Raw genomic sequence first — 62,998 nt, 5'->3', positions numbered from 1 at the left:
GAGGACCTTGGATGGTCAGTAACAAGTGGCTTGGTGTTCTGAGATCAGCACCTGGGCGTGTGTAAATCATGTTTCCTTGTTTATGGTTAAGGGACCAATAGAATGTTCACACATCCCCCTTCACCGAATATGGGGCGTAAGCTATCTATAGTAATCTTTCAAAGTGCATGAAGACTAGCCACAGGGGTTCCTTCTTCAGAATTGAGGAGACATCATGCGCAGAAGTCTGTACTGATGATTCCTCCTTTCTCCTCGATCAAGCTTCAACAAGCATCTTCAGCGTGAGACATCCTCGGCTCCAATGTTCTTAATCACCGAAACACATCACCCTAAAACCAGGTATGTTTGAATCATTAGCCACACTGTCTGGTTGGACCACTGGTCCTGGCTGAAATAGCTGAAATAGCTCAACAACCATTTGATGGACTGTCATGAAATTTGTTCAAGGAATTCAGCATCACTGTGGCCCCACAGAGACACGAGCACGGCTGTAGACTCAGTGTGTTAATCCACATGCAGACGTTTCAGTTTATCAATATACAATGGTTATTTTACATAGATTTAAATACATCCTGTTACAGTTATAGTTTTCTAAGGGGTACATGTGGGATGCTGTTATTCATATTTATATTACAAAGATTCATGTTGCACATTAAGAGTCTCACTACGTACGCAGAGCCTCACAGAAACACTGAAAGGGAGAGGCGACATACAGTATTTCTCAAAGGCTCTGTAAATACGCCTACGTTATAAAATGCATCCGTCATCATTATCACTGTCACCATCATCATCTGCATCACCATTTTGTCTTTCTCACATGAGCGATAATCTGCTCTACAGTTTCGGAGCATCATTTTTGTCCCCTATGTCTGAGCGGTGGAACTGACAGGGGGACAGCTGTCTGCCTGTGTGTTTGCCTGTACTCTACTCTCTATTACCACCACCTCCTTCTGTAATTACAAGCTCCACTGCACACAGGCTCACCATCAGGTGGGGCCAGGGCCACAAGCACAGCACCACCAGCTCTCATCAGTGTGGCATTTTGAATCCCCCCCACCCCCCACCCACCACCACCACCCCACCCCGTGTGAGAGCTGCAGGCCAACAGGAGGCTTTTTGCACATCAGAGGTGCCACAGCCTGCGGGCCAATCAGCCAGTTGGGATTAGAAATGCAAAATTTTGTTTTGTATCATTAGAAGGTTAGCTCACCCCTCATTGATTCACCATCTGGGCATTCTTTCCCTCACTCGCAGTGGCGTGGCTTTTCAGTTGTACTGCATCAGCACTGCACAGCCTACAGCAAGGCGGGCGGAGACAAAAAGATGGAAGGGAAAGATTTGGGAAGATGATCATGGGGTTGGGAGAGGAGGGGTTGGGGAGGTGGGGGGGGTGGGGGGGCAAAGGAAGTGAGGCATGAGCGATATACGGAAGGTGTGGGGGAAAAAAAGAGAAGAATTTAAACAAATGTGTAAGAGAATATGGAAATGGTAGAGGGGTTACACTTAATCACTGGCACCAAAATATCAAAAGTCACTACAAGGTGTCACCTGACGGCCTTATGACAGCGCAAAAGACTTCAAATACAGGAAAGATTAAATATACCATCACAGTTTTCATCAGTCAGACGTCCGTCATTCCCAAAGGCAGATGATGATTTTTTTTTTTTTAACATTAACATTGGTTTAATCCTTACTCATTGTCACGACTCAAACTTTATCTGTTAAACCTTGCGAGAGTCTAATCTCCCACTGAGACCCTAATAATTTATCTCGATGTGGGAGTTAAAGTCTGCGTTAAGACTGCTCATTTGGGATGTTCCACAAGGGTATTTCATTTTGGAAGACAGCGGGCTAAGAAGATTATAAGCACAGTTTTCAATTTATCTCACACACCCTGACTCCCTTTATTGGCTGGGACCCTCTTATCATGCTTTGCCAGGAGCTGGAGCAGCCATTGGCATCTCCCACTGTATCTGCTACTTTGGAGTGGCTGGATTTGATGTAACATTACTTATGTGGTCTTTTTTTCTTCTTTTTCTTTTTATTTTATGAGATGTTTCCCTTTAGTCCCCCAAATTTTGGGATGGAGGGAAGTTTAGAAAATGAATCTAGTGAACAAGAGTCGGTAAAGTGTGCATAAGTTCTATTTATGGTAACTTGATGGAATCTAGTCATCCTTAGAAATAACTTACATCAAAGGCAAATAACATCATAGAAATCTTTATTATGCATCAACTGGTCCTTGAGTGAGTCAGAAAGGGGGAGAGGGAGATAGACAGACTCTCTCTGAGTGAGAGAGAGACAGAGAGAGGGAGAGAGAGACAGAGAGAGAGAGAGAAGTTGCTGATGTAAAAAAAAAAAAAAAAAAAAAAAAATCTGCAGGAGTAAGGATATAAAACCTTGAGACAAGAGGATGCTCCTCTCTCAAACCCGCTGCCATCTCAGTGGTGGAAATGTTGCAGTTGGGGAGGGTCGACTTTGAGGTGACATTGACGCTGTGTAGATGAGAGTGAGGATCCTGCGCTCCATGTTACGTCCCTGCTCGCTTCAGCTCAGACGGCGGCAGCTCTTTTCCCCGTCTTCTCTCCCCTCCTCTCTTTCAGCACCACTCCTTTAAGGACAGCACCTCGCTCTCAAAGACGCATTTGTCCGCCATCCTCACCCCCCCTCAGGATCATATACTATTTGCTCGCTGTCGTCGGATGCAAAGTTTTCACACTGGTTTTATTCTGTAAAAGTGCCAGGAAGTAACTTTTTTTTTTTCTTCTAAATTTTGGATTTTCCCATCGGGGAAACAATCTGGCAAGGAAGGGGATTTTATTGTAAGTATTCTGTTACACATTATGCATTTCATATAAACTACAGATGGATGTGTGTTTGTCGACATACTTATTACAAGTGAGGACCGCGGAGGAATTTGGCAGAGACCGTGCAGATGCGCGGAATCTGGCAGTGAGCGCGTATGTGCGTCTGCACTTCACTTGATGGCGAAGCAGACTTATCTAATAATGGGTCATTGGCGTATTTGATCCTTCACGACATGTTTTAAATGTGCCAAATATAAATGTTTGATCTATGTGTGTGTGTATGTGCGTGAGTGTGTGTGTGAAGAAGATCCCCATAATTCTCTGTTCACTGGATGTCAGCTTGTCTTGAGGTTGTGTCTCTTTGAAGTCAAATGAACCTGGAATATTCACAACTAATAAAATATGAAAAAAATCTAATCGGAATATATATATATATATATATATATAAAAGATTCACTACAAAACTCTGAACGTAACCATGTTGCTTCATATTTCTCCTCACAATTACGCACACGAGGTGATGGACAGTGCTGAGAGTGCGCGCGCTCCATGCCTCATCCGCTAGTCACATTTGAGCTGATGTTTATTTTGCATTTTTTTAAAAGTTAAAATAAATTGAAATAAATAACGTACTTTTTTTTTAAACGCAGGGCCTTGATAAAACTGTCTTTAAATAAAATCGTGCTTCTAATTGCTTTCCAATTAATAGTAATTGATTGGAAAGTGAAATAAAAAATTAAATATTTTGACTCTGTCCTGTAGATATTAGACGAAAGCGTCAGTTCAGGCTGTGAACGCCAGTGAGTTATTGGCCTCTCCAGGTGATTCATTAGACATGATCGTCGCGTCTGACTCCTAAATGTGTTTAATTGCTCTCCTCTTGTACCCGAGCAGTGGGAAGTGGGCTATTGAATTTAGAGCGTAATGAATCAAGGACAAGAGCAGGCTCTAAATTTCTGCTAACATGCATTCACTCCAGGCTTTTCAAAGTGATTCTTATTGCATGAGATGTCTTTATTTGATCCCGTGGGGTTCACGGATCGTGGGGCAGATTGTTTTTTTCCTCTTTCTCTCTTTCTCCACCCCTGAAGAAATGTCATACAATTAAAATGGATGCATGCATAATAATTCTGTAAAATTACATTTTTATCAATATTATTCAAAACATTGCCAATATAAAAGGTTTTTTTTTTTCAGCACAGACCAATACAATGTCGACTTAAATGAGCAATTTGGTCATATCTTTAAACTTAAAATGGATGTTTGGGTTTTTTTTTTTTTTTAACTTCCAGAAAGCAAATGATTATTCTGTTCATGAGGGGAAAGTAATTCCACTTTCAATTAACTGAAATTCAGAAACAGATTTTTTTTTTCAAGTAAAATCATCTCATCTAATAGAGGTCTTCTGATTTTATCTTAATGTGAATTTTTTAACTCTATACATGTTTATTTCTATTTCCAGGGTGGCTGGACCGCTGCTAAGGTGCCTCGGTTTCTGCCACTAATCACTCTCACTGCCTCGATTATTCGTCTCCACTCGGCTGCTGTCTGGGAGCTGGGCGCACAGGACGGAGAAGCTGCTGTCTGTCTGCCTGTCTGTCTGTCTGGACGGTGCTGAAACTCCCTCCTCTACACTGGTCAGGACTATTCGACACGCGCAGTGACCATGGCCACCAACGGGACCAAAGCCTCGGACGGACACGTCTTAACGGAGACGGTGAATGACGCGCCTAGCACCACGCCAAACGACAAACCCAAAACCTTGGTGGTGAAAGTGCAGAAGAAAAAGGAGATACCCGAGAGGGAAACGTGGGGTGGCAAATTTGACTTTCTTCTGTCTTGTGTCGGATACGCAATCGGACTCGGGAATGTCTGGAGATTTCCTTATTTATGTGGAAAAAACGGAGGAGGTAATCAGGAATTCTTGGCAATTTTCCATATATCCACACACCAATAGGAGTGCAAAGATTCCGACATCAAAACCTGACAGTTTGTTCCCGGAGGTTTTTAATTGAAATAAATCTTTAGTGTATTTGCCCCCACATCGTAGCCATGCGTAATTGCGCACAAGCGAGAGCCTGCGCGACGATCTGGGCGCAGTGTGAAACCAGATACTCCTTTTTTTTGATCAAATATCTCAACTGGATTATGTTGAATGTTAATAGTTTATGATTTACCTTCACTTATACACCTTTACATGTCACCTCTCATTCAGGGGCCTTCTTGATTCCCTACTTTTTGACCCTCATATTTGCTGGCATGCCCCTGTTCTTTCTGGAGACGGCTCTTGGTCAGTACACTTCTATTGGAGGGCTTGGAGTGTGGAAACTGGCCCCCATGTTCAAAGGTAAAAAAAAAAAAAGACACTTTTGTGTTATCCTGTTAATTGTTGTGTTAATTGGCTGCTTCATGAAGGCCAGACTCAATAACAAACGCAGGAAAATGATATATTTCTTGGATTTGAGATAGTTATGTAATTAAGAGAAAAATCTATTTTATCCCCCATTAACAACAACTATAAAAATAAAAAAAAAATCTTACAGATGTAATTATTCTTGTTTTATCTAAAGACAAATTTCAAAAGAATTTAACATCATGCCTGTACTCTCCCATTGTTTCAGGTGTGGGTCTGGCTGCTGCTGTTCTCTCCTTCTGGCTCAATATCTATTACATTGTAATCATTTCCTGGGCTATTTACTACCTGTACAATTCCTTCACTGCTGTGAGTATTTGATGTTTAGATCCATGCTGTCTCCTCATAAAAACAGTCAACATGCCCTGAGTGTAATAGGACTTGAATACCTTTTACAAATTTAGGAGGGAGAATCCTTAAGTCCTTTTTCCACACAAGAGGCCCTTTAAATCAGAACAAAGCACAGGTTTTTCTTTCTCTTTTCCCAGGTTGTATTTTTGCATAGTAAACCTTTTAGTTATGTGGCAGGTTGTATTTGCCAACACCTCTTATATAACAGGACACAGCCCTTAACAGAGTATGACATTTATTACTTCCTTTCCCACATAATTAGCGCCTTACACAAGGTATTGATAAATGCATTTGGCGATGAGGCATTCACTCCTCTGAGAAAAGCATGAAATCACAATGTCCCGAATGAGTATCATGGTCTTGGCTGCGCGACAGCCAGAGAGAATGGGACCTGGCGGTGGGAGAGTGGTCCAAGTAAAAAGAGCTGTCTGTGTGATTTTTTCTTCTTCTTCTTCTTCCACCACCCCCCTCCCCCCTTAATTTTCAGGATCTGCCATGGCAGACTTGTGGCAATCCCTGGAACACAGATCGCTGCTACACCAACTACAGCATCGCAGACACCAGAAACCTCACCAGCGCTGTGGTGGAGTTCTGGGAGTAAGCTGGACATAAGAGTCTTTTTGCTCTGGTGTGAACAGAGTTTAGCTACACAGACAGGTCACCTCCCCTGCTGTGTATGATGAAGGATCAGATCAGGGGTCAGAGGCTGATACAGCCATTTGCAAATAGACTCTGACCTTCCTTTATCTATCTACGCCAGGTTATCACTAGTACAGGAAAATGTGCACATACAATAAATGGCCGCAAACAAGCCTATAAGAAAAAAAAACATTTGATGAGTGAATAAAAAAATCGCGTGTAGACATGCGTGCATGCAAGCGTGACTTCCCCTAACTGCGGTGCCTTAAAAAAGCTTTAGGGGTGAGAAAAGAAAGGCATGGAATGGCTCTTTGTGAATATCCAGACACGTGTATGCATATTTGTGCATGCACCAATGCGTGCTGCATGTATGAGATCAAGGCTGCATTTGTGCGTTGAAGTAAGACCACTTTACTCCTTCCCTGCAGACGTAACATGCACCAGCTGACCGATGGTCTGGAGAAGCCCGGGGAGATCAGGGTCCCACTGGCTATCACACTGGCTATTGCATGGGTGCTCGTCTATTTCTGTATCTGGAAGGGAGTCAGCTGGACTGGCAAAGTAAGTAAAAGGAGAGGACAAAGACAGAAACACAACAAAATGGAAAAACTACATCCGCTGCGATTTGAATTTGCATCATTTCACTTGTAGGATCCTTCAACAAGACTTCAGAGTCACTGCTCAAGGTCATAGAACTGGCACAATGACATGCTGGACTATTGTTCAAATAAAGGGATTTGTTATTGCATAACTTCACTTAAATCTTTATTTACCCATTTTTAGTTTGTTTTAGTTTCCTATTAGTTTAGGATTATCTTAAATTTAAGTTCAAAATACAAGTTTAATAAGATTTACCATCATAAAATATTTGAAAATCATAGTAACAACTACAGTGCCTATATTACAACTTCACGAGATAAACAATACAGGGACATGCAGTACACTATCAACTCTACAATATTTTACATGCAATTTCCCTTTAATCCTACTTGAGCACCTACATTTCCCACAATGGAAGACAAAGGAAAACTTGGCTGCTGTAGTGCCATGCTCTGCCCAGTGAGCCACACAATAATAAATTACGACGTTTGCTTTGCTTTTATTCACTTTGTTGCTCTATTTTTTTTTATATGTTGAAAAGTGTCAATGACCGACTCTCTGCTAGCTCACTTCCTACTCTGTAGATTTCATCATGAATGATCTGAAATGTGTTGATGTTGATGGCACAGTGGGAAATTAGTTCATATAGAGGGAAATAGCGCGCTGGGAGCGTGCTGAACCCAACCGTTCTGGGGTCATGGTGCCTCAGGGGAGTGGCTGACTAGGTCACTGTGCTGTGCTGTGGGGATGGTGCCACAGTAACACTGCTCAGTGTTGAGTTGAACAACTTCACTTTTTTCTCTTCCTCTAACAGTTTTGTTGCCTCGCATGGCAAATGTTTTAAGTACAATACTGCTTGAGAGCTGTGTGGTTTCAAAACTTATGGCTTTATCACTGTGTGCCCTACAGGTGGTGTACTTCTCAGCCACATACCCTTACTTCATGCTGTTCATCCTGTTCTGTCGTGGCATCAGTCTACCGGGTGCAATTGATGGGATCCTCTTCTACATCACGCCGAACTTTGACAAACTTAAGGAGTCTGAGGTATGATCTCTCCTTCATCTGCCCTCTCCTTCTGCAGGCCCAGCTGTTTTTGTTCAGGAATACATAAAGCTCTTTAGTAACCACCAGATGTGCAGAGCATTGACTTATACAAACACGTGCTGAATAAGTGCACAATCAACACTGACAGATAATGTTTGTAACAATCACTGTTAACTGCATAGCCAGCAAATACTAGAGAGGATGTCATAAAAACATTAGTGTATTTTCCAGCAACAAACTTATAAAGAGTTGAGTCTCTCTGACGGATATGTACATTTGTATTTTTGTTTTATATCTGATGGAAGCAAATTGTAACGTTTACTGTGTCTCAAATAGCTGTTGATAGGCTGAAGTGTATTTAGGATGATGCTTCTATGTCCAGATAAAGGAAACCCTATTCATATGAATGATTCCTAGATGATGCTGTTTTTTTTTTCTGTAAATACATGAATTAGTGACATCGTGCCAATTCAAGTAGTACATGAGATGAGGCCAGATCAATATGGGAACATGTACTGGGATCAGAGTGGATCAGGACTAGGTGAAACAAGACAGAACTGAGGTGTTACGACTTCCTGTAACAATCCCCAGATTGTGCTATCGCGTCAAAGATCTGTAAGAGACATATGCACATGGCTTGATCAGTCTAACCAGACAAATAGACTTAAAATGAGCTCATATCACCAGTAAGATAAAATAATTTTTACAAGTACCTATTCAGCATCGACGTTACTTGAGCTTGTGTCTGCACCGCCTCTTTCTTTTACCGTCTTTTCTAATCTCTGTGTGCCAGGTGTGGCTGGACGCTGCCACTCAGATCTTCTTTTCCTACGGGCTGGGATTGGGCTCTCTGATTGCTCTCGGCAGCTACAATACCTTCAACAACAACGTCTACAGGTAGGTGATACACAGTGTGGTGCACTTCAGGTTCATTTACCACTTGAATTAAATATCTTGTTAAGAGGACATTTTTACTGTTTCTTAAAAATCAGTCCAGACACAAGGTGACTGTGCAGACGTCTCTTCCTGGGATTATTTTTGGTTTCCTGGCAACATAGTGCCTGCTCTAACATCTATTTTGGGACTATTTGAGCCTCCAGCTCGATTCAGCTTGTTTCTTTTTTTTGGCTCTACCCCCTGTTTGACACTCATAGGCACATACTTAGGTTTGGCTCAATCAGTGTCACACTGTAATGTGTAACTGTACCTGGTCAGCAGCCCAACTATTGTACATACATTTATGGCTCCAACTATTTTGAAACTGCCGAATCTCACTGCCATTTTAAAAGAACAGGTCAGTATAAATGTATTCAGCTGCTGTGCTGCTGCAGGATGCAAAATGGCTTTTTACCGTCCCTTCCCCCCACGCCTCTCGACAATGTGTGACGGGTTGATAAGGAATTGATATAGGCGTGACAATGGCTGCCTTGTGCTTTGTCTCTCCCCTACAGAGATTCTGTCATTGTCTGCTGCATCAACTCCTTCACCAGCATGTTCGCTGGCTTTGTCATCTTCTCCATCGTGGGATTCATGGCCAATGTAACAAAGAGACCCATCGCTGATGTGGCAGCCTCAGGTAATTGCAATCAATGCTGAAACTCGATAGTGACAATAGGCACAGGCAAGAGCTATTTGCAATTGTCCAGAAATTAGCCCTTGATTTTGCTAGATGTGTTGTTTGTCAGTCAGAAAGGAAAGGTTTTATCTTGTCACTATTTGTCAGTTCTGGTTTTTGGGCTTATTAGAAATGAAAAATTGCTAAGTGATTTTGTAATACTCTCTATCCTTTGTAAATGCTCAAGTTTAAGTTTCAGCACTTTTCTCCCAAGGACATAGTTTCTTCTCGTGTTATCCAGAATTGCAATTATTTCACTTTAATTATACCTAGGTATGTTAAAAATCATATACAACACATTTTTACATGAACTGAAACTTTCATTTTTTGCCTCATCATTTATTAATAACCCATTTTAAAAACTAGTCACAATGTCTGCCATATTTGTCCTTTATCAGGACCTGGCCTGGCGTTCTTGGCTTATCCTGAGGCTGTCACCCAGCTGCCCGTCTCTCCTCTCTGGGCCATCCTCTTTTTCTCCATGCTGTTGATGCTGGGAATCGACAGCCAGGTAAAAATAATGAACAGAAATAAAATGGTCTCAGTTGTGGATTTTGAACCACAAATATATCAAAAATGATCATGTACCAGCCTCTGCCAAGGAAATACTCTGACAAGTAAATGTCATGTTTGAGGCTCTATGACTCCTGTTTGGAAACCTTCATAATGTGTCATTGCCATATAAACACATCACTATAAGTATAGTTTAATTTTGTCTTGCTATTACTCTTTTCATGCGAGTTCTAAACCTTAGCAACTGACCTAATGTTTATATTGTGACAAGTGTATTACATAACACAGTTTCAACATGACTCTGCAATCTCTTCAGTTCTGCACGGTGGAAGGCTTCATCACTGCACTGGTTGATGAATTCCCTCAGGTTCTCCGAAACCGCAGAGAGATCTTCATTGCATGCGTCTGCCTTGTTTCTTACATTATTGGACTGTCCAACATCACACAGGTAAAAACACTCTTTTCTTACTGGATAATCTGCTGAGTATCGGACACGTCACTGAGTAGTTGGTTCAAGAACCCTCACAACACCCTCTGACTGACTGATAAGATTGATATATATTGCCATATACAGAACAGTGTGTCTACATTTCGTAAGTTTATCAAGAACCACACGAGTATCTCTTTGGGGCTTTGTCATGCTTTTATAATATTGGCAGGATCTAGTACAAACACTGCATAAGTCCTCATAAGTCTAAAAAACATCTATTTTGCGTGTATTACGAGGCATTTGTTATTTCATATTTCACAAGGCTGACTTTGGATACTAACATGCAAGACCATTAACTCAGTTGGTTCATTGACTCAGCTCACAAAGTGGTGGTTATGTGCAATCCAAAGAGTGTCTGAGTTTAAAGGTCAAGGGGTCAGAATCCCTCTGAGAGTGGTACAGGTCATCTAGCATCATGTTTCAGACTGCAGCAATACAACAGCATGAAACGGATTTTCAACCATGATTCCATTTCACTTATTTTCCCGTTGGCTGCCGGGACAAAGAACGGTTTGTCTGTCCAGCTGGTCATTTTGGTTCAGAGCAAGATGTCTCTGACCTACAGGCCAGACTGCCATGAAGTATAGTTTCTTTTATTAGTGGTGCCCTTACTATTAATGATTCTGATGACCACCTGAGCTATTGTCTAGTGCCACTATCAGGCAAAAACGTATCCTTGACCAACACTTTGACATCCATGACATGGTATCTCTGAGGGCTGTATTTACATACAATTTCCTTTACATGTACATGATCCACAGAGGATGAACCCTAATGCTGTTGGTGACCACCTGAAACTTCTGTTAGCACCATCATCCAGCCACAAAAAGTTCACAACAATGTGAGGGACAGATTGCCATGAATGTCATTCCCTAAGAATTCCTCTTGGGTCACAATCTGGTCAAAATGTCACCCTTTCTGACAAAATATCTCAGATTACCATATAATTTGTGGAGCACATTCATGTTTCGAAGAGAATAAAAAACAGGACAAGATTCATAATTGTGGACTCACTCCACACCAATACCAAAATCGTCATTATGTCTTTTTCTCTTACTAAGACTTTTTAGTCTTATTTTTTCATTACTCAAAGCCAAGATAGAAATGAAAATCGTCTCCAAGTCCAAATTTCCTAAGGGTGGAGGCAAATTATAACATTTTATTCCTATTCCAATCTACAGTCAGTTTTAAAGCAATTATGATTGTAATTAAAGATATTAGTGTCTCTGATAGAACCATCTGTCATTGTACCTAATGAGAATTTTACTATGATGACGCCATTAACAACATAATCTTATTTGATGATTTTTTATTAAAATATTAATTTGAATCTTTCAATAATCATCTGCTGTTACAGACAAACATACACTTATTACTATATTCATCTACAATACTGAACTATGAGCAACAAAAATCTGAACTAATGAATGTTCTTTATATAATAATTACTAACTTTTTGTCCAAGCTCTGCCCTGACATGAGATAACATGCTAGCTGAACAATGTCTTACAAGGTTGTTATAAACACTTTTCTACTCTTTCAGGCTATAGCCCAACATGACAAAAGAGACGTTTAAATACTTTCGTCATTATTTTTTTTAAAACCACTGCTTTATGAAATTATAGCAACTGCTAACCAATGTACAGCAGTAGTTTTATGGAAATCAGAAACAAAAGTAAGAATAAAAAATAAAATTAAAAAACGTGAAGTAACCAAAAGTCAGCAAAAAGTAGCTTCTGACTTCTGATCTACTTGGGAGCTTAAAATGAAGAAATCACTGCAGGCCAAGGTCACGTCTGCCTATGACACTTGAAGACTCTGAATTGTTCCTCTACTTCTGCCACACTGGATTCCCATCATGCCACATGCACAGCCCTGTTAGAGTGAGGCAGTTACCCTAATCGCTGCTGCGGGCTGTATGAAAGTATATCAAGGTTCACAGAGTACGAGCGGACGAACTGCAGCAGGTCTCTTTGAGCTGGATCCCCGTATTTGTCAGATTGCGGACAGACACACAGTGCTTTCAAGGAGACGTTTGATCTACATTGGTCCTGTCTGCACCGCACTATCGCAGCGATGCAGTTTCCACAAGGAGGCCTTAGCACCAATTCTGTCCTCACCAATGAGACGTCACTAACACGCACCAGCCACAGCCGCTGGTGCTCTCGCCCTCAATGTTATTCCACTTGACCAGTTTAGTACTGTCCTGTACGTCCAACACTATAATTGCGTCTTTTATGTTTTTATCCCTTCTCCTTCATCTGTCTCATTGCCTCCTCTTGTTTTCCTCGTCTTTCTCCCTACAGGGTGGACTCTACGTGTTCAAGCTATTTGACTACTACTCAGCTAGTGGAATGTGCCTGCTATTCCTGGTCTTCTTTGAGTGCATCTCAATTTCATGGTTCTATGGTGAGCCACGCTTATGTCTCATTAATCTCAAGGGAATTTTGTCATCTTAACATTTCTGGCCTGAAACATAATGAATTGTGGACTGTATCTATATTTACACAACAATATAGAGAAACAATGCTCACTTGGCTTTATGTCTTGTTCCAGGTGCGAACAAATTCTATGACAACATTGAGGAAATGGTTGGCTACAGGCCCTGTCTGTGGTGGAAGGCCTGCTGGGTGGTTTTCACTCCGCTCATTGTGGCTGTAAGTGTTATCTATGGGTAACATGCAGGATTTAACCAACAACGTACAGGGAAAATAACACCCCATCAAGGACAATATTTACTTTTGAGTGCCCAGCTGAAGGTATAATGTAATACTGAGAAAGGCTGCAACACTATGCCATGGTTTCCCTGTCACTTTAGTTTGATGGCCAAGTGCACACAACCTAAAGCAGTGGAAAAAGATTGCCTGCTGTGGCCAAAGATGATTTAAAACTAAAATCTGAAGTGTTATTGTAGCATTTCTTCATTTCTCTGGAGCTCAGAATTTGGAAACCAAAATGTCAAAACAAGGGCTGCATGTACATGCATTGATGATGATGATGATGATGATGATGATGATGATGATGATGATGCCGACTGAGATCTATGTATCCTGTCCCTTTCTCGTACAGGGAGTCTTCTTGTTTAGTGCAGTGCAGATGGTTCCCCTCACCATGGGTGACTATGTGTTCCCAGCCTGGGGTCAGGGGGTCGGCTGGTGCATGGCCCTTTCCTCCATGTTGCTCATCCCTGGCTACATGGGCTACATGTTCCTCACACTCAAAGGCACATACAAAGAGGTAAGATCAATGTGGGTTCTGTCTAACAGTTGATGCAGTGGTCATTAGACATCAGAAGCAATGAATACTTGCTCTACAATGCACAGAATTTAGTTGTTTTCCTTATAAAGACAGCAAATAGGGTAGGTAAATGCTTATAACAAGTAGAAAACGTACAGATAATATGTATAGATACACACAGAGAAAATATTATTACACTCGGTTGGTGTACTGCGGATATATAGCCACAGATTTCACAGAATATATGCATCACTGTACCCGGCTCTGAGCATTTCACACATCTATTAGCTAGTTTGAATTTTAATCTGCAGTCGGCAGCGAGGCAGGCTCTGTGTTAAGAGTTTCAAGTGGATTACTTGGTATGCAAGATTTTTTTTTTTTTTTTCACTCAGAAATATTATTACATACTGGATGGCAGACCAATCCAACACAGGAGCACAGTGGTGTATTAAACGGGTGCTGATGTGGTGTGAGGATAATGTAATATAAATGTGATACACAAGCCCTGAGGATTTTATAGAAAAGATCGGTTTTAACTACGATGGGAAGCTTAAATTAACATTTAAGGTCAACCGTGTAGATTTTATTTTTATTTTTTTACGAACAGTCTCAAATATGTTTACCAAAATATACTGATCCAGAATTTATATCATCTTCACTTACATTTACAACATTGACATATGGCTGGCGATTGAAGTAGTACCTGATATGTAATTTACACTTCACACTGGATGTGAAAATGTGTCCGCTTCTCCCAATGTAATCTTGTTCTGTGCATTAAAACTGCACTGAGGCACTGTGATTCAATGGTTTTGTAATGAGCAAACAGGCATGCTGGGTAAAGACGGGACAAATTGCCATGAAGAGTAGAGCGGTGATAAAAGGATTAGTAAAATAGAGTTTCTAATTAGTTCTCTTAAACAATTTTAGATGCCTTTTTGCTATAACAACCAGAGTTCTCAGTGAATTACGTTCATTTGTATGAAGGGTGCACTGCATTTTCTTATTGATCTGATGATCCTAATCAATGTCAGATAATACCTTTTCCGGCATGACATCTACATTAAGAGCTTTTTGATTTGCAGTCATCCACAATGCGCAGAATAATAACCTTACATCTATACGGCTCCTGGTGACAGATATAGCTTCATAGCCACCACTGACAGAATAAATGGGCCATAATTGCAGACAGTGCAGCAGAGGCTGTGAGAGGCGATGTGCAGGTGTCACATCCTGCAGTACCATCTGATGGCTGATTGTCTAATTGTAGCAATCAGCCGGCTGATTAGTGCTCTGCACCCAGGCTGACGCTTAGTTTCACAAACACTCCATGTAAATGCCTACGACACCAAAGGAGCCCGGGTCCAAAGCTATCCATAGTTGAGAACAACAAGTTTGAAATGTTCAGATTTAGATGTGTGGGCTCAGGAACTTTGGCCCATGAAACATTTGTTAATGTCATAAATAATGGCTTTTATTTTCCTTTCTCAGCCATATCCGTATATCACATGTGGGGAAATCTATAAATGTCTTTGTATCTTGTAGAAGGATGTTTACACACTTTAGAGCCTGAGGCTACGCATTCATCCAGCTCACAGCTGTGTAGCTGGTGTGTTTTGTTTCAGCTTATGGGTTTGATCACAAACTTTGAGCTGTGTCTCATTGTAATTTCATTTTCAGCTGTGTGGTATCAGTAGTGTTACTTCTCCCCTCTGTGTTTTTCCCCCTCAGCGTCTGCGGATGATGATCAAGCCTGTGGTACTGATGAAGGCTCAGGAAAATGGCCCGGACCAGCAGACAGAAAACCAGAACCAGAACCCTGCTAATGAGGAAGCCTACATCTAGAAACCTCCGCCTGCCTCCGTCTCGACAGCCAGACTGGCGCTCCGTTACAGAAGAAACGTAATCAAGGTTGGGAACGACCACCAGACTTCCATGTCTGCTTTTATTCACCTACCTCCTGGGGACACGTGAGACCAACCTGATTACACAGTTATTTTTAGGGGTTTTTCTGTTTGTTTATTTGTATAATACAGAGTTATAAAACTTAAAAGGAAAAACAAACTACCCAGCAAAGTTGTTGTGATATTATGAATTTCATTATGCAAAAAAGTTAGTCATTATAGAAAAGGAAACGTGACTTAGGAAATTACTGTATATTGAATATATAATTTAAATTTGGAGGCCCACGTTGATTCAATAGTAGGTATTGTGCTACTTTGAAGATATTAATTAATCTACTAAACTACAATTACTGTACAAAGAAAAATATTGGTTAAATGCATTTTGCTTGTACATGAAATAAATACATTAAAATGAATGCAGTGTAGTAGGGAAAAAAAAATGCAATTTGAAAGTTTGTAAAATGAAAATTGAATATTGACCAATTCAAGGCAAAGACAATATGGGAATGTGCAACAGGTAAGGCCAAATCTGCTTGTATGTGTAAAATATATTTTAGTCAGACTATCACTCCCTTGCAGGATCCTGCAGTTCGCCTGAAATGTTTACCACCCATGTCTGGGGCTACCTTTGAAAAGCACAAGTAAAGCATGGAATTTGAAGCGTCCAACTTCTTTTGACTCGATTGAAACCTGTGACCACAGCAAAAATAACTTACATAGGATTACATAGCAAGAGACTGTTATAATTGTTTCTTTGTTTTCTAAAGAACAATAACTTTGTATGTTGTCTGAATCTTTTTTGTAGGATCATTTTTAGGTCGTTTTCTATATGTGAGAGTGAGAAGGACCAAAATCATACTCAAGTTTGAAAGTTTGGTGCAGCCATTTGACCCGCTGACTATATCTGGATTAAATCAAGCACCCCCCCTCCTTTTGTCTCACTATAGAGCATCAGGGTAGTAAAAACAGCATCCGCCTACAAGCACAATTTGGATCTGTAAACTACCACCTTTAACAACAAAGGTGTAGCCATTACAGAAATCCCACATTTGCACTGCGTGTACAATATTTCTGGCTGAGGGGGATTATTTGTAAAATGTAGATTTTCCTTCTCCTAACAACCAGTTAAGTGGAAAGAAAGTGTTGTGTTGCAATAAGCCAATGCTAATTCAGATCCATAATGTTAAACTGTGAATGAGTAAGTTGCAGTGACTGCTGCATTGGAGACTGTATGATGGATTTCTATGATAGCTACCACTATTCCAACTGGAACCGTTTACTTGTATATCTGTTTAGTAACCCACTCCTCAGGAACAAAGGTGGACGTGACCAAATTCTCTCAGATACTACCATTATACACTGAAACAATTAATGCTATATTTAAAAAAAAAAAAAAAAATGCAACTATTGTCAAATTTCTGCCACTCTCTCCTAGTTATCCAACATGCTACGTCGAGCAGCAACAAAACATGAACACATGAATCAGATTAAATAAACATACCTGAGACACACTCGAAAAAGCTGATCCAAATTACCTCTCCTCTGGGTGCTATTCAGCTAGCATCACATTGTTTTCAGTGTAAATGAACTGTGATGGCCTTCACTCAGTCATTGTAGTAGAAGCCATAGCGCGTTTCTACCCTGTGGCAAGTGCAGATTTCCAATATCAGACTCGGAGAGAGAAACTTTGGCTCAGTCAGAGGACAAAGCTGGCACAAGCACTGTTAACACAACAGGACATAGCCACATGCTATATAGGCCAACACCACTGAAACTACTCCTTTTCATAGGGTAAAGGAAAACCTATTATTACATATCAAGTTTGTTCAGCAATATAAAAATAAAACTGTAGAAGCTGACTTTGTGACTGACCACAGATATCACTGTATTACTATGAAGAAAGATTAAGAAAATTTGCTTCTGTGGCAGCTACATGCGACAGGAATCAGGTTGAATCAGTCCCGTTTCTTTTCTTTTATTTATGTTTTTTTTTTCTTTAAAGATATGTGAATTAAAATGTGCAATGACAAAGGGTTCCGTGAATTTTGTATAAAGTTACCATACTGCAGTTTTCTCTCTTGAATGATGTTGTAAACTGGACTGTGTAATACATGTATCTGTGAATGTCCGTACAACCTGAGTTTTTCTTTTCTTTTGTCTAAATGTTGAACAAAAAAAATGTGATATTATTTGCTGTTTTCTGCAATAATATTATCTCAGAAACTAAAGCACATATCTCTCTCAAATGTAAAAATTATAATTACAATAACAGAATAGAGTAATAATAAAGATGATAATAATAATAATAATGTTATAGAAATGTCTAGTCAGAGAATATTGTTTTGTATATTTCTAGCTGTTTCATGGGCCTAATGTAAAATATTCTATGTAAAAAAAAAAATATAATAAATGTCTTTAGATGGTGTTATATGAAAAAGCATGATTGCAATATATGTTATCTGCAAAAATAAATAAAGACCTATAGATTATAATGTCTGTTTAATGTGATCTTTCTGATAGATGAGTAGGGGGTTTCTGTGCATTCAATGTTAAAACATACAAGAAACAATTTTACATTAATTCCATCGAATTGTAAAAAGTTAAAAAACAGAATTTTATGTGTTAAATGGTTGTGACTTTGAAAAGCTACAAGTGCTGACTTAAAAGGTATGGCGCTGCTCTTCAAACATGCTTAATTCATTGTTGAGTGAGATGGTTGTGCGTGACACTGACCTACTCTACGTTATGCTAATGCTCGATTCATTACGTAAGTAGAAAATGAATACGCTGTTAGCTCCACCACCGCAAGAGATGCTCTCAGTAAACTTAGCTGATAGTTTTGGACAAAATGGTTCATTCCACAACAGGATCCTTGTGACACCTGCACTGAGAGCTGCGCCAGCATAGACACTATAGCTGCTCTGGCTGACAGCCAATCCCTCCCAGTCACAGTGTACCGTCCATCTCCCTCCTCTTATGCAGTAGTTAGTTAGCCTATGTTTGTTGTATTCCAAATAGCTGCAAAATCATCACAACATGCACAGAGATTAAAAAAGTATAGAATGTTTCTTTATTTCAAGGACTGCACAGTATGTCTAGTAAGACTTTTGTCTCTTTTTTCTAATTAGGAGTTGCAGTCAGACTAATCTTCACAGATCTGAGTGTTTGTTGTGAATGTAGAAGGAAACACCAAGCTCAATTTAGCAGAGATTAGGGAGTGATGGTACAAAATTTCCCCAAGGCCTCAGAGTGCCTCAAACAAATGAAACAAAAAAGAAAAAATATATATATATTTTTTTTTTAATCTTTCCCACACACATCAGGGTCAGATCTCCTACAGAGTGTCAAATATATATGTCATTTATGTTGTTCTGTGTACTATTAGTTTACTATTTTAAGATTTGATTTGTCTCACTGTTTTCTGCAGTTGGTCCTCATTAACATCCAGCAGTCTCTTAAGTCTTTTGTGTCCATTTCCAGCAACAATTCCCTTCAGAAAACTTAAATGGAAGAGATTTGAATATGTGATTGGGGAGTGACAATAATACCATTTCCCAAAGGGAAACTAAAGACGCCTGTACGCTTCCAACAACGTGCTAACAGCATCTGAAATCCCCTCTCCAACCACAAAGCTGCAGAAGACTGTGCCCGACAATTCTTTTTAAGTTTCTAAAACAGAGTGTCCGACAGTCATGTCTTTACGTGGGGATTGGAAGTATGAGAAGATTACAAAGACATGCAAAAGGCAGATGCTGGGTTTGAAGCAAAGCTGGGTAAATGCTGTCTGAAAAGAAGTATCATGTTCTAGTAGCATTGGCATCGTGTGATTGCAACAGTTTTCAGTTAAGCAACGCAGTAGAAAGCATGGCAAATCAAGAGACTGAACAGAGCACTGACAGCTAAAGTACATGTCCCATACAGAGGGCGCATTAGATACACAGTATAATGAAGCAAGTACTGAGTGTCACGTGAGAGTAGCAGCAAACTCCAGCTATCTGCCTGAACTAGCACTGACAAGCTGTGCTCCATTTCAGTCTGCCTAATCACATGGCACACATTATCATGTGAAAGGCAGAATATGTATAGAGTTTATAATTGGTATATGGGCTGTGACATCATCATTCCTTGCAAGCGGATACAAGCTCAGCACAGCAGAGATTGGGTAGTGCTGATAGTAACATCCCTCAAAACACTGCATTAGACACAGTGCTAAGCATCAGATATTATGTGGATTCTTGAATATGCTAAAGCATATTGAGGCACAGTTCTTGCTCAGACCACATATCTGGTGAGCACTGGTGCTGTTGCAAGGCTCAGTTCTACACATTGGCCAGGCACCAGTCACTGTATGGCTCTTTCACTGCGAGGCACTTCGGTTCATGGGGTGAACATAACATGAACTGATTAGTAAATCTGTAAACCTAGCTATCAAGTACAAGTGCAAAGGAGTTCTAGTACAGTTGTAAGCGTAATCATTTTTCATTGATTTCTGATCATCTGATGTATGACAGCTTTCATCAAATAACACTGTGTCCAGATAAAATATATTTCCATGGGCCTCGGTGTCATCCTGAAGGCAAAAATACCAAAAAAAAATGGGATATTTTAAATTACTCTTTGGTGGCACAACAAACAGTGAGAATATTGAGATTGAGATAAAAAAAAAAAAAGATGGCAACCTTGCCTATCATGTTTCTCTGCTGTTTGTATGTCAGGATCTCTTTGTTTTTAAAGAAAAAAATGTATAGCCTAAACATGGAAAACCACTGGTGAAAGTTATTGAATAGCGAAAGGTGTGTCTGTATGTTTGTACGTCTGTGTGCCTGTGTGTGTGTGTGTGTGTGTGTGTGTGTGTGTGTGTGTGTGTGTGTGTGTGTGTGTGTGTGGGATTGAGAGAGAGAAATCTTGATCGGAGGAGAGAGGGTGATTTTATACCTGGTCAGACCCTCAGTTGTACTAGTGATGACTGTATGGTCTGGAGTCTGTGTGCATGCGCGCAAGTGAGTCAGCGTGTCCTCATGAGTATGCGTATATATATGCACACATACATAAGTATGTGTCTGCTCATCTGACTATGCGGCAGGAGTGCAAGTGTTAGTCGTGGTGATGACACAGACATGAGCGGAGCAGCTCTGACAGCTCTAGTCTAGCAGAGGTATAGAAGCAGCTCAGAAGTCAGCTCTGGGGCCCCAACAACACACACACACACACTGTGGAAATGGTAATCTGTTCCTCCCCCCGCCAGCTTGGCCAAGGCTCCCAGTAGCATGCACACTATCCAATCGCATCACAATCACTGGGCACCGACATGCGCAGCACGGTGGAGCAAATAAAAGTATAAATACTTATTTTTAAAAGACAGAAAAAATTTACTCAAGGCTGTATTTTTCCAGGGTTGTTTCATGTGAAAGATGCAGTGAGGTTATGCAATTGAATTTGCAATAGGAGACAGCATATGATATTGGATAGTCATACTAGTGGAAGTTTGAGGAGGAAAACCCCAGCCAATCGAAAACACTGACACATCATTTTATAATAAAAAAATAATAAGTGTAGTAATAACAATATCTGGTTAGCAATATCTCTTCACTGGTTACCAGACAGTTATATGTGTTGAAAGATTTTACTGACTGTGGTTAAAGCACTTCATGGATTAGTCTTCAACATGGGTGAGCATTGTTTGTTTCCTGTTTTCTAGCCAACAGTTTTGTTTTTTGTTTTTTTATATAATCATGACCATACTTGTTATCTAACCTTAATCGTGTGGTTGTTATTGCAACAATGACCATGAAGGTACCCTAACCTTAACGAAAAAGTGATTTTAAGCCATATTAATGTATTAACGAAGCAGATTTTTAACCCAAACCATGATTTTCCATAAAAATATAACCATGTTGGTTTTGTACCTAAACCTAACCAAACATGTCTAAAACTGATATATTTAATGTAATGGTTTTGGAGGGCACAGATAAATGACCTGCTGACTGGAGTGTTAGATCTCAAAACGCTTCTATGTGTTGTTCTTAAAGGCACAGACAAAATACACTTTATATCATTCGTTATTTAATTTGGAAGAATTATTTTGGAGCAGCAATTACACAGAACCTTAACATTTAAGGGCTATGTAGTGTACACCGCCAAGCCTTTCCTTCACCTAGGATCCCTTTTTCTCCAGCTGACCAAAGCTGAATCAGAATATTAGTGAGCCTTCATGGTTTTCCCTCTGTTCACCTTTACAACAGGCTACTGATAGCATATCTGCTCCCAGCAGACTGACAGACAGAGAGGCAGTGAGAGGAGCAAATGCTCTTATCACTGCCTGCCATATGATGGGATTAGCTGGAGTGTTGTCTAACAAAGCATTAATGAACAGTTTTAATTGCCTGCATGTCATACCCTGCCAAGCCCTGCCTGAACTACACACACACACACACACACACACACACACACACACACAAACACACACAAACACACACAAACACACACACACAAACACACAAACACACAAACACACACACACACACACACACACACACACACACACACACACAAACACGCTCCCCCTACAACACAGGGTAGTGATGTATATTTGTCCCATCTTAAATGGCGTTGCAGTGATACACAATTTGTATTCACCATTGGAGTACAAACAGACCATTACTGCTGCCATTCCCATCCACCGGTGTACAATGTAACAGAGAATATGGGTTTGAAGACATTCATTTAACTTTAACCTCCATTCACTCCTTCACACAATACAGACTTAATTGAAATCAATAAATGTTTTGATTATCTTGTGTTGCCATATTACAGTGCAGCCTCGCTGGTGACCGCTGGACTTCAGCAGTGCTGTGACCCGAAGCCCACTGTGATTACAGCAGGCCAAAGGGCATTTTCACCCATTTGATGTAACTAAAATTCTATAAAAAAAAAACATCAGTCGTATCTATTGGGTGACTGGAATCAAATTTAAATTACTCACATTGTCATCAGGATTAACTTGGACCCACGTTGAAATGCAATAAACATCAAAGTTACAGACTAACAAACATAAGGAAGCCATTCTCCTCCATATGCTATATAAAATGGAGCTAGTGTGCATTTAGCATGCTTGTTGTACACTGGCAAGATAAATCAAAGGTTATGCATTTCAACCCAGGCTCTATGATCTGACGCGGCATCTTTTAACATGCAGAGCAAGGCACTAAAATTTGCATGTACTCTCTTAGCTATAGCCAACAACCAGCCCAGTAGCTCCATGCTGTTTTATACCTTTTGCATGACAGACGATTTGACTTGTAAGTACAAATATCTGAGAGTAGCTGTTGCACTCCACCAATCATGCTAATAATTAATCATCTGATGGCAAACTATTTTGTTCGTCTTACAGCACAGCTAAGGATGACACGGCAAGTCTCACAGACCAAACACTGGCCCCAGAAGAGTATTACACATTGTTCAATCAACGCAAGCTTTTAGCATAGTCAAAGGTGAGGAAAAAATGAGGCAGCCCTTTTATAATGTGGGATCTGACAGACCTACTTAACAGCAAATGACAGCATGTCCGCATAAAGTAAAAAAACTGGGAATGAGAAAATGTAAATGAATGAGAAAAGTAATACCAGGATTGCAACAACTATTTATACAGGGATAATTTTGTATGAGCGATGCATATTTGCAGGTAAGCCGCAGTATGAGGCTTGAATCAAATGGTGTCTTCAGACCCTCTCTGTGTTTTAGTGATGAATGGAGACAGAGGAGGTCTGTGTGACAAAACAGGGAGCGTGACTTCCAGCTGGAAACGGCTCCTTTCTCCTTGCACAAAAGAGTAAAGAGCCCCAAACAGAGCGCAACACTCATTCTCTTTGCTCTCTTCCTCTCCTTACTAAGTCTCTACAGCCTCTTCCCCACGTATCTCTTCTCTTCTCTTCTCTTCTCTTCTCTCACTCTCTCTCTCTTCTCTTCTCACCATGCCATAGCCTGAACCAATGAACCCATCCCATGTCTTCCAGTCTCTGGGGCCTTTTGCCACGCCACATTTATCACCAAATGTACCAGCAGTGCGGTGGTGCGGTGCGTCTCAGAGGCAGCCCCCTTTGTGGCATCTTCTTCTACAATGAAGGGGAGAAAACAAAATGGCACAAGAGGAAGCATAGTATGAAGGAAACATACAGTTTATTCCAATTGCGAAGGAGATGTGCTAAATATGAGCAGACGCAAGAGGTTGTGAATTACTCTGAAATCTTATTATTGAAGAAGGTTTAATTACCATTCCATTTGCTGTCAAGAACCATCACTTCATCAGCTCAGTGCTCTCTAACTCAGCCAGGTTACTAATGGTCTCATGTCTCTCCAGAAACATCATGTACTTGACACCGTTTTCTGAAGAGTACTACCTGACTGACTGAAAAGGCAAAAACTGCATCACAAGTATGTCTGTTCAGGATGGCGCAAAAAGAGAGGAGCGAATAGTCCAATACCATGAAAAAAAGAAAGCAGCTTGTTTCAGATCTAGCCACAGTCGTCGCCGTGGGAACACTGTGAAATCTATCATCACAAGTGATTCACATGCGTTTGCTTTTGTGAAAGGTTACAACATCACTTCACAGTATGATACAAGGGTTGGAACATGATGTAATATTTATCTGAAGTGACATACATGTAGAACTGATGCGGCAAAAAAGGGTTTTATTTCTGAATCTAATAGAGCCTCTGCATTTTGGTGGCTACTGAGAAAACTTGGAATTCATTCAGAAGAATACATTTTAAGAATAAGTAAGAAGAAGATTTAAGAATAAGTAACACAATATTTCAAGTTAAGCTTAAACAATTTTTTTGGCTGTAAATTAACAAGAGTCTCCAGGCTCTGCACAGCTGCATGCCAACATGCTCTAAGTGGCAATGCAAAAACATACTGATGTTTAGCCCTTACCATAGAGTGTTAGCATACTAGCACTAAACACGAAGTACAGCTGAGGCTAATGAGAACGGTATTAGTTTTGCAGGTATTTAAAACCAAAAAGTATCAGACAAATTAAATTTTTGACCTGATGATGGCACTGGATGAAAGGTTAAGGGAGCATCGAAGTCATTAGAATTCCTCTTGAGAGTAAAAATAGTCAATCAAATTCAGTCTCTGGGCATCTGGATGCCTTTACCTGGATGCCTGGATAAAAGTCCACCCCTATAGCTACAATGCTAGCATGGATACTAATGTACATTTGTTCCTGACTCTGGGCAGCAAGTCACATGACTACAATGCTTGAGCCAATCCCCCAATTAATATTTACCATTCAAACTGAGACACCTCAAATTTAAATATCCGTATATCCCAGTATACAAACCCCATTTTAGGAATAAAATAAAGATGCTAAAAAAAACTATCCTTGAATAAATGTCCTCTACGGTGCAACGATTCATTGCTCAGGAACACAACAACCAACCAAGGATGCATCATGTGTCAACACCCCCCAGTCTCTCTCCCTCTCCCTCTCTCTCTCTCTCTCCCTAATGCTGCTTATGCAGAGAAGAAGAAATCTGATGTCATGCCTGCCTGCCCTCGGCTGTCAAGCCCTCTGACACCCACAAACACACATACATACACAGACAAACGTTATTTACAGTATAATTACTTCCATGACAGTTCAGATGCAAGCCCATCACTCGGTATTATCAAACTACCAAGGCGTGAAACAGTCTATATATAATACAGATGGAAAAATCTATGAGTTCTGTTACAGATCCACACACATGACCAATGACAGAGCCGCTGTGATCCGGCTGATTTCTACACACAAAATGATTTCTACAGTCATCTCAGAAAAAAATGGTGACTGACGGTTCCTTTCTGAAGCTTTTTTTTTTTTTTCTCATATTTGAGCCTATTTGAGATTCCAAAAAATCCAGAATTCATGGATTGATTTTCAATAACCCATCAGAACTGGATACCTTTTCTTTCTATATCCCATACCATTCAAATTCAGGCTAGTGTGCAGAATTTTGCAGGAAACAGCATGCAGGGGATATTTATATGGGTTTCCAAAGGCTATAGTTACTATGCAAATCCAGTGTAGATGACCGAGTGATTGCACTCTCCCATCCCGCTGCTCTCTCTCCCTCCCTCTCTCTCCCCCATAACCTGTGCCACCGGAGCAGAACATGCACTTGTCTTTGCGTCATGCTTCAATTTTAACGTTGCCGAGGGGCGTGTTGAGAGAAATCGGTTGTAATTAGGTGGATGTTTGCGAGGCAGTTGGATATTAACATGGGTTTTGCCACACGACATGGTGTTGAATGCCGGGCGCACATCTCCTGCAGTCACTTTATGTTTGCAGACAGATGTGCTTTAAGGCCCCCCACCACATTCATGAAATTGTGGGATGTAAGCACTGATTGAAGTTCTTGTACACATTTATTATGGTGATAATGTGGTTTGAAAGGAAGTTTTGTCTCGTTGTTTCTTGCTTTGGGAGAAGCAAAAAAACTATAAAAGCCAGAGAACTACAGATCCATGAGCTGCAGGGGGGTGCTGTTTGTTTCCGACGTGAAATTGATAATCTATGTTGTTTCTTTTTCCATGACTGTTCGACAACCTTAACCACGTTTATTATTGTGACGACAACCTCATTTAACCTTAAAGGAGCTTTTTGCAAGTTTTTTCTGCTGCCGAACATGTTTTTTTGCTCTGAGCAGCTACTTTTTCAGGGCAGATTTGAGGCTACAGTGAGTCGCTAACGGAAATTAATGAGATGGGCAGGTGCTAGCTGGGTTAGCGCGCTAATTTCAGTAGAAGAAAAGACATGATAGAGACAAGAGTTAACATTGGCACTGTTTTTCACCACTGGAGACAGCTCTTGGCGAGTAAGGGAATATGTTTAATGCTGAACTCGCAGTTTTTCTTGTAGATTGGTAAGTAAACACGTGTTAATGCCAACGCTGACTATGTAGCAATAGCATAACTTACAAATAGCTCCCTTAAGGAAGTGCTTATTTAAACCCAAACAACATTTTTTTCCAAAACCTATCCAAGTAGTTTTGTGCCCAAACCTAATCAATCCGTAACAGTTCCACAACCTTAACCGCCTGTTTGTTATTGTTACCTTGACAATGAAGGTACGGTACCCCTGCTGCAGGCATGTTTTTATGGGTCATATCCGATGGTAGAGACAAACAACCTGTGAGGTCGTTTAGGTTGGAGGACTTGTTGCACTGTGAGCATTTTGGCAGAGAGAAGTAATGGGTACCAAATATTATGGTCAGTTTCAACAGTTTCACCTCTCATTTATGTAAGGCCAACAAGTCTATAGGTACTGTAGTTATTGGTAGGAATATAGCTAAGAAGAACACAAGATTGACTGACACACACAGCCACACACACACACACACACAAACCTGAACAGGACATGCTTCGAAGAAAAATGGCAGAGACAGATTACAGATTAAGCGTGCCACATCCAGCTCTCTAACTCTCCTCTCTGTCTCCTTTCTCATGGTAAATGCTTTCCTTTTCTCTGTTCGGAGAATGTAGTGGGAAACAGTGAGTCAGGCTGGAGTGCTGAGAGCTGGACCGGACTGTTAATGCTGCTCAATGAATTAAGAGTTGGTTCTGCTGGTTTACCATTTGAATGACTGGGAGGCTTGGGAAGGTGGCGAGCTCTGGACACAAAGAGATGCTTCACAGCCCCAATGCACTTTGGTTCACATCTACATGTCTAAATATTTGCTTCCAGGAACACAGGATGTTGTGCATAAGTGGAAAGACATTATACTGTACAACAAGGCAAACAGAAAAAAATCTCATTTTAATTTGCTGTCATGTCTAATTTGGTTTTACAAGTGGCTTAATTATCTTCATTCCAATTTTAACAAAACAAATGAAAACAGTCTTTTGGGCAAACTTGTAATTTTGTCTACTTGAAGCAGTATTTTTAAAAAGAGGCCAACCCAAACAAATGCTTACAGATGTTACTAATTTACACACTTTTACACACACACCCCTGAAGTTGTTTTCTCAGACAAAGCAGTGTATTGCCTGTTGTATGGTGAATCTCAACCTAGTTCAAGAGGCGCAGATGTCCACCATGTTTCTGCATGTTTCTGTTGCTCACAGTGGTTCCACTGGGACTTCTGCACACGAGACAATTGCAGTGGTGGTTCACGTATAACTTGAAGCGTTGCTGGTCTGCTTTTTTACACTCTGAGGTCAGTCCCATCTTTAAGCCTGTAGAGTCCATTAAAGGGAAATGTCTATGTGAAATAGAAAGGCACTTTATCCCTTGTAACCTTGGAGGTATAGTTCAATGTGCACAAGTAGAGACCTCTGGGCCATTTTGCGCTGACCCTCCTCAAGTCGGATGCTGGATTTAGATACAGTGTCCATCTTTATAGCTGCTAACTAGGTGGGATTAATGGGTCTGTCCTGATTGGCAGAATGTCCTTTAGAGCTCTTTGAAAGCTCCAAATGTGCTCACAGAACCAGGGGTACAAATATGTGACCACTCATTCTTTTTTCTAGGGACTTTTTTTAGGCACGGATTGTGGGTTGTGGGGAGTAGGATGGCTGTGCAATGGAAAAGTGAATAACTGAATGCAGGTGAGCACTTCATTCCCAAGTAGGCGCTTTCCTCACCATCAGTGAGGCGAGGCCATCATCCAAGTCCTTATTACAGAGAGAGTACTTTACTGCAGCCTTATAAGGAACCCACTGAGGGTGCTATTTATAGAACAAAAATGTTCAAGTCACATTTCAGAGAAACTTTTCAAAGTCTATAGGAGAAATCCAAAAGGCCGTTTGTGATGTTACTGTAACAAATCTACAAATTAACCAGGGAGTCCAGGTCAACATGGTATCTGCTTACTGTACAGATTTTATTTAATGCACACTGGCAAACAAAACAGCTGAGGAAGCTGAAGACTCCACACGCACTACTGCTCAGTGGGCATACTATTTATTTTAACTTATTTTATTTGGGCACCAAGTGATTTACAGTCTGATGTCTTATTGTTTTGAGATGCATGCCGCAGTCTGATAATGGGATTGTGTTTAGTATGTGCAAGGATAGGGAAACACATTCCTCTTCTTGCCTCAAATACAGATCACGGCAACACAAGCACTGCTACACACTTATCAGACTGGAGGTTATATAACATTAGGACTATTTAACAGTGAACAAAAAAGTAGATAAAATAAACCACATTACAAAAAATTAATGATCCTTCCCTGAAGCTTAAAGCCATTTGAAGAAATGTTTAAACCATGAATTACAACAACAAAAATTAAGATGTTAAGGATCTGGATGATCGAAACAGAGAGGAACCGGTTGCATCTGCTAATGGCACAATTAATCATACAGGCCACCGCATGTGTCACATACTAGAACAACACATTCTTTTCATTTCCACATAGCACAAAATTCCCCTCTCCCACCGACCTCGCTCCCTTTTCTGCGGCAGGAATATCTCCAGGCAGCCTCGCAAGACAATGCCACACAATTACCCCGAGCAAAAAGCACTGTGGCACTGACAAATGTAGTTTTTACTGAGCAGCAGACATTACGTTCTCACATCAGAGTTAAATACCTCCTATTTATCTCAGCCAAGGCGAGCGAGAGAAAAGAGCAAAAGGGAAAAGGAAGGCAAGAGGGAGAGAGAAAGTCAGAGCGATCAAGACAGACAGAGAGAGGGGGAAGTAAGCCGTGGGCTGTGGAGACATAGCAAGACGTTCCATGACAACCGAGCAGGAGGATTCTGAACCATTTCGTCCCGTTACGAACGTCACATGCCAAGTGAGGAATTGCACAGTGAGATGGTGCAACTGCGTAATGACCGATAGCTTATTTCTCACACAGAGGCTATTTTGTTCAGCTCAACTGAAATTGAACTGACGTAATTCAGAAACACTGAAAGACATTTTCAATATGAGTGACAGTGGAGGTTTTGGGCTAAAAAGTCTCAGTGGTGCAACGTGTTTCGTTTCTTGCATGGTTAAGTTTGCATCTAATTAGAAGCTATCTTGATGCTTCTTTATGCATAAAAAATTTGGTTTTAAGTGTGTGTTAATGAAGATTACAACAAGTAATAGCAAAATAACTAAACACAAAAAGCTAAATACACAGAACCAAGAAAAGGATCTACAAGGATCATGCATACTGTATATAGTACGCATGAAACTATCATTACCAATGTTTCATTGTTTAAGGATTTCCAGCAAACACAAATGGACCCAACATGAGTTGATTTAGGCAACAGGCATTATGTGGGTATCACAGTGATGGAATGTATGATCCATAACCCTCAGCCCCTCTGCCATAATTACATTCACACACACAAAGACTCATTTGTGCTCAAGCAAGGACAAAAAAAAAGACAGAATGAAGGAAAAGTGGTAAGTTTGTTAAGAGTTTGCATTTTTTACATGATTTGCCAAATGTTAACGAAGTCATAATCCTATTTTTTTCATTTTAATTTGTTTATGCGTATGCAGTATTCTATTTATAGATATGCAGCTTCAGCGTTTATTCAGTCAATGAGGAATTAATGAGGCTTCATTTGAATGAAATGTAAAATAATGGATTTTCCAAGAGAAGTCAGTTGCCTGAAGTATAAGCTTAACCATGTCACATGAAATAGGTCACAAGGTCCTGAGAAACATGCTAAATGAATATGAAACGAAAATATGAATAGTCATTTCTCTATTCATTTTATTGAGAATCTTGGGTCTAAGGAAATGAGCTATGAATAAGTTTGTATAACACTGCAAGCACAAAGTTGCTGTTCGTTTGCTTTGAATGTATCATGATTCTGATCAGAAAAAATGGAGACTTTGATGTTGTGTGTTTACTATGTTCTTCCTGTGTTGGTGTAGGTTTCCTCCTGGGACACCAGCTTTAGGGATCCTCCAACCATTGCCCTTGACGACAGTGCTGGCTTTAGGAATTGGAGTGAGGACAGGTCAAATGCAGAGGACAAATTTCCTCATGGGAACTTATAAAGAAAAACTAAACTGTAGCTCTGGAAAACCACAGCACAGAAATATGTGGGTACATCCCAATAGTGGCTGGTTTAATTCAGGGTTTGGTGTCATATGTGTATATCAAGGAAAAAGCAACTTCAATGTAATCATTAAATGTTGTTGATGCCATGTTTACTGGTGTTGACCTCCTGCCCCCTCCTTGCTACCTCTTGATTCATGAATCAAGGTGTTTGTGGTGACTGTGACCATTAGCTTGGAAAGGGGTCATGTTGGGGGTCACGGGTTATTATTGTTAAGCTCTGGCTTGACAGTCTGTGAATTATAGCTCTCTTTGTTCAAATTTGGACTGTCGCCCACAGCTTCATTACATTATCAACCAAAAATGTTTAAAAATGTGCAGACAAACATGGATGCTTGTTAACATCCAAAATTCAGGTTTTTAAACTGATTTCAGATTTAAGCCCCTTTGAGTCATAGAAGAATATGATGATGAACATAACCCGGTTGCAAACATGTTATTTAAACAAAACAACAAAATTTAACGTGCAGGGATCCCATGAAACACTGACACAAGGTGTTACGTTATTGAGCTTCAGTGTGTACCATCCTGCAATATTATCATTACACAGTATCTATGCTCCCTTCGACCCTACATTATAATTTCAAATTACATTTTATACACAGAAAACTAAATGCATCTTGCTTTGTCTCCAAACAGGTGACATCAAATTGAATGTCACGCTGGAAGGCATGACTTGATTTTCCGGAGCAACCAATTTCACAGTGTAACCATAACACTGTGTCTTTGTGGTCTTTCACTTGTGAAGGTTATTGAAATAAGACTGAAATGCTTCACAGACATGGCTCCTGTTTGTGTGTTTGGTTGCTCTCCAGCAATCAGACGTGCTCTTTCTCTTGTCTTTCCTTTCGTTTCTGAAGCCCAGCAGTGATTGTGAAAGTCTGGCCCCAGTAAATTGCCGGGGGTCACTGCAGGTTCAAGGTCAGTCAAAGCTCTGAGGGAGGTCGAATGGAAGGGGTTCAGCCCCATCCCCACCTTGCCCAGCCCCCCACTGCAGGAGCAGCCGGGGTGATTGCAGATAATTACCTTTGCAATGTGTGATGTTTGGGTTGGGGGGGGGTCTATTGTGTTTGTCTCAGTGTGTGCTCTGGCTTTATTTTTTTTTACAAATATGTCCAGTATTTGTCCCGTTCCTCTCTTCTGTATTTCATCATTTCATTAAGATCATGTATCATGAGTTAAATACTCAGCACTTGGTTGAAATGAGGCCAATTCTGATCATTATTTTGTCATTTCAGGTTTCACTGTGTAAAGTTTGAAAATAACTAATCATAGACGAATGAGTTCAATTTCCACCTGTCTTCAGATGCTATTAATTTATTCAAATTTTCCTGAAGCATGATCTTGTGAAGTTCTTAATGGAAGAAGTGTGTATCTCCCCCACTATAATAACATTCATGTGTATTTTTCTGTCGTTCGTATTTTCCTTTTTCATTTAACAATGTGATTTTTTTTTTTTTTTACTTTTGCAAAAGCAGCTATATTTAAATCGTTAGTTGGGTGCTACTGTATAAAAACGCCTAGAGATACTGTATACCAAATATACAGTGTCCGTTCCCAGAAAAACTTACATTTGGGCAATATCAAGCATTTTGCACAATGATCATCTTCAGTGCAGAAACCCGTCTTTTACAATCTCTGTGTCACTGTGTCAGAGTTTGTAGGGCTCTCAGGGCTTTCTGTGAGCTGAGGCATAACGCAAGAAGAAGCTGAGGGCAATGGGTATTTGAAAAGAAAGCTCTGATAGTATTCAGTCTTTAGCATTTAGAGCATTTCATAGTGCAGTGGGCACCGGGGGCTGGAGGAATTAATCCATGGCCCCTTTTATAAAGTTAGTGAATGCCCTGAGTGGCGCTAGGAGAAAAGCTCAAGGCCCGGCAGCGTTGGGAACTGATGATCCATGATTCCTTTATGCTATGTTGGTCTGCATCACTATGCCTTCTTCTTCTCCCTCTTCATCTGCTGGAGCTTTATCTGCTGATGGAGAAAACCTGACTGCACACCATGAATACAGAGAAGCTGTGTCAGTTATTACCAGAAAGCATCTGCTCAAAGACCCTCACAGCTCAAAGTTCTTTGTCTTTCTTTCTGTCTGATCTTCACGGCTCACTAATGCGTGGTGTCGTTAAGTGTTCACAGTGAGGTACATTAACCTCACTGGAAACACTTCACAGTACTTGAGCAGTAATAATATTAGATATGCTATGAAGTTACTAAAGAGGCCGTGGAGGTTTTTTTTTACTGGAGGCAGTTGTGAGAAGTGTGAAAACAGCATTGGACAACAAATGGAATGGATTCACAAAACTATAGACAAGTATAGACAACCAGTCAAAAGTTATATCGTCCCTCACGCCAGGAAAAAAAAAAAAAATCTCCTAATTTAGTCAAATGGTGACATTCAGTCTCCATAAGAAGTACAACACAGTAATTCATTGTATGATCACAGTCCACAAGAGTAAAAGCAAAAAAGTAAAACACGTAACTGTCATGGAAATGTTCTGCTTTCAATCACTCTATTGTATTAGCAAAGAGCCAAAGTCATGACATCACATTTGGGGTCGCCACTGTTCTACAAGCTTCTGTAACTCAGTTCTCTCATTCGGCAAAGTCATCTTTTTTTCTGTTCTTTTAGTTGCAATTTCTGCTGTCTAAAAATGTGTACACCATTTGGTCCTCACTGTCCTGCTATTAACACTCTTTGCCTTTGAAACAGACAAGTACCACTTTCAGTGTGTCAAGGTACTTGGCAGGCAGGTTGTTCCAAGCATCTTGGAGAACTTGCCACAGTTCCTCTGTCTTCTGTTTTATGTAATCCCAGACTGACTATATGATGTTGAGATCAGGACTGTGTGGGGGGCCAGACCATGTGCTGCAGGACTCCTTGTTCCTATTATCACTGAGGGTAGTTCTTTATGACCCAGGCTGTGTGTTTGGGGTTCTTGTCTCATGCTGTAGAATCAATATGGGGCCTATCAGACGCCTCACTGATGGTATTGCATGATGGATAAGAATCTAAATATCTAAAGTGCATAAAACTTTTGACAGTATAAAAAATGGAAAAATTATCCCTAAAAATGCATTACTTACTAAATATTGTTGATAAAAAAGCCTTATTTATTTGTGAAATAGGCATTCATTCGCAGTATATAATAGCAGACAGGCAATTACATATTTAACCATTCAGATTCACCATGCTGATGCGGATGTCTTTGATTTTCTACATTGGTATGTCATTTGTAATGAGCTGTGGTCTCCTGCCTGCTGTGAAACCCCCTCACATGGACATTACCCTATATGCAAATTAGCTAACTATGATATTGGTATTTCATTAAGCTGTGTAGCTCTGTCAACCCTCCCCCGCTTGCACTGTCTTCCCCCACAGCTTTTCTAATTTCTCTGTATTTCCTTTAGGCTTGCTATGTCTGGTCGCTTCAGCCATCCTTCTCTATTTCTCGCTCTTTCTCTCTCTCGTTCTCTTGAGCACCACTGAACCCTACTGCAACCTATTTTTATATTACAAACACAGCTGAGAGGATCACAATGGCTTTAATGTGAATGTGCATTTTGTATCTTCAGTGCGCTGCTTTAAACAGAGACACTTCAAATTTCTCAATTTTTAGACCAATTGACCTGTTGTGAGTGGATTCAAAAAATACACCAAGGCCAGCAACCTTTTTTTTTTCTGCTGAAAGGCTTAAAGTCACAGGAAGACAAAGTGTCCTCCCAAAGAGTACACTGGCAGTTACAGCCTCCATCACAAAATACACACACACAAAAAAAAAGAAACTTCCTTTCACTCTCTATGCCCATGGGCAGAATTAAGATGATATTAGATAAGAGTTCTTTGTGGTGTGTTAAGCTTTGTGTAACTAAAGTCTATACCAGTCAACAGTGCTTCACTCGAGGAGGATACACTTCTTTTCTAATCTACAGAACACGATTTGAGCTTGGTGTAATTGTTAGCTGACATAAGCCATTTCCTTCATTTCAAAGGGTTTCTGAAGGCTGTGAATCCAGCAGATCATCAAATGACCTGAAAGTGGGAATGAAATGTCATAGCATTTGTCCAAATAACGGTCATGACTAGGATGAAAATTTTTGTCATCATGTCAGACAACCTTACGGATTAAAATTGAATTTGATGCTGACAACAGAGTCCCCAAGACTGATAATGTGATGCATTAAATACTAAATTGTCCTTACACAATAACATTGAGAGCAAAGGCGGTTTTCTCCTAAATTAATTTGGTCTCACTGGAGGGACAAACCAATTAAAAGCCTGTTATGTTCAAACAACACACATCACTAAACCCCAGTCTGTTTTACTCAACATATTTGGCCCCATGTGGTGAAAAGCACAGGATAATTGTTTCATTTTTCCATCATCACAAAGTAGTATCAAAATTGACAATTACATTTCTCTAATAGACAATGCATAGACATAATCATGAAATCAGTAAATGTGGCTTCACAATGCCTGAGGCACAGCAAGTCAGATAGCAGCACTGTTCATTTTAATGATCTCATGCTGCAGTTAACTCATTACTCTTATTATTGTTTGCAGGCCGCTGTGTGTGTTCCAGGCTCACGGGACCTTTGCTTTAGGCCAGTGTGCAGAAACTAAACTAGTTGGAAGTCATATACAGTACGACATAGAGTGGATGTGTCACATATTGTAAAGTACATATTTTCCAGTTGGCCTTTGCTGGTCAGGGCAGATATTATCCCAGAGTGCATGACAAAATGTCGTGAATCACCAAAGAGATTGCACGAGGTCTGTCAGTGGGCCATCTCCCTAAATCTGTGCAGTTTGAATCTAAACTAAATTAAAAGTTTCGTATGGATTGACTTACGGGTCAGATGTGTAGTCAGGCAACAAGTGTCTCATCAGTTCTGACTCAGCAACAGCAGACCATGCTCTTTTCGCTAGTAATTATGAGACGAGAGGTGTTGGTGAGCCACCAAAATATGAGCCACGTCTGACAGATTTTGCAATGACATTTTAAAGCAGAAATCACGTCTTGGCCACTTCGTCCTCGGAAGTATATTTTTAGTCCACTTCATTTGTACTGTGCCTGTCATACACTTCCCTACTGTAAGTCGCACATAATATGCCAAGATGTCACCTCAGCCCTGGGTGGTAGGTCGTGTAAGGCATGTAAAAACTTAATATTGTATTGGTGGATAGAGCAGAACGTCCAGTGTGCAAAGCCTGTAGTAACAAATGGAAAAAGTATGGCAAATTCAAAATAACGAGCTGTGTGTCCTATTTACCACCTCATCACAATGTAACAGGATTTTATCTTTCAGTCGATTTAATTTCACTCCTGAGACCAATCACCCACTAAATACTCCTGTCAGAAATGTGAGGCAAATCATCTCAAAAATAAGAAAATGCGCCTGCTACACTCTCATAGTATCTCAGTTAGTTCTATAGATAGAGCCTGTGGGGAATATTGTTTGTAGGAAAGACAACACCAATTTTCCAGTCTAGTGGACAGTAAAGTATTCTATGCTTTTCTATTGTAAACTCTGTCAAATTTATACCCCATGGGAATGCCATATAAATTAAAAGGTCTTTAGCTCTCCTAAAATGATTAAATCTTTCCTGACTTAGTCAAAATACATAATAATCAGTACAATTTTGCTATGATAAGAAATGCAATACATTTAATATTTTAAGAAAGCTTTAAAATTTTCCAGTCTTTGCAATATTTTGTAACAAATGGTTAGATTGTATGAATTCTTGCACACATTCTTTTTTTTTTTTTTTGCATGAAATAAAGCAATTCCCAAATGAAAATCAGTCCTAATTTTTAACTTTTAAACATTTCAGCTGCTCTGCAGATGCATTATTGCCTGAATTGCCTGACACAGCACACACTCAGGTTGTGTATCACCCCCAACAAGCTACACCAAACAATGGCTTCACGACGTACATGAAAAAGGCCTGTGCTAGATGACCCAAAGGTGTGTAATGTAATGACTGGATTTGAATGAAAATTTCCGATGTTAGTAAGTAAGCCCACGCTGCCTGCTTACTCAGTGTACTGCTGCAGAAGAAGACCACGAGCTGTAAGTCTCAGACCCTCGATGTGTTAGTCACTTCTTGCCTGGTTGAATCTACCTTTGCTTATTCACATGCCAGAAGCAGTCCTTTCTCAGTATTTGGTAGTCAGCACTTATTTGAATTATTCTGTGGATTCTAAAAGTTGCTAAGGTTCTCACCAAATACATAAATAAACATGTGCGACTAACCACAGATGGATGACCTCATTGTTAGCAAAAGAAAAGATGTATTATTGTACCTTTCTACCCGAAATGGTTGGACATCAAAAACAAAGATGTGAGAAATACAATCGTAGATGCTCTACATATTTTCTGTAGTTTTAGAGACGAAATACTAGAAAGTTACAGATTAATTGTTTTGGGTTTTTTTGAATGAGTGGACGGGCCTCTCAGACGCAACTCACACTTTCACCACAGTGTCAAAAATGATATCATCTTTGAGACACATAACCGCCTACCTGCTTTACTCGACCGTCTATCTTTGAGTGGAGTTGCAAAGCAAAATGGACAGTTGTCACAGTCAGAAGACAAGGAAAGGTGGAAAAGAGAAGGTGAAGATAAAAAAAAAGAGAAAGGCTGTTGCCATAGACGGATCAGCTCAGTCAAAAACACGAGCTGAAACACACACACACACACACACACACACACACACACACTACATTTACAGCATGGCTAGCTAAGTAGCTAATGACAATATGACACAACGGTCTGCAGGCAATAACCAGTCATCAGAGTCATACACACTCATACGCATATGTGTTCGTGGGGGAATAATATCATAGTAATGCTGTGCCACAAAGTGATCATTTGACATTGAAGGCAATATGTTTCAGCAAGTAAAAATTCATAAACCAATTTGAGCCGACTCCGTATCTCATCGTATTTGTAAAAGTGGCCTGAATTGTTGTTTCAGTCAACCCCTGATCAGAACTATACATTACAACAGTGAATATGAAATACCTGCTACAATGTGTTAATTGCTGTGTTTTCAATCTCGTGTTATATTTGGGTCACATGGAGCTTTCAGCTACCACTGGCAACGCAAAGCAAATATAGGAACGTGCTGTGTCATTACTGGAAAATGACACAAGAAAAAATGTGATGTTTTGTTGATGTTGTTCTACCAACATTTTACTCAGTATGAGTTTGTTGTTGCTCTTGCTGGAACGAGCAGACAGTGTCAAACATCTTTCTCTTTTCACATGAATGATGCTAATCAGAAGCTGTATGTGGAGACTGAACTAATGATGACTGTGCATGTTTAGTGTGCCATAGAATTACAATGAGTAAAACCTACAAGATATGTAGTTAAATCCATAAAACTGCCTTTAAACTGTAATTAATATTAATATAGTAAATTAAAGAGCTATGCATATATTTAAGTTACAATTAAGTCTTATGCTTGTACTCAGGTGAATGTCACATTGATTCAATGTTATTTGGGTTGTTGAGTGACCAGCCCCCATTCCGAATTTCTCATTAAACACTACATTGCCCTCGACATGCACACACCAATCCCCTGACCAGCTCTTGATTCACTTACTCAGGCCCAAAGACCAAGCAATATAGGTCGTTTTTTGCAAACATGTATTCTTACTAATTGGATTTATTTTATTATATGTATGTTGCAATAGACGTGTAAGGAAACCGATTCTGCTGCCCATAAACAAAACAGTGTATGTTATTTATGAATCTACCACGTGTATATCTGTGAAGTGTATTTGTACATGGGGTCTGCTGGAACTGATTCAGTCTCCAGTGGACCAGAGCATCCAGACTAGCCTGACTGCCTCTGACTCATGGGGCGGGGGGGGGGGGGGAATATAGAGAATATGACCTCGAGTCTCCCCTCCATCCATCTCTCACCATTCATCCAACCATTCTTAATGGGATACTCTAACCTGGCTGTTTAACACACATTAACGTCAGAGCTTCCCTCAGCCGGAAGTCTGGCTTTGGAGGCTTTTGGCTATAATAGCTTGTTTGGAGGGCATTATCATATATGTTTGGAATGTCACTTTGTTGATTTGTCACAGATGGAAAATGTCTGGGCATATATGAATTGTTTTGACTTGAAATCAGTGATATTCGTAGAAATGCATGCATATGTTCATATACAGTCCAGGAACTTATGATCTTAAATTTGTATACAACAGGACTTATGACGACCAAAAAGTTTGTCAACACATTGTCACAGTGGACAAAGTAACCTTTTAAGTTCTGTAGACAATCCTCACTGCCACCATAGATGTGGCACTAGACCATCAGCATCTCACACCAATTAAAATGCATCGTCGGCCACAATACCGGTCTCTGCTTTGCCACAACCCTCCCCTCCTTTCACGTTCTCAGTCGGCAAGGTGTTACGAAGCCCAGTGAAAGCAACCACTACACGCAACATGAACCACAACTGAATATAGTTACCCTGTGGAGCACAAGAGCCAACAAAAAAACAATACAGCCACAACCATTAGCCCACGTTAGTATTGCTGTGATATGCTCCACAACAAAGTTGACAGTTAGCCAGCTAGCCATAGCATTATTTACAGCAAGTTAGCTAACATTATCGTGCCTTCTGTAGCCGGTCACTTACGAAAACAGATAAATAACGTTGTTTAGCCATTGAGGTACTTACATATAGTGGTGATCCCGGATGTTCCGAGTGAAGCTGGAGCCCTTAAGCAGATCCTTAATCCACATTTTGGTAAAGCCAAACCAGTATTGGCTCCACGGTTTGACTGGGAAAGAAATCAGCCTTGAAGACTTAAAAAACTTAATGGATGTTTTGACGGTCCGATCTCTCACCGGGATAAGACCCGGTAGTACACATTGTCAGTTAGCCTGGTTCTCTTATGGCTTTATTTGTTGGAGGCCTTTTCAGACGTAAAACATCGTTTATTTAGTGGAGCAAATTCCAAATGCTAGCTTGTACCTGAACGCCACATACTGCACTGCGCCATCTCACCTGTGGGCGGTCCCAGTGTGTTACTACATGGGGATGGCCAATGGTTTAACAGGAGGGCCTCACATGCACTAACACACGTGCACTAACGTGCTCGCCATTGCTCCTTTATATCGTTACATAGAAAATAGTTGTTTTGCTGCTATATTATAGTTTAAAAAGACAAGTGTAACTTATAAAATCTAAAATGGCTGCATTGCACTTATATGTGGCAGTGACAGGGATCTTTGTATTGTTCATGCTGGCTTGAGACTTTCTCACAAGAAAGACAGCAGCATTTGTCATTAAACCAAAATATGTTTTGTTTTCCTGACAAAGGAAAAGATTGCCTCAGTCTCTGCAGTCTGCAGGTTTCGAGGTCACTGCGAATGAGAGAGGAGAGACCACCACCCTACTCGCAAGGCTCCATATGGCTGTTGAATACATCCCACTCATGGTGATTTTCAAGAGGAAGCAGTTGCGCCATGAGTGGTGCTATGGGGCTCCTAACAACATGCTGATCAAAGCGACAGAGATCGAGTGGATCAATCCAGACATGTTTCCGGACTGGGGAAGACAATTCATTACTTCCCTACCAAAAGATGACACACGACTACATGTCCTTCTCCTGGATGGGCACAGCTCCCATGTGTTCAATTTAAAGTTCTTGGAACTAATGAGAAACCACAATGTGCATGCCATGTGCTCTCCTGCACACTCAACCCACATTCTGCAACCAGCAGACAGCACCTTTTTCAGGAGCCTGAAGCACAACTGGAACGTGGAGGGCCAAATCTTCACCAGGGAGAACGGTGGGCGAAGGTTGCAGAGGCCTCTTCTTCTTGGAGTGTTTTCAAAGGCATGGAAAAGTGCAGCAACACCTCCGAATGCCCAGGCAGGGTTTTGGGCAGTGGGATCTTTTCTCTGGGCCCAACTTGCATTGACAGGTCCCTGTTCGCCCTAAGCCTGACTATTGACAGAGAAGAAGCTCAAGAGACTGACAACACGTGGAGGGATTTTGCGTGTTGCCATACTAAAAATATAGTACAATAACTAACAGGAATGTAACAGGCTACAATGAGCAGTATATATAGTTGCTTTTTTTTTTTTTTAAAAGCTGTGTTTGTTCAGACCGTCCCATCTCACACAATGATGAGACACACAATAGTGATTTTCTCTGACCGGTCAGCAGTCTGTATCGGATGTGACCTGAAATGGAGCACTGTACATATTTGAGATAAAAAACAAGAAACAGTTACTGAATAGTAATTTCCTTAGAGTTTCATCACCCACCTTACATTTTCACATTAGCATACTCCTTTATTTATATTTATTTCACAAAAATGGGTTAAAGTTTCATTCCTGCGGTTGAAAAACTGAAAAAATGTCATGTTGGCATCACAGTGCAGAGCTATAAAGCAATTAAAAATTCCATATAAAATACTACATCCTCAAGCAAGCAGTGAGGTTAGACAAGTTCCCATGTTTGTTTATGTGTTAATGATGAATATCCATTTACTGAGCGCGAAATGAAATGAAGTGCTGCTTGACACCGAGTTCATTACTCTGTAACGAGGAACAGTAGGAGAGTGGTTATTGAGAACACGGCTCCCTGCTGTTAAGCAGTTCTGGCTGGCAGACATAATGATGTTAGTTTTACATTAACTTGATAATATTCTCCCCCAGAGGCGCCACAAAATATGCTTCCATCAGGGAAGACTGCGATGAAACTAATTGTGTGATCGCTGTATTGTTATCCTATTGCGCCATTTCTTTTTTTCCATACATTTTTCGGCGCGCTACTTTTGCAGCCAACATATTACCATCCTTAAAACTATGTCTCTTATATTGGCCATTCATACTCTGAAAGGCAAAACCGAAATAAAAACAGATTGTTATTAGTTCACAAAGCTCTTGTGCACACATTTGTCCCTATAAATTACAGCCTGGGCTTTATTGAATTTAGATCTTGCAGTTGTTGTTTTTGTCTACGTTGCCTTTTTCAGCTCATGTTTGATTAATTTGAAACTTTGACTTCCACCACCCATGGGTACGGATACTCTGGTGTATTCAGGGGTTGAGTAGAAAGTAGCAATTAATCTGTCACTTTCAAAACGAGTCCTCTGTGTATCAGAGGGGCCAATGGGCTGCCACAACGCACCCACAATGCGCACACACACACGTCTACACATACACACACAAATCCCTGAGCTACTTCAGTGAGGTTACCTTCTATGAGCCCAGCAGTTAGTAATGTGAGTTATTGTTCCAGAGAGAGACAGCGGCTCCCCTGGTACCCCGGCTGAATGGCCTCCTTTGGTTTACAGCAGGTTGCTGCTCTCCTCTCTGGGCTGTATGATTAATGGTTTACCACCATAAATGTAGGTCACCGATGACAGCGTTATTATAACATCATGTGAATAGATTGCCACTATTTATTTTAGGAAAATGAGTTGTCTGTCTGGTAATATTGAGCAAGTAATGCTAAATGACACCATATTTTATAATAAGATACAAAATAAGAACAAAAGCAAGTACCCTGTTGTCTGTAGGACCATTCATCTCAGTATTCCTCTGGTGCCTCTTAACTGGTCAAACCTTGCTTCACTATTACCAGTGCTTCGAAATATATGTGGTAAGTTAATGTAATAACATATTTGTCATCACACAAATGTAATTTTTGATCTTCTGCACTCTATTCATGAATATGTGATTTGTGGGTATGCAAAAACCTTTGTGTTTTTTTTATGTAGATTGGTCTTACTAACCAGAAATAATATAAGTTATTGTACGTCCATTCATAACTCAAAATCTATTGATGATTTTGATGATATGTCTTGTCATATATTAGGTTAGCAAACCAATGTACTGTACTGAACACTTTCCAAAAATCTCAGCCTATTCATTAAAGCAAAAAAAAAAAAAAAAGGAGGAATACTGTAAGCTACATAATACCAGTGGTTTTCAATCATGCGCCTTTGAGGCTCAAGAGTCTGCTGGTTTCCGTTCCAGCCAACATCCAACACTATAGTTGCTGATTTCTCTGATTACAGTTTGAAATGAGCCACAAAGCATGAGGCCTTTCAGTATGTGCTTTTTTGTGGCATTTTTAAATCCATTTCAAATCCATTTTCTTTGTGTAGTTCTCTCAATTCTCAAGAGAGGAGAAAAAATTTAATTACACCACATTATTAAGCATGTATAAAAATGGAAAAAATGAGAATGTAAATAATCTTTTGTGTATATTGCACATCATATATGTCTATACATGCTCCAACACAGGTTTTAAAGACTTTCAAAGCTGCCTATAGTGAACAAGTCTCTACTTAGCATTTAATATTTAACACTTATCCCGTTTTTGTTTTCATATTAATGGAACCCTCCAGCATTTAACAGGCCTCAAACAATCCAAAGGGTCAAGGGTGTTCATGATGTTGTAAAAGCTGTGTCACATTTAGGATTTGGATTTTTAGATTTAGGATTAATCTAAGCGTAAAAATATAGTTTTAAAGGTCTGTCTCTGTTTGAAGTTGAAACAACATAGAGCGGGCATGTTGTGTTGACGAAGATAGATACGTTGTGCAATTATCCATCCATCCTGATCTCCACACCCACACATTTCAATATGCTGTAAGTATATCATACTACCACCTGCTTTAAACTGAAAACGTGGGTCAGTTTAAACAGTTTTGAACAGATTATCAGTACTTGCATCCTTTAACAAAGAAGCACTTATGAGGGTTCCTTTAATCTTCATTTTCCCCTTCCCTCCTGAAGTGGAGGCTCATGTGGTCTCTGACCTCAGGCCATGCTGACCATCAAATTATTTTGGAAGTAAGAAGGCCAGGACATAATTTTACCCCTTTGTTTCCTGACTTGCAGGACAGCTGTCACTTTTGGTCATGTTCATTTAAAAGAAGTCTGCCTGCAGAGAGCATATCTCATTGTCCTGTCTTTAAAAATAACAGCACAGTCCAACCAGTGTCCTGAACAGTCACATCATTAGGGCCCCCACATTAGAGCCGATGCGATGACTCATCACCTGGACATTAAATGGGGAATCCAACCTCAAGCAAAACTCTTATACAGAGTTTGTCAAAGAACATCGACAGCATCAGTCGTTTATAACAAGACCTACATGTCCTCTCCTGTGTGAAAGTCCTGTGTTTTGTCAACCCATCCATTCACCGCAGCCCTATCCTAACACAGACTTTATCGCCCTAAGTCACCTGACTTCCGACTTTAATCACAATTATAACAGCTGTTAGAGGTCACCAAACAACAAGATGTAACTGTGGATTGTGACAATCTACTCGCACAGATAACCTTTGGGCTTGTTTCTGTTGCCCATCAGAGGCGGGAGAAAATGGTGCATCATAGTTATAGAGACACAAAGTTCACAGACAGAAGAGGTTGAAGGGGGAAAATAAAATTGCCAACCTAAAGGGAAAAGTTGTACATTTTGGGAAATTCATTTATTTGCTTTGTTGCTGCGAGTTAGATGACAGGATCAATACCGCTCTGATGTCTGTACGCTAAATATGAAGCTAGCACCAACAGGTGGCTAAACTAGCTTAGCACAAAAACTGGAAACAGGGAGCAAATGCTAACCTGCTCGAAGGTAACAAAATTCACCAACTACCTGTAACCTGGTTTGTTTAATTCCTACAAAAAATTTGGTATAAAAAAGACAAATTGATATTTTACAGGGCCGAGAAAAAGGAACAGGCGTATTTACTGTCTGATTGGACAGTAACTGGAGTCTCGTTTCTGGGCTACTGGTTTTCTTTGTGCTACGCTAAGACAGTGTGCTACTGGCAGCAACTTCATATTTAGCACACAGACATGGGTGTGGCATCTTTTCATTTAACCAACGAGAAAGCAAAGCAAAAGTGTATTTCCCTAAAGATCGGCCTTCTCTTTTAATTACTTATTTCAACCTAAACCATGATTTTTCTCAAACCCAAATCAAGTGTCTAAACCTTACCAAACTTTAAAGCAGTGTCTGATCAGTAAATAGTTTTATTTTGAAAGACAAATGTCTTCCTCCTGAAAAGGCTGTCGGATCAAAAAACATTCAAATGGTATATGTTGTTCTGGAGAGCAAAAGTCATTTTTTTTCATTTCAGATTTGTAGGTCTTGATGAGTTTGTCTAACTTAACGGACTTGTTTTTGTTTCCTACTCACCCAGTTCCTCAAATGTTTACATGATGGCATGACTCTCATTTAATTTTGTTTTCTTCATTCATGTGGTGAGCTTTTCTTTCTTGACATTGATGATTAGTGGGTCTTTAGCTCATATTAAATTCATACTGTTCACTTTTATGTCATAATGGGTCATAGGTCTCTCAATGGCCAACCACCCTGAAGTCTCACATTCAATCCGATCTTCAACAGTGTACTTTCATATCAACTTCATTTTTGTAGCCTACAGTAAGTGTGCATGTCATTCATTCTGAGATGGTGAATCTCACACTGGAGAAAAATATTAAACAACTTGTGTTTTTCTTACAAACACGTCACAGTGCAGCTGATTGCTGCTGCAAACTGTCTTGATATTTTCTCTGCCTTGTCAACACAAGGTCAAAATCACACTTGGATAATCTCAAATCCATCATCTTCCTCATTATTATGATAAACAGTCAACACAAAATGCACTGAACGCTGAACTGAATAGCACAGGGGGCCCATTTCTGGATGACAGCGTCATTGTTGAGGTGGAATAAAGCTATAAAAGGTGATAACTGAGTGTTTTCTTCTTTCTTCCCAGCCAAGATCTGAGCTCAAACTGCTACACAACAAAACACTATAAATCAAACTGTCAATCTGTAGAACAAAGATGAATTTGATTGTATGGTAAGGATCACTGACTCTGAGTGTGTAACAGGAAGAGAGCAAGTGTGTGTGTGTGTGTGTGTGTGTGTGTGTGTGTGTGTGTGTGTGTCTGTGTCTGTGTGTGTGTGTGTGTGTGTGTGTGTGTGTGTGTGTGTGTGGAAATTGGGGGTAGGGTTGGGTCATGTGATATATATTTCGGCCTGTAAATGTATGTTTGTATAGGTGGGCTGGGGGAGGTAGGCTAGCTGGTTGTTACAAAGCTGTACCCAGCACCAAGTGAGCAAGAGTCACTTTATATGAAGAAGAGATCAGCCAGAGGAAAAAAAACTACTACTCTAGTTCTGTTATTCATTTTGCATCACAGCAGTCTCCTGGCACCTCGTCCCTACGCACAAAACTATTTGTCTTGTGAAATGAGTTTTTGTTAGTTAACATCTCAGATTCACTCACTAATTAAAGTAAATTCTCATTATAGTTTCCTCTCTGATGAGATGAGAAAAGCAAAGAAGAAGGAGACAATGAGAGAGTGAGAGAGTGTGGAAGGGAAATAGAAAAAAATAAAGGGACTATTTTCCACAATAAATGCACCAACAATGACTACCTCCTCTTTGCATATATGGAGACAAAGAAAATGCACCTTTTTTTATCTCCTTTCTTTGGCAAGTCCTCTAACATAAATAAAACGTGTTGTGATCGTCTGTCATTTTAAAACATTTGTCACAGTGCTCTACTAAAATACACTTTTTTTGCAAAGGCAAAGAAAATCATTTTTTCCCCCATTTTCCCCCTCCCTTTCAAACATTACTGTAATGAATTGGCATGAATGACATGAAGGCAGTGTAGTGAGAAGCTTTCTTGTCTCCATTAGCAGGTCCTGTGTTTCCAGAGAGCATCAAAGAGAGAGGAGCAGGAGAACGCAGGGGGTGGGGGGCTGTAAGCTTCAAGCTGCACACAGAGATAAAGACCAGACATATCTGTGTGTGTGTGTGTGTGTGTGTGTGTGTGTGTGAGAGAGAGAGAGAGAGAGAGAGAGAGAGAGAGGGATTAGGCTGACTTTGACTGGCTCTACTCCATTGTGACAGCAGCTCCTAAGAAGCTGCACACTGCCACATGACGGACAGGGCTTGGAATTGCACAGATAACGTATGCCTCTCTCTCCCTCTCTGCCTCTCTCCCTCTCTCCCTTTCTCTCTCTCTCTCTCTCTCTCTGTAGTGTCTATGTGATAATGTCTTTTAGCCCCAGGACGCTCGAGCTTTACAAATTTGTGTGACTGGAAAAACATGCAGTATGGGCACTGAAGGTCACTGGCTATTGAAACTGTGCAAATATATACATTTGATGCTTTGTATGGGTGTGTGTGTAGGTGTGTGCGTGTCTACCAGAGGAAGGGCAAGACAGAGAGCATGCATGTCATGACAAAATGTGTGTTTATGCAAAGATAGGGTGCTGTTGGACTGTGTGTGTGTGCTGTGAAAGAAGGAAAGAAAGAGGAAAGACAGAAAAGGGGCAAATGAAAAAGGAGAGACTGAGAAGACACACAGTTTGTGGAAGAATGAAATGGTCCATGTTAGAGAAACAGACCAAATAAAAGAAAAAGCCAAAATGAGGATGGTGTAGAGACATCCAAAAGTAAAAACCAGCCCAAAAATAAAACCCCTTCTTCTTGTTCTCTTAGCACAACTACATTAGCCGTTACTGTACAACGGCGTTTAAGTTTCCTGTTGTGCTTTAGTTGAAATGACATAAGCTTGTCTCCCCATTCAGAGTTTTTAATGTTTGACTAAAAACCCTCTGCTAAGTCCTGCCATGCCTGACCCTCTTCATTACCTTCATCACTAAGTGAAATCAACAGTGACACTCTGAAATAATTCTGCAGTGTAACCATGCAGTTGCCAGAGGCAACTGTGTGCTGAAGCTTCTTTGCCTTTTCCTCTTACTTTTTTTTCTTGCTATTTGAAGGATTAATATCGGAAGAAGGCTACTGCTGTTGAGTTTCAAGGTTTCCAAGGTATATCTATGATGCAGCATCTCTATTTGTAATTTAATCTTTCGACAAGATCCATCTTTAGCCAATCTGATCTATAATCCATCTGTTCAGAGCTCTTAAAGGAGCTCTTTTTAAATTTTCCAGTTGCTACATAACCAATGTTAGCATTAACAGCTGTTTATTTACCAGGCTAGAGGAAATGTTGCGAGTTTAACATCAAACTTCATTCCTTTACTTGCGCTGTCTCCAGTGGTGGAAAGCAACCCTTTGCTTCTATTTCTATCACCTGGTCTTCTACTGAAGTTAGCATGCTAACCAGCTAGCCACAGCCCTGTTGGATTGTCTTGTCACTTTCTGATACAGTCACTATAGCATCCAGGCTGCCCTGAAGAAGTGGCACTGTTTAGAGTACGTGTTACAACCTCTTGGCTGAAGCTCTTGCCAAGACTGATGAGCAAACAGCTATTAATGCTAACGTTGCCTATCTAGCAATAGCAAAACTTACAAATAGATCCTTTAATGTGAGGAGATGCTGGAATATTTTCTGATTTGCAGAAGAATGAGGAAATACTCACCTTGTCTTTACAAACAAAAACAGAAACTTGTATCAATTGGCAGTTTCCATCTAAAATTGTCCCATAAATAAAAGAAGCCACTTCTTAGTGATCTTGCTGTTTCAGCCCTCAACCTCAAACCTTGTTTGGGCAAACCCAAAAACGGCAAGCCTTGTTGAATGCCTAATTTACAGTGTACTGTTAACCTAGCAACACCACAAGGAAGAAAAATTTGCCTGAAAGGTAATGTCGAAGCTGCTTTCCTGGATCACTGCTATCCTAGTTCTAACTCTGTCACAAATATGATGCCAGTTGAAAATCATTAACTCTGCTATCTCCCCGTGTCATTTCATTGTATCAGTGTCATCATGCCTCCCCTCCAGAGGCTCATCATATATGGCTTTATCAGTGGTGTTTGACATGCAGCGTATCACTGAGCTCAGAACTGCAGACTCTTCGCTTGAAAACACATTTCAGCCCGCCAGCGGTTGCGTGACAGCTAATGAGTGTCGGCAGCAAGCAAGCGCCATTAGCATCACCAAATCAAGGCGCCTTTCTGCTTTGATGTGAACATGAACATGTGAACAGCTAAAAAAAAAAAAAAAAGATAATAATACCATTATGTTCAACAAATGCAGTTGAATGATCTTTTTACAATTTTTCAACTGCCAAAATAAAATTTGACTGCATGGCGCACATTTTAATCAACAGAGATTCGATAATAAGCAAACTGTTCTTTGTTGTATCACATTGTTATTAATCAATGGTTTTGATTTTCTTCAACAACCACTGAAAAGTTCATGAAGTTTAGACATTGCAGGGATTTAGGTTGTTTAGTTTTATTTAACTTAGGGCATCAAGTCAGAAACTGTCCTGAGGAAATCTCACAGTTGTCGCGCCCAAAGACACACCAAAGTAAAAATACAAAGATGTAAAGTATTCTAAGGACAAATATTATAGTTGTTATTTATCAACTGGGTCATTGTGGATATAAGGATGATGGTCTTTTGAAATGGAATTATACATATATACATACAATCAGAGCAATACTAAGATCTAATAGCTTGTAGGAGGCTTTTCTTGCCTTTTAAATCATTTTTATTTCTTCTCAGATCTAGTTGCAGCTAATATGGGGAGCCACTTAATTTTTATATCTTTATTGTATATCTATATTTTATCTATGTAGAGAGGAGCTCTAAATGTGAAACAATGAGACTGTGTGTGAAATATTAAAGCCCAGAAACTGTTAATGTGGTCTGCAGGGTGCTATTTGCATCAGTTGGAATGATTGTTGTGGGTGCATGTGTGTACAATACATGGCTGTGTGTAGCAACATGTATGCATGTTTGTCACTTTGTGTGTTTGTGTGTACTCATGTGTGTGTTAGAGGGCAAGGCTTTTGTCTGTGTCCAGTGCAGTGCATTATTCTTCATTAGAAACAGATGAGTGACTCTGTCTATTCCAGGACTGCCCCTGGGTTCAAGTCAATCCACCACCCAGGCACCTACACACAGACGCACACACACACACACACACACACACACACACACACACACACACACACACACACACACACAAACGCACACACACACACACACACGCACAGACATTCAAGTTATGCACAGTGTCTCTTACAGACAGTGATAACTGAGTCAGATGCTCAGTAGAAATTAACATTTTGGATTTTAGTTGTATCCCAGCCAATGTGGCAGTTTCATCTCTGTGGATGGCTACAGGCGGAACATAGTAGGATACATGAACATTTCTGATTCTATAACTGATCTAATGAATAACACAGAGGATTAAATGTTCAACTTCAGAATGAAAACATCTTGTGATAAAAAAAAAAATGGCCAAAAATACAGCACAAATTAGTTGTGTAAGAAGTCCTGTGAGTAATTAAAGTTTGGACATTATCTCGGTTTTCGATCATATTTAAGGTTCAAATTTAGCACACCCATCAGATTTAGTCTTTTAATTAGCCTTAGTGACAAATAATCTCAAAAGAAATTTGTCTCTCGCAAAAAAAAAGAAAAAAAAAGAAAGGTGAATGCAATCCATACACTTTTGCAGAATTAGAATTCAAAATATCACATTCACTTTATCTAAAATAAATGTAAGTCTTATTTAGGATGTAATGTGCTCAGTCAGCCGGTTTTCATTCAGGCCAGGTTTTCCTGAGGTGTAACTGGAGGAATATGAATTGAGTTTCAGACTTGCATGATGAGCTTCTCTGCTATCTGTCAGAAGGATTTGACTGAATATTGCCTACCTCGACATTGCTGGCTATTCGCTGGGATGAAATTATCCAATATACGAACACCTCACTATTTCTGCTTAGTCAGGGACGATAAAGCTTTTGGTTTGTTTGTAGGATACGTGACTGTATGCGCCTATAACACTCTTTAAAATATTAAAATAGACCAAGAAAAAGCGGTTAAAAGTAATATGTGCCTGATTTCATTGACTGACAGCTAAAGGCCCAGTTGACAGCATGCAGTAGTCAGCGTAAAAGTCTAGACATGCATTTACAATAGGATTCCTCCACATTAAGACAAGAGGTGAATTGGACTTCTGTAGCTTCCACATCATTGTCAAATTAGCAGCACTGTCGAGAGAAAGACAGACAAAGAGAGACTGTACAGAGAGAGCAGATTACATAAGTCCTTCACCTCACATGCCTGACTATGTGACTGCAAAATGCCCAAGAGACTGAGGGATGGAGGAAGGCAGCGAGAGGAGAGGGAGGTGGGGGAAGCGGAGTAAATTGAAGAAAATTAAGTGGAAGAGGGGAGAGAAGAGGGATTTGAGGGAGAGACAGAGTGAGCGAGAGGGAGAACGAGCCAGAGAGGAAGAGAGAGAGAGAGAGAGAGAGAGAGAGAGAGAGAGGCCGATGAGAGGTTTATAAAAAGGAAAGTGAAGATGATGTAGAGGGCGTATGAAGTGGGCCTCTGTCATTCTAGTTAATGCCAGTCGCCTCGCCTCAGCGACGGCAAAAAGACTGCCGCTGAAGAGGGTTCTGATATGCAGCCTGACAAAAGCACTTATCAGATGCAGCACAGCTTGAAAAATGCTGACGTGCCCACAGAAATGTTGAAATCAAGTCCATTGGAAGGCAGATTGATGACCTTATTCAAACTGTCTGGCTGACGCAATGTGTCAGAGAATGCGTTTTGTAATCATTTTTTACTCATTCTGGAAAGGTACTACATTCATCCTGCACATTTCAATTAAAAAACAATTTAAATGATGTGATGAAAAAAAAAGCTCCATATTCCCTTTAGGTTCTGAATGGTTTTGGATGAACGTGTCGTCAAAATGACATGACTAAATGCTGAAATTACATGTTAACGCAATTCCTTTTTTGAAGTGATTTGATTCATGTTGCACACACAGCAAATGTTGCAAATCCAAGTCACTGGTGCTGGTAAGGATTAAGAGTCTTGCTCAAGGACGCATCAGAAGGACATGGTTTTTTCCAGTTCCTCTGGCTGAAAGGCAAAGCTCACTACTGGAATGTAACTAAGTACATTTACTCAAGTGCTGTGCTTAAATCCAGATTTGTAGACATTTCTATTTCACGCCACTTCATAGACACACAGTGCAAACAATTAGTCAACTGATCAATTAGTCAGGCAACATAAAAAATAATCTGCAACTATTTGATAATAACTGATTAATTCTTTAAGTAATTTTTCATGTAAAAATGCCAAACATTATCTGATCTCAGCTTCTCAGAGGGAAATTTATGCATTTCTTTGTCTTCAGTAAACTGGACAGTTTGCTGGTTTGGACAAAACTCTTGCCTTTATGTGAGTCAATGAGTGATGATAATCTCATACATAATAGCATAACAGTCACATAGTCCAATTTGCTGCATGGAGTACCCACTTTTGAAGTACATTTTGCTTATAATGTATACTTTTACTTCACTAACATTTTCAATGCAGGAGTTGATATTAGCAATATTGGTATTTTCTTTTATTTAAAGGAGCTATTTGTAAGTTTTGCTGTTTCTACATAGCCAGCATTAGCATTAACAGCTGATTACTTGACGGTGTAGTGGAAATGTCGGGAGTTCAGCATCAAACATCATTCCTTTTCTCACCAAGATGTCTCCAGTTATCGCCAGCGTTAACTCTTGTCTCTATTACATCTTTTCTTCTACTGAAGTTAGCATGCTAACCTGCTAGCCCCGGCCTACTCATCACTTTCTGTTACCGACTCACTGTAGCCTCCAATCTGCCCTGAAAACATAGTGCTGCTCAGAGGGCGTGTTATAACCTCTTGACTTGTAAACACAACGATGGCCACAGCTCTCGTCAAGTACCAGTCACCACCACCCGCACCCAACAAACCACATTCAGTGGCAGAGAAAACTTACTAATAGCCCCTTTGAGCAAAGATTCTGAAAATGTTCTCTCTATAAAATTGGTGTCAGAGTCTCAGAAACAACGTGCAGTCATAAATAAAGTGACGGAATTGGTCAGGAGCAGCTGCAGTGAAAGAGGTAAGGATAAATTAGATAAATAAATAGAGGAAGAGGAAGGAATATTTGAAGACAAGTGAAGGATGAGGACAGGATGGGAACAGGGGAAACAAGCAGTCATAGAGGGATTGAAGAAATGAAGGTCAACCACACTTCCCTCAGTAGATATTCTAAAATATAGAGGACATCCCACTGTCCCATTGAATGTAATGATTGGATTCTCCTTCACCACTGAGTTTAAGGTTCACCTTTCTGGTTGTTTACATGGGCTGAAGAAAAGGTTGCAAAGTCAACTGGGAGTGCTAACAGCAGAGCAAATCCCACTTGTGAAGGGAGATTAGCCGGAGATTTTCTCGTCTTATTATTTTCAGAGACACTGATCTACTGGTGAGTGTGATTGATAGTGGAGATTATCAGACTGGCTTTCATTCACAAAGGCTTTACAGGAGGTTATTTGGATTCCAACTTCTAAAAGGAGCTTTGATCCTTCTCATTAGCTTGTAAATGCCCCACATATTGCCACATGCAAGATGATTGCCACATTGCCGTTTCTCTTTCATAGAATATTTCCAGCACAACACACAAACATGACCAGCAGATGCCACTGTTGACCTACAAAACTCAAATGGCTTTTTACATGTTGCTATGGCAAGAAACCACAAAAAAGAACTACAACACAGATTATTGCCTAATAGAAAATACCCCAATACTAGAGCTGTTAATATTGATCAACACCAATAACTGTGGCATAAGAAGGGCATAAATATTGAGTTTAAAATAATTAATGGAAATCAGTAGCTTAAATAATAAAAGTGATTTGTGACCAGTGATTGATTCCCATCAGAAGCACCTGGCTTAATTTGGAAGATATCATCACCCAACACAACAAGGCATTGTAACTGGCCCGTGTCTTTCCCTGCAATCTGTAATCACGGGTCATTATGGGCTCCTGTAGTACAGATTGACCTTAATGACATTAGAAGACCTCTGACGCACTCATTGTCACACACACAAATTAGAATACAGACATTCTCATTCACATCCACTGTGTACGCACACACACAAAAGAAACCTGATTACTCACACACAGCTGTGGAGTGGAAATAGATAACCCTTGTCACTACCGCACACTCATATCACAGTCTGTCAGTTTATATGGATTTGTGTTGTATGGATTTTGGAATATAGACTTTGATCATCCCATAATATTGTCCTCTATCCTTGTCTGTCTCCTCATAGAAACTAACTCATTTTTTATTCTTCATCCAGAGGGGCAAACTTAATCACTGAGGCTGTTTTTAAACCATGGCCAGCTTTCCGTTATCATGAATATATTCAAGCTGCCCAGTCTATGGCCACAGAGTAGCTTCACTCAGCTACTTTGATGGTATTTTTTGAAAGCTGGGTTTTTCCTGAAGGATTCAGGAGGTCATTATAAAGGCACCAACTGCTCCTTTCTTGACACTTTTTTCAATTTAGGTTACCATTTCCTCTGCATCTTATTCTCCCCATGATCCACACACACACACACACACACACACTCACACACACAAACGTACACAAACTCCTGGTCCCTTTCTTCAAACTTCCCCTTTTCATCTCATCCTTCTTTTCTCCCTCTGCCCTCCCACCCTTTCTTCCTTCCTCTCTTTATTTTAGTCACCTCTTCACCTGCAGTTTTTCCTGTGGGTGAGAGCAGGTATGGTCCATTTTTGCTTGGTAATTCTAAAATGATTTTGCCGGCGCAGGGGCAGGAGTAACACGAAATATACCTGATGCATTTAAGGTCCTGTACACCCAAAAAGCTTTCCCTCGTTCAACGGCTTCCAGCTTTTACGTAATCAATGCAGCTGTGTACATCGAATGTGTTACTCTTCACACATTAAACATGCTTTATGCAGGTTAACAGTGACCCAGAGCCACTGTTAACATTTCAACTCTGCGGCTGTCTCTACAGCAGATTCACAGCTGCCACCGTTGTGCTGGTGACATGTTGCTTTCACAGCACAGCCCATGTGTAGAAAATGTGTTCGTCTGACTGATTTTGACCTCTTAACAGGCAGAAGTTGGGCAGAGTGATGTTTGGTTGTTTGCTAAGGTCGACAAACTCCGGACTTCTGAAGACATAATTTGTCTCACCCTAACAGGTACGACAAAACAAACAGTGTGAGAGTGAGGAGAGAGATGTCATTGAAGCACAGTCTGTACATGCCCACACACACCCCCTGAGGAGACGTCTGATCAGCCCAAAATAACTGAAAACACTTCAGTGACATGGATCCAATATCTAAGAATTAAGACACTGTCAAAGTGACACTACCTTTTTTTTTCAGCGACAACACACATAGATCAGCATCACTGGAAATGCACTAGTAGCCAGAAGGCTAATTTACAACTGTTGGCAAAATGTTAAAGCCATTGAAACTATAAGAAAACACACAACATGTAAGTTTCAAACAGGAGAGAGCAGGTGGAAACATGAAGCAGCTGAACGGACTGGTAAAGCAAGCAGCATGCAAATTAGGAAAGTGCAGGGAATTAATACAAACCTGCGTTTAATGATATATGACAATCAGACAGTCAGTACAATTAATACGTGACATCATATAATCACATTACATTATAGGTGAAGCTAATAAATTCAGCATGGACCTCATTCTTTACCTTACTAGCTTTCTGGTGTTTTCAACCTCATCTCACAGTCTTCTTCAGATGTCATCCGATTACAAGGGTAAAATGATATCAATATCAATAGAGCTGCTTTTGTGTTCGGAGGATTTTACCTTGTATTTCCTAGCCGGTCAGCTTATGTGAATATTTTTATAACAACATTTTGACAGTATGTACATTGTATTTCTAATTCAGTTCCCCTCTGTACATAAAAAGTTCAGTGTTCTCAAGTATACTCCTTTTACAAGATGCTAAAAATATGAATATGATTCCTGCCAGTGTCATACTTTGTTTGAAAGTCTTAAAAAAAGATCAATCTCTGCTCTTGAAAAGATCATCTCTACCACAGACCTTTTACACATCGGCCATTATCAGGCAAAGCTCAACAAAACTGTTCATTTGTTATCTCCAGATAATGGAATCATGCGTCTGATCTCAATCTAATAGGCTAGGACACAACTATGACATATAGCACAGCTGCTCACAGCTTCCTTATTGCTCTGCACCATTTGCTCTGCAAATACTTCTTAGTGGTTTTTACACATTTAAAAAAAACTGTGAGAAATGGCCAAGGCACATAAATTGTCCAAAAGGTTGAAAAACTATAAAGACATCAAGGTGTGTTGCATTAAACTTACTCTAATAATGACTGATTAAAAAAAATAGGTGAATGTATTTTACATAACAAGAGCAATAGTCCAGGGTGACCTATTCATAAGCAAGTAAGTCTTAATGAAGTTGAATGAATGATTAGTATGTATGTTTGATTTTGTGACTTTGTGTAGCTATGAATTGGTTGTGTGAGTAATTTCAGCCATTTTTCATTTAGAACTAAGAATTACCTGAGTATAAACCAGAAGCTGTGCCAAGAACCAGCAGGTTTCAAAAACCATGGCATGAAATTCATTGTACACAGCCACTTGTAGCACCATCATTAGGCCAAAGTTTTTCTTTTCCAAAGTCTGTATTTCTTGACCCTGCATACGGACCAATAAATTGTGACACAGATGACACATGCAGCATGGAATATAAACACTCATGACACTGTCATGACTTTCCTCTCAGTTTCTAAATGGGTGTTTGTCTTATGATAAACATACGCTACAGTATTTCCTGTATGCATAATACTTGCAAAGAAAAAAATTAAAGCACTTGAGTTTTCTGACCCCATGAACTTCCGCCTGCAGTCACACACACACACACACATCATACTTCCCTTTGACCACATAGCCATTTCACAATGGGTCCAGAAAAGTCCAAGATGAAGTCAAGACCAACTCTCAGAATCACGACACTGGCAGGATCTTTAGGAGCCTCATCACATCACTGCTGTGAGATGTGCTGAACATTACCAAACATTTTGTCAGTGCTAACCTATAATGTGCAACCCAGATCTTTCCAGTGTGGGCACCGTTCCAACAGAAGAGCAGAGTTTACAGTCGGCAGATGTGTTATCAGTTCAGTTCTCTAATAGTTGACATATTAGCTTTTGGCAGATGAGGATGTTTTTACAGTTTGAGGAGCAACTTGAGACTTTCTTTGAAGCTCCAGTGCGACGTATTAGATTGTAGTTTGGGTTCAGGCTGTTAGTAATGGACACTACATAAACATGTGTTTCAATTGAAATGAAGTTATTTACAGTTTAAAAAATACAAAAGAATTCCTGGATCAGTTGCAATAAAGCTTTGAAACAAGTGTCATAAAGTGTTGTGATAAGGTCCAGCAACCCTCCGTTTATCCAAACTTTCACTTTCTCTGCTACTTTGACACATTAAATGGCCATTTCTGTTTTTGTTATTTTTGTTGTAGACTAATTCCTACCTCACAAAATATACTTTTTTTTAAAGCCAAGTCCAAAACAGATTGATGGCATACACCCAGTCATCCTTTCCTTCTATATAAACCCACACACCGGCAACAGTGAGACGCATATTGGTGTTGGTGAACATGCTACAGCCACATAGCTGGAGACGGCTGAAACCAGGTCAGCAACACAATTCATTTTTATGCTTTAAGATATATTATGCACCTTGGCTCAGCCAGCCTATGCTGGAGCCCTATATGACAACAGGGTGGGACTCTACTTTTGAGAAACAGTAATGCTGCTTGGCATGTTGTATGCTGAGTTTCATCATTCCAGCTGGTGTGTTGTGATTGGAGGAATTCATGTTGTTACCATGGTCCCTATAGTCTCCTTTACCAATAATCCAAACAGATCCCACCCTCACTTCTCTCTGATGCTGAATTACCATAAAATGGCTCAGCTGTAAATAAAAGTTTGATGTTATTCAAATGTGTGATACTGTAGACCTTAGTGTTCAGCCACCTTTAATTGCTTTTTTTTAATGAGTGATTTCCACATAACATAACATACAAGAAGTTAAGATTCCTTTGCTCACAGTGTGCGTGCAACTGTACACTGAATCCCACACACTGAATCATGGCACTGCAAATCATAATCCGGCACTCAATCAGGTGAAATCTCCCATTCCGGGAAACAGGGTAATTTTTTATGGCTGCACTTGTTCAACGGGAAATCATGTGGACTCCGAAGTCTGTCTTCAGTCCTCAGAGGGAGGGGGGAGCGGGGCACAGTGCTGGAGAAGGATCGGTGTTGGGGCGGGAGGTGGACTTGTTTCTTTATTTAAATCCCTATCCTTCACTCGTTTTCTGATTAGCACCGGGAACACAAGCTGGAATAATGGACTGTCCTGGAAATTCATGTTCAGTGCAGTGGTAAGTCTGAAAATCTCCACTTTTAAGGGCTGCCTCACAGACGCCTACCGGGAACAATAAAATGATTGTTGAACTGATAAACTTTTTCCTGGCAACTGACAAAAGCCATTTTTAATAATGGAGAAAAAAAATAAAAACATTTTTGACGATAGTGTTCATACCCTTTGAAAGCCTAAAAGTTTTCATGTGTGATCCCGCTCAACAGGTGGTTCTCTGCGCACCGACTCGTAGTATTTCGCATGACAGTCATTTATTTTGATAGATAGGCTCCATCAGCGCTCAACGGAGCAAAAGATAGCACGGTTAATCTGTGTTCTGTGCTCTTTTATAATTTAATCAGACAAGCAACGTTCATTACAGATAATCATATTGAACAATTAGTGTTGGATAAATGTCCTGTCCTTTTCTGGTGAGATAAGCAGAAAATACGCAACCGATCTTCTTTTTTTCTGTTATCCATCCCTTTTCTTTTTTACTTTGTTATTCTTTGACAATTCAGTGAGTAATGAGATTCCTAAATATTTGTGTTGCGGAGGCAGTTACTGTATAAACACAGAGGCTATAAACAGAGCGAGAAAAATATTTACAATCACCCATTTCAGCACAGATTAAAAGCCAAAAAAGATTAAAGCTAATGATAAATCATCGATGTGTCTATTAAGCTTCTTATGTGAGACTAAAGATATGAAAGACACCAGATACAACACTGCATGTACAGGTGGGTATTAGTTTACCGTTCACATTTCCTTTGATTGTACATTTTTGAAAAGGTTTTTAAAAATGCCATTATAAAAAAAAAGACTTCACTAATTAAAGCCTTATTTTTGGAATATGCTGCTGCCAGTGTCTCCAACTGATTAAATGACTTGTACCCTAAAGCTGGAAGGCTTTTGATAAATCCTCTGGATGGAGACTCAACATCCATCATGCAGCATCCACAGGGTAATGCTATAGTTCATTAACTGTTTCCAATACTTTCAGGCTCTCTGGCTCATTCATTTATTTATTTACTTACTGAATAGGTGCAGGCAAGGGGATGTAAAGGCGGGGGCTCATGAGTGCATCAAGAAATCCTTAGTCTTACAGCATTGCTCCATTTTACAAAACAAGTATGGTGGAGTGAGTCACTTTCTGAGGATGCTCTGCTAAAAACCTTTCAGCCCCCATTACCGCTGTGAGTGATTTGGTTTTTCCCACTAAGCACAAAACACTTGAGCTTGGTGGGTTTTTTTGGAGTTCCTCCTCCTGAGTGTGTGTCATCAGTGAATAAGCAGACATAGGTAGATAGACAGACAGACAGACAGACAGACAGATAGATAGATAGATAGATAGATAGATAGATAGATAGATAGATAGATAGATAGATAGATAGATAGATAGATGTTAATTCACCTATAGTAGATGCAACATGGTCTTTTTTTAATAGACTCTTGCAGCGAGGACAACCTCCTTTCTTCCAATCACACACTTTGTCTGCTGCTGTGTAGTTGATGGGATTTGCCACCTTCCACTCATGTGAGTGTTAAAGAAAGCCAGCTGGACAGTGAAAGAGAAAGAGCAAGAGAGATTTTAGCCTACTAATATTGTACATCCAAACCTAAAGTGTAAAAAGATGATAGGACATATGAAGTGTTATTTAAAGGTACGTTATTTACATAAGAAAATGTGAAAGAATTTACATGTGTGTGCCTGCTGACTGATTTCTATGTAAAGCATCATCATCCAGCAAATGTATCTCTGCTAACATTGATGAGCCTCTTGTTGAAAGCTAGACAATGATTGTTTAAGCTGGCTAGCTAGCTACTGCGCCGACAAATAAAAATGCAGACAATATATCATGCAATGAGAACAGGTTAGTTCAACAATGTCACTCGCCTATATTGTGCTAGCCAGTAAGATTATAACAGTATTACGTTTACAATAACATAAGGTCATCAAACTCTTATCTGTATCAATGAACTTTGTTTTAGCGCTGTGTCAGAGCTGCAGAGGTAAATATAGCGTATAGTCTCAAATATAGTTTATAGTCAAACTATAAGAACGTTGGACTTTTAGTTACCTCATCTTTCATCAAGATGCTGGTCAATCACGTTCAGTCTCAGGCACAGCATGTCACGTCACTGTTTTGGCCAAAGCCTAGGACGCTCTATGACAGGGATGCCAGGGTGAAATTGGTCAGGGGGCCAGATTTTTTTCAAGTGAGACCTCAGCGGGCCAAATTACACTTTCGAACTGAAAAGACCAAACACTGACTCAACATCACTGTTTGAAATTATTCATTAAGGCCTACACATCAAAAAGAAATTACATTGGCACCACAATAGCCTCACAATGAGGCTTACAATTACATAGAAGCCTAAAGCAAGTTACAGTAACCTCTGAAAACGTAACATTGTCCCATCCGAGCTAGGGCTGTCAAAATTGCTCAAAAATGACATTCGAATATTCCCTCTAAAAAACACATGTATTCAAACTATTTGAATATCTATTTGCGCATTATTCAATGACGCACATCACATCAATACCAGGACAAACTAATACAACGAGACATAACTACTGTATAGGTAGGCTAGTTTATTTAAGTTTAAACATATTTGACAACATATTACCTACATAAAAATAACATGAACTAATGGCCAAGACCGCAGAGCTCACTCTAGCTCTCATACTTGCTCGCTCGCACTCTCTCTCTCTCTCTCTCTCACCCGCCCCCTCACGCGCTCTGTGCATACTAGTTTAAATGAACAACAACAATAAACAAATGCTGAGTGCTGATCAAACGTTTTGTGCAAGCAATTTAAGCTTAGAGGCTCACTGCGCTGCTTGTCTCCCGCTCCGTGCTCAAAGTCACACCAGGCAGCTCTGCAGGATTAATAAAGTATGTAACCTATTTTATTCGTTCATAACACATTTTTACCTAACGAAATTATCTGATTTAATTCACATTTTTGGCTTTTTGTAAAAAATAAAACATTAAATTAAAAAAAAAAATGCTCTCCCATATCAACCCACGGGCCGGATGTAATGTTCAATCGGGCCGGGTCCTGCCCGCGGGCCGTAACCCTGGCATCCCTGCCCTATGAGGTGCAAGCAAAACAGGATTCTGACTGCACTTCACCTACCAGCCACCGGTGTCATTAATAACAAGGGTTTTCTGAATGTTACGCATAGTGCCTTTAAGTTTCTCTAAATAGGTGGTTCTATCTCGTCTTTTTAGTTTGTTTATCTCTCATCAGTCTGCTATCTTAGAGATCCTTTCCAAGCATGTTCTAGGACATCTGAAATTGTTTTTCCACAGAAAAAAAGCAGTAACAAAATTCTTACAACTTTAATTAAGGAAGGAAATGAAAAGAATTGTGACAAATTGTAACAGTAACCCATGTTCTTTATGTTTTCCAGGTATTAACTGTTTGGATTTACATGGCAAATGAACTAAAGATCAACACAACACTGATTATCCCTTTTCCAGTATTTAAAGGATTGCCTTTTTTCCAGTGGTCGTTATGATTTATGTGTTGGATCCAAACTGATTAAATACACCTTCCTCGCCTGATTAAAACCTACTGGTTCGTACATGTTTTGGCCTACAGTTAAAGACACATTGGTCAACAGTTTTCCACGATGTGAGTGGATCTAGAGGTGGCCATCTCATCTACCATGATGGAATCTGGTCTGTCACCTTCCACAGACCTACACCTCAACACCAGCAGCTATGTCAATAACAGCAACACCAGCTGGAGTGGGCTCCTTGATGGTGACTCACCGAGGAGCAATCACACCGTCACCCTACACGACCGCGTCCACAACGCTCTGCTGGGAGTCTTTCTGGGACTCCTTTCTCTCCTCACCATTATCATGAACCTGCTCGTTCTCTACGCCGTGAAGAGAGAGAAGAGCCTGCACACCGTTGGGAACCTCTACATTGTCAGTCTGTCGGTGGCAGATCTGATTGTAGGCGCCACAGTTATGCCTCTGAACTTGGTGTATTTATTGGAGGATGAATGGAAGCTAGGTCGTGCTGTCTGTCAGTTTTGGCTTATCATGGACTACGTGGCAAGCACAGCCTCAATTTTTAGCTTGTTTATCCTGTGTTTGGACCGGTATCGCTCCGTCAGACAACCGCTAAAGTACCTAAAGTATAGAACACGGGGAAAAGCCAGTGTGATGATTTCTGGAGCCTGGCTGCTGTCGATGATGTGGATTATTCCGATTTTAGGATGGAGGTCCTTCACACATGTCGACCTTAAACCTGAGGAGGAGAACAAGTGTGACACGGATTTCCGCTTCGTCACGTGGTTTAAGGTCATTACTGCCGTCTTCAACTTCTACGTGCCCTCAGTTTTGATGCTGTGGTTTTACACACACATCTACTTGGCTGTGAGACAACATCTGAGAGACAGAGAAAGAATCATCCATCCAACTGATTCCTTTGGGGAAAATGAGAACGGACAAAATGTTAAAACTCTTGAGAAAAATGACTCCAAATCACCCAAGAGGCAGTGTGAGGTTCTAATCAAACTCTCTAAAAAACAACGCTTGCTGGACCAGAACACTTTAGATCAGATATATTCCTTAGAAGATAATAATAAAACCAAAGCTGCTCCTTCTATCTCTCACAGAAAAATTGGTGTAAAAGGCCAGCAGGCGTCATTGCTTGCCATGACAACAAAACGATTCAGAATGGCACGAAAGGCCAATAGGTGCTCGCTGTCCCCTGAGGAGAAGCAGCCCGACGCTGAGATTCCCCTGAGTCGACCCTCAGTTCCACAGGACGTACTTTGCTCAGAGGGGAGTAATGAGAACAAACTTCCAGCATCTTTAAATGAATGTCACGTCACAGTACCAAACTCAGTCAGCGGTGTCTGTGCTATCAGTCAGGTTTCAGCCGTCCAGAGGTACACGTCTGCGCTGTTTAACAACTACGACCCCAGTCGCGCTCCCCCCTGGGCTGACGAAGGGGTTGAAGATGCCAAATTGGACCCACTCACTCTGAGACAGACGTGGCAAAAGTTTATTGACCAATCACGTCAGCGTATCCAAAGTCTGAGGATC

General features: G+C 40.2%; 2 protein-coding genes across 3 annotated transcripts in view; both read left to right on the top strand.

Annotated features, from left to right (window-relative positions):
• The first annotated feature begins 2,422 nt into the window (after positions 1 to 2,422).
• slc6a1b (solute carrier family 6 member 1b) lies at positions 2,423 to 18,105 on the top strand. 2 transcript variants are annotated; one of them, XM_056391263.1, is made up of 15 exons: positions 2,423 to 2,822; positions 4,270 to 4,717; positions 5,023 to 5,154; positions 5,429 to 5,529; positions 6,059 to 6,168; positions 6,639 to 6,771; positions 7,720 to 7,854; positions 8,648 to 8,751; positions 9,306 to 9,411; positions 9,900 to 9,980; positions 10,299 to 10,430; positions 12,779 to 12,881; positions 13,029 to 13,129; positions 13,542 to 13,709; positions 15,441 to 18,105. In XM_056391263.1, the coding sequence occupies exons 2-15, from the start codon at positions 4,474 to 4,476 to the stop codon at positions 15,552 to 15,554; spliced, it is 1,764 nt and encodes a 587-aa protein (XP_056247238.1). In that variant the 5' UTR covers positions 2,423 to 2,822; positions 4,270 to 4,473; the 3' UTR covers positions 15,555 to 18,105. The 2 variants fall into 2 exon arrangements, with proteins under 2 accessions (XP_056247238.1, XP_056247230.1); XM_056391255.1 differs by having other exon boundaries at positions 9,306 to 9,430; positions 9,868 to 9,980.
• Positions 18,106 to 57,823: 39,718 nt separating this feature from the next.
• hrh1 (histamine receptor H1) overlaps positions 57,824 to 62,998 on the top strand; it is a 6,508-nt gene continuing 1,333 nt past the window's right edge. Inside the window, exons 1-2 of the mRNA XM_056400765.1 lie at positions 57,824 to 57,946; positions 61,346 to 62,998. The exon at positions 61,346 to 62,998 is cut by the window's right edge and continues 1,333 nt beyond it. Of these exons, the coding sequence (XP_056256740.1) occupies positions 61,604 to 62,998 (1,395 nt within the window). The 5' untranslated portion in view covers positions 57,824 to 57,946; positions 61,346 to 61,603. The remainder of the gene's footprint in view (positions 57,947 to 61,345) is intronic.

The sequence above is a fragment of the Seriola aureovittata genome, chromosome 2 (assembly GCF_021018895.1).
Source record: "Seriola aureovittata isolate HTS-2021-v1 ecotype China chromosome 2, ASM2101889v1, whole genome shotgun sequence".
Lineage (NCBI taxonomy): Eukaryota > Metazoa > Chordata > Actinopteri > Carangiformes > Carangidae > Seriola > Seriola aureovittata.
The sequence above is the reverse complement of the archived record's forward strand: the minus strand, read 5'-3'. Positions and strand labels throughout refer to the sequence as shown.

What these genes read in the sequence shown, in the direction of transcription:
- slc6a1b (XM_056391255.1), top strand. Translation starts at nt 4,474, where the DNA reads ATGGCCACCAACGGGACCAAAGCCTCGGACGGACACGTCTTAACGGAG. An exon ending in ACAAACTTAAGGAGTCTGAG is followed by an intron (nt 7,855 to 8,647) that starts GTATGATCTCTC and finishes TCTGTGTGCCAG; the next exon opens with GTGTGGCTGGACGCTGCCAC. An exon ending in CTCAATTTCATGGTTCTATG is followed by an intron (nt 12,882 to 13,028) that starts GTGAGCCACGCT and finishes GTCTTGTTCCAG; the next exon opens with GTGCGAACAAATTCTATGAC.